The sequence below is a fragment of the Pleurodeles waltl genome, chromosome 11 (genome assembly GCF_031143425.1).
Source record: "Pleurodeles waltl isolate 20211129_DDA chromosome 11, aPleWal1.hap1.20221129, whole genome shotgun sequence".
Taxonomy (NCBI): domain Eukaryota; kingdom Metazoa; phylum Chordata; class Amphibia; order Caudata; family Salamandridae; genus Pleurodeles; species Pleurodeles waltl.
This window is the reverse complement of record NC_090450.1, coordinates 552,886,465-552,958,553: the sequence shown is the minus strand read 5'-3', so window position 1 is coordinate 552,958,553 and position 72,089 is coordinate 552,886,465.

Below are 72,089 nucleotides of genomic sequence, written 5' to 3'. Positions count from 1 at the left end.
GCATTTTTGAAAACTAGAGACCCAGGGGAATCCAAGATGGGGTGACTTGTGGGGCTCTGACCAGGTTCTGTTACCCACAATCCTTTGCAAACCTCAGAATTTGGCTAAAAAAACACATTTTCCTCACATTTCGGAGACAGAAAGTTCTGGAATCTGAGAGGAGCCACAAATTTCCTTCCACCCAGCGTTCCCCTAAGTCTCCCAATACAAATGGTACCTCACTTGTGTGGGTAGGCCTAGCGCCCACGAAAGGAAATGGCCCAAAACACAATGTGGACACATCCCATTTTTGTTACAGAAAACAGAGGTGTTTTTTGCAAAGTGCCTACCTGTAGATTTTGGCCTCTAGCTCAGCTGGCACATAGGGAAACCTACCAAACCTGTACATTTTTGAAAACTAGAGACCCAGCGGAATCTAAGATGGGGTGACTTGTGGGGCTCTGACCAGGTTCTGTTACCCAGAATCCTTTGCAAACCTCAAAATTTGGCTAAAAAAACACATTTTCCTCAAATTTCGGTGACAGAAAGTTCTGGAATCTGAGAGGAGCCACTAATTTCCTTCCACCCAGTGTTCCCACAAGTCTCCCGATGGGAATGGTACCTCACTTCTGTGGGTAGGCCTAGCGCCCACGAAAGGCAATGGCCCAAAACACAATGTGGACACATCCCATTTTTGTTACAGAAAACAGAGGTGTTTTTTGCAAAGTGCCTACCTGTAGAATTTGGCCTCTAGCTCAGCTGGCACCTGCGGAAACCTACCAAACCTGTTCATTTTTTAAAACTAGAGACCTAGGGGAATCCAAGATGGGGTGACTTGTGGGGCTCTGACCAGGTTCTGTTACCCAGAATCCTTTGCAAACCTCAAAATTTGGCTAAAAAAACAAATTTTCCTCACATTTTGGTGACAGAAAGTTCTGGAATCTGAGAGGAGCCACAAATTGCCTCCCACACAGCGTTCCCCCAAGTCTCCCGATAAAAATGGTACCTCACTTGTGTGGATAGGCCTAGCGCCCACGAAAGGAAATGGCCCAAAACACAACGTGGACACATCCCATTTTTTTACAGAAAACAGAGGTGTTTTTTGCAAAGTGCCTACCTGTGTATTTTGGCCCCTAGCTCAGCCAGCACCTAGGGAAACCTACCAAACCTGTGCATTTTTGAAAACTAGAGACCATGGGGAATCCAAGATGGGGGGACCTGTGGGGCTCTGACCAGGTTCTTTTACCCAGAATCCTTTGCAAACCTCAAAATGTGGCTAAAAAAACACATTTTCCTCACATTTCGGTGACAGAAAGTTCTGGAATCTGAGAGGAGCCACACATTTCCTTCCACCCAGCGTTCCCCCAAGTCTCCTGATACAAATGGTACCTCACTTGTGTGGGTAGGCCTAGCGCCCATGAAAGGAAATGGCCCAAAACACAACATGGACACATCCCATTTTTTTTTTACAGAAAACAGAGGTGTTTTTTGCAAAGTGCCTACCTGTAGATTTTGGCCCCTAGCTCATCCGGCACCTAGGGAAACCTACCAAACCTGTGCATTTATGAAAACTAGAGACCCAGGGGAATCCAAGATGGGGTGACTTGTGGGGCTCTGACCAAGTTCTGCTAGCCAGCGTCCTTTGCAAACCTCAAAATTTGGCTAAAAAAACACATTTTCCTCACATTTCGGTGACAGAAAGTTCTGGAAACTGAGAGGAGCCACAAATTCCCTTCCACCCAGCGTTCCCCCAAGTCTCCCGATAAAAATGGTACCTCACTTGTGTGGGTAGGCCTAGCGCCTGCGACAGGAAATGGCCCAAAACACAACGTGGACACATCCCATTTTTTTACAGAAAACAGAGGTGTTTTTTGCAAAGTGCCTACCTGTAGATTTTGGCCCCTAGCTCAGCCGGCACCTAAGGAAACCTACCAAACCTGTGCATTTTTTAAAACTAGAGACCCAGGGGAATCCAAGATGGGGTGACTTGTGGGGCTCTGACCAAGTTCTGTTAGCCAGAGTCCTTTGCAAACCTCAAAATGTGGCTAAAAAAAACACATTTTCCTCACATTTCGGTGACAGAAAGTTCTGGAATCTGAGAGGAACCACAAATTCCCTTCCACCCAGCGTTCCCCCAAGTCTCCCGATAAAAATGATACCTCAGTTGTGTGGGTAGGCCTAGCGGCCGCGACACGATATAGCCCAAAACACAACGTGGACACATCCCATTTTTTTTACAGACAACATAGGTGTTTTTTGCAAAGTGCCTACCTGTAGATTTTGGCCCCTAGCTCAGCCGGCACCTAGGGAAACCTACCAAACCTGTGCATTCTTGAAAACTAGAGACCCAGCGGAATCTAAGATGGGGTGACTTGTGGGGCTCTGACCAGGTTCTGGTACCCAGAATCCTTTGCAAACCTCAAAATTTGGCTAAAAAAACACATTTTCCTTACATTTCAGTGACAGAAAGTTCTGGAATCTGAGAGGAGCCACAAATTTCCTTCCACCCAGCGTTCCCCCAAGTCTCCCGATAAGAATGGTACCTCACTTCTGTGGGTAGGCCTAGCGCCGACTATAGGAAATGGCCCAAAACACAATGTGGACACATCCCATTTTTGTTACAGAAAACAGAGGTGTTTTTTGCAAAGTGCCTACCTGTAGATTTTGGCCCCTAGCTCACCCGGCACCTAGGGAAACCTACCAAACCTGTGCATTTTTTAAAACTAGAGACCCAGGGGAATCCAAGATGGGGTGACTTGTGGGGCTCTGACCAGGTTCTGTTACCCAGAATCCTTTGCAAACCTCAAAATTTGGCTAAAAAAACACATTTTCCTCACATTTTGGTGACAGAAAGTTCTGGAATCTGAGAGGAGCCACTAATTTCCTTCCACCCAGCGTTCCCCCAAGTCTCCCGATAAAAATGGAACCTCACTTGTGTGGGTAGGCCTAGCGCCCACGAAAGGAAATGGCCCAAAACACAACGTGGACACATCCGATTTTTTTACAGAAAATAGAGGTGTTTTTTGCAAAGTGCCTACCTGTAGATTTTGGCCCCTAGCTCAGCCAGCACCTAGGGAAACCTACCAAACCTGTGCATTTTTGAAAACTAGAGACCATGGGGAATCCAAGATGGGGTGACCTGTGGGGCTCTGTCCAGGTTCTGTTACCCAGAATCCTTTGCAAACCTCAAAATGTGGCTGAAAAAAACACATTTTCCTCACATTTCGGTGACAGAAAGTTATGGAATCTGAGAGGAGCCATAAATTTCCTTCCACCCAGCGTTCCCCCAAGTCTCCCGATACAAATGGTACCTCACTTGTGTGGGTAGGCCTAGCGCCCATGAAAGGAAATGGCCCAAAACACAACATGGACACATCCCATTTTTTTTTTACAGAAAACAGAGGTGTTTTTTGCAAAGTGCCTACCTGTAGATTTTGGCCCCTAGCTCAGCCGGCACCCAGGGAAACCTACCAAACCTGTGCATTTATGAAAACTAGAGACCCGGGGGAATCCAAGATGGGGTGACCTGTGGGGCTCTGACCAAGTTCTGTTAGCCAGCGTCCTTTGCAAACCTCAAAATTTGGCTAAAAAAAACACATTTTCCTCACATTTCGGTGACAGAAAGTTCTGGAATCTGAGAGGAACCACAAATTCCCTTCCACCCAGCGTTCCCCCAAGTCTCCCGATAAAAATGATACCTCACTTGTGTGGGTAGGCCTAGCGGCCGCGACACGATATGGCCCAAAACACAACGTGGACACATCCCATTTTTTTTACAGACAACATAGGTGTTTTTTGCAAAGTGCCTACCTGTAGATTTTGGCCCCTAGCTCAGCCGGCACCTAGGGAAACCTACCAAACCTGTGCATTCTTGAAAACTAGAGACCCAGCGGAATCTAAGATGGGGTGACTTGTGGGGCTCTGACCAGGTTCTGGTACCCAGAATCCTTTGCAAACCTCAAAATTTGGCTAAAAAAACACATTTTCCTTACATTTCAGTGACAGAAAGTTCTGGAATCTGAGAGGAGCCACAAATTACCTTCCACCCAGCGTTCCCCCAAGTCTCCCGATAAGAATGGTACCTCACTTCTGTGGGTAGGCCTAGCGCCGACGATAGGAAATGGCCCAAAACACAATGTGGACACATCCCATTTTTGTTACAGAAAACAGAGGTGTTTTTTGCAAAGTGCCTACCTGTAGATTTTGGCCCCTATCTCACCCGGCACCTAGGGAAACCTACCAAACCTGTGCATTTTTTAAAACTAGAGACCCAGGGGAATCCAAGATGGGGTGACTTGTGGGGCTCTGACCAGGTTCTGTTACCCAGAATCCTTTGCAAACCTCAAAATTTGGCTAAAAAAACACATTTTCCTCACATTTTGGTGACAGAAAGTTCTGGAATCTGAGAGGAGCCACTAATTTCCTTCCACCCAGCGTTCCCCCAAGTCTCCCGATAAAAATGGAACATCACTTGTGTGGGTAGGCCTAGCGCCCACGAAAGGAAATGGCCCAAAACACAACGTTGACACATCCCATTTTTTTACAGAAAATAGAGGTGTTTTTTGCAAAGTGCCTACCTGTAGATTTTGGCCCCTAGCTCAGCCAGCACCTAGGGAAACCTACCAAACCTGTGCATTTTTGAAAACTAGAGACCATGGGGAATCCAAGATGGGGTGACCTGTGGGGCTCTGACCAGGTTCTGTTACCCAGAATCCTTTGCAAACCTCAAAATGTGGCTAAAAAAAACACATTTTCCTCACATTTCGGTGACAGAAAGTTCTGGAATCTGAGAGGAGCCATAAATTTCCTTCCACCCAGCGTTCCCCCAAGTCTCCCGATACAAATGGTACCTCACTTGTGTGGGTAGGCCTAGCGCCCATGAAAGGAAATGGCCCAAAACACAACATGGACACATCCCATTTTTTTTTTACAGAAAACAGAGGTGTTTTTTGCAAAGTGCCTACCTGTAGATTTTGGCCCATAGCTCAGCCGGCACCCAGGGAAACCTACCAAACCTGTGCATTTATGAAAACTAGAGACCCGGGGGAATCCAAGATGGGGTGACCTGTGGGGCTCTGACCAAGTTCTGTTAGCCAGCGTCCTTTGCAAACCTCAAAATTTGGCTAAAAAAACACATTTTCCTCACATTTCGGTGACAGAAAGTTCTGGAAACTGAGAGGAGCCACAAATTCCCTTCCACCCAGCGTTCCCCCAGTCTCCCGATAAAAATGGTACCTCACTTGTGTGGGTAGGCCTAGCGCCTGCAACAGGAAATGGCCCAAAACACAACGTGGACACATCCCATTTTTTTACAGAAAACAGAGGTGTTTTTTGCAAAGTGCCTACCTGTAGATTTTGGCCCCTAGCTCAGCCGGCACCTAAGGAAACCTACCAAACCTGTGCATTTTTGAAAACTAGAGACCCAGGGGAATCCAAGATGGGGTGACTTGTGGGGCTCTGACCAAGTTCTGTTAGCCAGAGTCCTTTGCAAACCTCAAAATGTGGCTAAAAAAAACACATTTTCCTCACATTTCGGTGACAGAAAGTTCTGGAATCTGAGAGGAACCACAAATTCCCTTCCACCCAGCGTTCCCCCAAGTCTCCCGATAAAAATGATACCTCACCTGTGTGGGTAGGCCTAGCGCCCGCGACAGGATATGGCCCAAAACACAACGTGGACTCATCCCATTTTTTTTACAGACAACAGAGGTGTTTTTTGCAAAGTGCCTACCTGTAGATTTTGGCCCCTACCTCAGCCGGCACCTAGGGAAACCTACCAAACCTGTGCATTCTTGAAAACTAGAGACCCAGCGGAATCTAAGATGGTGTGACTTGTGGGGCTCTGACCAGGTTCTGGTACCCAGAATCCTTTGCAAACCTCAAAATTTGGCTAAACAAACACATTTTCCTTACATTTCGGTGACAGAAAGTTCTGGAATCTGAGAGGAGCCACAAATTTCCTTCCACCCAGCGTTCCCCCAAGTCTCCCGATAAGAATGGTACCTCACTTGTGTGGGTAGGCCTAACGCCCACGAAAGGAAATGGCCCAAAACACAACGTGGACACATCCCACTTTTTTACAGAAAACAGAGGTGTTTTTTGCAAAGTGCCTACCTGTAGATTTTGGCCCCTAGCTCACCCGGCACCTAGGGAAACCTACCAAACCTGTGCATTTTTTAAAACTAGAGACCCAGGGGAATCCAAGATGGGGTGACTTGTGGGGCTCTGACCAAGTTCTGTTACCCAGAATCCTTTGCAAACCTCAAAATTTGGCTAAAAAAACACATTTTCCTCACATTTCAGTGACAGAAAGTTCTGGAATCTGAGAGGAGCCACAAATTTCCTTCCACCCACCGTTCCCCCAAGTCTCCCGATAAAAATGGTACCTCACTTGTGTGGGTAGGCCTAACGCCCGCGACAGGAAATGGCCCAAAACACAACGTGGACACATCCCATTTTTTACAGAAAACAGAGGTGTTTTTTGCAAAGTGCCTACCTGTAGATTTTGGCCCCTAGCTCAGCCGGCACCTAAGGAAACCTACCAAACCTGTGCATTTTTGAAAACTAGAGACCCAGGGGAATCCAAGATGGGGTGACTTGTGGGGCTCTGACCAGGTTCTGTTACACAGAATCCTTTGCAAACCTCAAAATTTGGCTAAAAAAACACATTTTCCACACATTTCGGTGACAGAAAGTTCTGGAATCTGAGAGGAGCCACAAATTTCCTTCCACCCAGCGTTCCCCCAAGTCTCCCGATAAAAATGGTACCTCACTTGTGTGGGTAGGCCTAACGCCCGCGACAGGAAATGGCCAAAAAAACAACGTGGACACATCCCATTTTTTTACAGAAAACAGAGGTGTTTTTTTGCAAAGTGCCTACCTGTAGATTTTGGCCCCTAGCTCAGCCGGCACCTAAGGAAACCTACCAAACCTGTGCATTTTTGAAAACTAGAGACCCAGGGGAATCCAAGATGGGGTGACTTGTGGGGCTCTGACCAAGTTCTGTTAGCCAGAGTCCTTTGCAAACCTCAAAATTTGGCTTAAAAAACACATTTTCCTCACATTTCGGTGACAGAAAGTTCTGGAATCTGAGAGGAGCCACAAATTCCCTTCCACCCAGCGTTCCCCCAAGTCTCCTGAAAAAAATGATACCTCACTTGTGTGGGTAGGCCTAGCGCCCGCGACAGGATATGGCCCAAAACACAACGTGGACACATCCCATTTTTTTTACAGACAACAGAGGTTTTTTTTGCAAAGTGCCTACCTGTAGATTTTGGCCCCTAGCTCAGCCGGCACCTATGGGAACCTACCAAACCTGTGCATTTTTGAAAACTAGAGACCCAGCGGAATCTAAGATGGGGTGACTTGTGGGGCTCTGACCAGGTTCTGTTACCCAGAATCCTTTGCAAACCTCAAAATTTGGCTAAAAAAACACATTTTCCTCAAATTTCGGTGACAGAAAGTTCTGGAATCTGAGAGGAGCCACAAATTTCCTTCCACCCAGCGTTCCCACAAGTCTCCCGATGAGAATGGTACCTCACTTCTGCGGGTAGGCCTAGCGCCCACGAAAGGAAATGGCCCAAAACACAATGTGGACACATCCCATTTTTGTTACAGAAAACATAGGTGTTTTTTGCAAAGTGCCTACCTGTAGATTTTGGCCCCTAGCTCAGCCAGCACCTAGGGAAACCTACCAAACCTGTGCATTTTTGAAAACTAGAGACCATGGGGAATCCAAGATGGGGGGACCTGTGGGGCTCTGACCAGGTTCTTTTACCCAGAATCCTTTGCAAACCTCAAAATGTGGCTAAAAAAACACATTTTCCTCACATTTCGGTGACAGAAAGTTCTGGAATCTGAGAGGAGCCACAAATTTCCTTCCACCCAGCGTTCCCCCAAGTCTCCTGATACAAATGGTACCTCACTTGTGTGGGTAGGCCTAGCGCCCATGAAAGGAAATGGCCCAAAACACAACATGGACACATCCCATTTTTTTTTTACAGAAAACAGAGGTGTTTTTTGCAAAGTGCCTACCTGTAGATTTTGGCCCCTAGCTCATCCGGCACCTAGGGAAACCTACCAAACCTGTGCATTTATGAAAACTAGAGACCCAGGGGAATCCAAGATGGGGTGACTTGTGGGGCTCTGACCAAGTTCTGCTAGCCAGCGTCCTTTGCAAACCTCAAAATTTGGCTAAAAAAACACATTTTCCTCACATTTCGGTGACAGAAAGTTCTGGAAACTGAGAGGAGCCACAAATTCCCTTCCACCCAGCGTTCCCCCAAGTCTCCCGATAAAAATGGTACCTCACTTGTGTGGGTAGGTCTAGCGCCTGCGACAGGAAATGGCCCAAAACACAACGTGGACACATCCCATTTTTTTACAGAAAACAGAGGTGTTTTTTGCAAAGTGCCTACTTGTAGATTTTGGCCCCTAGCTCACCCGGCACCTAGGGAAACCTACCAAACCTGTGCATTTTTTAAAACTAGAGACCGAGGGGAATCCAAGATGGGGTGACTTGTGGGGCTCTGACCAGGTTCTGTAACCCAGAATCCTTTGCAAACCTCAAAATTTGGCTAAAAAAACACATTTTCCTCACATTTCAGTGACAGAAAGTTCTGGAATCTGAGAGGAGCCACAAATTTCCTTCCACCCACCGTTCCCCCAAGTCTCCCGATAAAAATGGTACCTCACTTGTGTGGGTAGGCCTAACGCCCGCGACAGGAAATGGCCCAAAACACAAAGTGGACACATCCCATTTTTTTACAGAAAACAGAGGTGTTTTTTGCAAAGTGCCTACCTGTAGATTTTGGCCATTAGCTCAGCCAGCACCTAAGGAAACCTACCAAACCTGTGCATTTTTGAAAACTAGAGACCCAGGGGAATCCAAGCTGGGGAGATTTGTGGGGCTCTGACCAGGTACTGTTACCCAGAATCCTTTGCAAACCTCAAAATTTGGCTAAAAAAACACATTTTCCTCACATTTTGGTGACAGAAAGTTCTGGAATCTGAGAGGAGCCACTAATTTCCATCCACCCAGCGTTCCCACAAGTCTCCCGATGAGAATGGTACCTCACTTCTGCGGGTAGGCCTAGCGCCCTCGAAAGGAAATGGCCCAAAACACAATGTGGACACATCCCATTTTTGTTACAGAAAACATAGGTGTTTTTTGCAAAGTGCCTACCTGTAGATTTTGGCCTCTAGCTCAGCTGGCACCTAGGGAAACCTACCAAACCTGTTCATTTTTTAAAACTAGAGACCTAGGGGAATCCAAGATGGGGTGACTTGTGGGGCTCTGACCAGGTTCTGTTATCCAGAATCCTTTGCAAACCTCAAAATTTGGCTCAAAAAACAAATTTTCCTCACATTTTGGTGACAGAAAGTTCTGGAATCTGAGAGGAGCCACAAATTGCCTTCCACACAGCGTTCCCCCAAGTCTCCCGATAAAAATGGTACCTCACTTGTGTGGATAGGCCTAGCGCCCACGAAAGGAAATGGCCCAAAACACAACGTGGACACATCCCATTTTTTTACAGAAAACAGAGGTGTTTTTTGCAAAGTGCCTACCTGTAGATTTTGGCCCATAGCTCAGCCAGCACCTAGGGAAACCTACCAAACCTGTGCATTTTTGAAAACTAGAGACCATGGGGAATCTAAGATGGGGTGACCTGTGGGGCTCTGACCAGGTTCTGGTACCCAGAATCCTTTTCAAACCTCAAGATTTGGCTAAAAAAATACATTTTCCTTACATTTCGGTGACAGAAAGTTCTGGAATCTGAGAGGAGCCACAAATTTCCTTCCACCCAGCGTTCCCCCAAGTCTCCCGATAAGAATGGTACCTCACTTCTGTGGGTAGGCCTAGCGCCGACGATAGGAAATGGCCCAAAACACAATGTGGACACATCCCATTTTTGTTACAGAAAATAGAGGTGTTTTTTGCAAAGTGCCTACCTGTAGATTTTGGCCCCTAGCTCACCCGGCACATAGGGAAACCTACCAAACCTGTGCATTTTTTAAAACTAGAGACCCAGGGGAATCCAAGCTGGGGTGATTTGTGGGGCTCTGACCAGGTACTGTTACCCAGAATCCTTTGCAAACCTCAAAATTTGGCTAAAAAAACACATTTTCCTCACATTTTGGTGACAGAAAGTTCTGGAATCTGAAAGGAGCCACTAATTTCCTTCCACCCAGCGTTCCCCCAAGTCTCCCGATAAGAATGGTACCTCACTTCTGTGGGTAGGCCTAGCGCCGACGATAGGAAATGGCCCAAAACACAATGTGGACACATCCCATTTTTGTTACAGAAAATAGAGGTGTTTTTTGAAAAGTGCCTACCTGTAGATTTTGGCCCCTAGCTCACCCGGCACCTAGGGAAACCTACCAAACCTGTGCATTTTTTAAAACTAGAGACCCAGGGGAATCCAAGCTGGGGTGATTTGTGGGGCTCTGACCAGGTACTGTTACCCAGAATCCTTTGCAAACCTCAAAATTTGGCTAAAAAAACACATTTTCCTCACATTTTGGTGACAGAAAGTTCTGGAATCTGAGAGGAGCCACAAATTTCCTTCCACCCAGCGTTCCCCCAAGTCTCCCGATAAAAATGGAACCACACTTGTGTGGGTAGGCCTAGCGCCCATGAAAGGAAATGGCCCAAAACACAACATGGACACATCCCATTTTTTTTTTACAGAAAACAGAGGTGTTTTTTGCAAAGTGCCTACCTGTAGATTTTGGCCCCTAGCTAAGCCGGCACCTAAGGAAACCTACCAAACCTGTGCATTCTTGAAAACTAGAGACCCAGCGGAATCTAAGATGGGGTGACTTGTGGGGCTCTGACCAGGTTCTGGTACCCAGAATCCTTTGCAAACCTCAAAATTTGGCTAAAAAAACACATTTTCCTTACATTTCGGTGACAGAAAGTTCTGGAATCTGAAAGGAGCCACAAATTTCCTTCCACCCAGCGTTCCCCCAAGTCTCCCGATAAGAATGGTACCTCACTTCTGTGGGTAGGCCTAGCGCCGACGATAGGAAATGGCCCAAAACACAATGTGGACACATCCCATTTTTGTTACAGAAAACAGAGGTGTTTTTTGCAAAGTGCCTACCTGTAGATTTTGGCCCCTAGCTCACCCGGCACCTAGGGAAACCTACCAAACCTGTTCATTTTTTAAAACTAGAGACCCAGGGGAATCCAAGATGGGGTGACTTGTGGTGCTCTGACCAGGTTCTGTTACCCAGAATCCTTTGCAAACCTCAAAATTTGGCTAAAAAAACACATTTTCCTCACATTTTGGTGACAGAAAGTTCTGGAATCTGAGAGGAGCCACTAATTTCCTTCCACCCAGCGTTCCCCCAAGTCTCCCGATAAAAATGGAACCTCACTTGTGTGGGTAGGCCTAGCGCCCACGAAAGGAAATGGCCCAAAACACAACGTGGACACATCCCACTTTTTTACAGAAAACAGAGGTGTTTTTTGCAAAGTGCCTACCTGTAGATTTTGGCCCCTAGCTCACCCGGCACCTAGGGAAACCTACCAAACCTGTGCATTTTTTAAAACTAGAGACCCAGGGGAATCCAAGATGGGGTGACTTGTGGGGCTCTGACCAGGTTCTGTTACCCAGAATCCTTTGCAAACCTCAAAATTTGGCTAAAAAAACACATTTTCCTCACATTTCAGTGACAGAAAGTTCTGGAATCTGAGAGGAGCCACAAATTTCCTTCCACCCACCGTTCCCCCAAGTCTCCCGATAAAAATGGTACCTCACTTGTGTGGGTAGGCCTAACGCCCGCGACAGGAAATGGCCCAAAACACAACGTGGACACATCCCATTTTTTTACAGAAAACAGAGGTGTTTTTTGCAAAGTGCCTACCTGTAGATTTTGGCCCCTAGCTCAGCCGGCACCTAAGGAAACCTACCAAACCTGTGCATTTTTTAAAACTAGAGACCCAGGGGAATCCAAGATGGGGTGACTTGTGGGGCTCTGACCAGGTTCTGTTACACAGAATCCTTTGCAAACCTCAAAATTTGGCTAAAAAAACTCATTTTCCTCACATTTCGGTGACAGAAAGTTCTGGAATCTGAGAGGAGCCACAAATTTCCTTCCACCCAGCGTTCCCCCAAGTCTCCCGATAAAAATGGTACCTCACTTGTGTGGGTAGGCCTAACGCCCGCGACAGGAAATGGCCAAAAACACAACGTGGACACATCCCATTTTTTTACAGAAAACAGAGGTGTTTTTTGCAAAGTGCCTACCTGTAGATTTTGGCCCCTAGCTCAGCCGGCACCTAAGGAAACCTACCAAACCTGTGCATTTTTGAAAACTAGAGACCCAGGGGAATCCAAGATGGGGTGACTTGTGGGGCTCTGACCAGGTTCTGTTACCCAGAATCCTTTGCAAACCTCAACATTTGGCTAAAAAAACAAATTTTCCTCAAATTTTGGTGACAGAAAGTTCTGGAATCTGAGAGGAGCCACAAATTTCCTTCCACCCAGCGTTCCCACAAGTCTCCCGATGAGAATGGTACCTCACTTCTGCGGGTAGGCCTAGCGCCCTCGAAAGGAAATGGCCCAAAACACAATGTGGACACATCCCATTTTTGTTACAGAAAACATAGGTGTTTTTTGCAAAGTGCCTACCTGTAGATTTTGGCCTCTAGCTCAGCTGGCACCTAGGGAAACCTACCAAACCTGTTCATTTTTTAAAACTAGAGACCTAGGGGAATCCAAGATGGGGTGACTTGTGGGGCTCTGACCAGGTTCTGTTATCCAGAATCCTTTGTAAACCTCAAAATTTGGCTAAAAAAACAAATTTTCCTCACATTTTGGTGACAGAAAGTTCTGGAATCTGAGAGGAGCCACAAATTGCCTTCCACACAGCGTTCCCCCAAGTCTCCCGATAAAAATGGTACCTCACTTGTGTGGATAGGCCTAGCGCCCACGAAAGGAAATGGCCCAAAACACAACGTGGACACATCCCATTTTTTTACAGAAAACAGAGGTGTTTTTTGCAAAGTGCCTACCTGTAGATTTTGGCCCATAGCTCAGCCAGCACCTAGGGAAACCTACCAAACCTGTGCATTTTTGAAAACTAGAGACCATGGGGAATCTAAGATGGGGTGACCTGTGGGGCTCTGACCAGGTTCTGGTACCCAGAATCCTTTTCAAACCTCAAGATTTGGCTAAAAAAATACATTTTCCTTACATTTCGGTGACAGAAAGTTCTGGAATCTGAGAGGAGCCACAAATTTCCTTCCACCCAGCGTTCCCCCAAGTCTCCCGATAAGAATGGTACCTCACTTCTGTGGGTAGGCCTAGCGCCGACGATAGGAAATGGCCCAAAACACAATGTGGACACATCCCATTTTTGTTACAGAAAATAGAGGTGTTTTTTGCAAAGTGCCTACCTGTAGATTTTGGCCCCTAGCTCACCCGGCACATAGGGAAACCTACCAAACCTGTGCATTTTTTAAAACTAGAGACCCAGGGGAATCCAAGCTGGGGTGATTTGTGGGGCTCTGACCAGGTACTGTTACCCAGAATCCTTTGTAAACCTCAAAATTTGGCTAAAAAAACACATTTTCCTCACATTTTGGTGACAGAAAGTTCTGGAATCTGAGAGGAGCCACTAATTTCCTTCCACCCAGCGTTCCCCCAAGTCTCCCGATAAAAATGGAACCTCACTTGTGTGGGTAGACCTAGCGCCCACGAAAGGAAATGGCCCAAAACACAACGTGGACACATCCCATTTTTTTACAGAAAACAGAGGTGTTTTTTGCAAAGTGCCTACCTGTAGATTTTGGCCCCTAGCTCAGCCGGCACCAAGGGAAACCTACCAAACCTGTGCATTTTTGTAAACTAGAGACCCAGGGGAATCCAAGATGGGGTGACTTGTGGGGCTCTGACCAGGTTCTGTTACCCAGAATCCTTTGCAAACCTCAAAATTTGGCTAAAAAAACACATTTTCCTCTCATTTGGGTGACAGAAAGTTCTGGAATCTGAGAGGAGCCACAAATTTCCTTCCACCCAGCGTTCCCCCAAGTCTCCCGATACAAATGGTACCTCACTTGTGTGGGTAGGCCTAGCGCCCATGAAAGGAAATGGCCCAAAACACAACATGGACACATCCCATTTTTTTTTTACAGAAAACAGAGGTGTTTTTTGCAAAGTGACTACCTGTAGATTTTGGCCCCTAGCTCAGCCGGCACCCAGGGAAACCTACCAAACCTGTGCATTTATGAAAACTAGAGACCCGGGGGAATCCAAGATGGGGTGACCTGTGGGGCTCTGACCAAGTTCTGTTAGCCAGCGTCCTTTGCAAACCTCAAAATTTGGCTAAAAAAACACATTTTCCTCACATTTCGGTGACAGAAAGTTCTGGAAACTGAGAGGAGCCACAAATTCCCTTCCATCCAGCGTTCCCCCAAGTCTCCCGATAAAAATGATACCTCACTTGTGTGGGTAGGCCTAGCGCCCGCGACAGGATATGGCCCAAAACACAACGTGGACACATCCCATTTTTTTTACAGACAACAGAGGTGTTTTTTGCAAAGTGCCTACCTGTAGATTTTGGCCCCTAGCTCAGCCGGCACCTAGGGAAACCTACCAAACCTGTGCATTCTTGAAAACTAGAGACCCAGCGGAATCTAAGATGGGGTGACTTGTGGGGCTCTGACCAGGTTCTGTTACCCAGAATCCTTTGCAAACCTCAAAATTTGGCTAAAAAAACACATTTTCCTCACATTTCGGTGACAGAAAGTTCTGGAATCTGAGAGGAGCCACAAATTTCCTTCCACCCAGCGTTCCCCCAAATCTCCCGATAAGAATGGTACTTCACTTCTGTGGGTAGGCCTAGCGCCCACGAAAGGAAATGGCCCAAAACACAATGTGGACACATCCCATTTTTGTTACAGAAAATAGAGGTGTTTTTTGCAAAGTGCCTACCTGTAGATTTTGGCCCCTAGCTCACCCGGCACCTAGGGAAACCTACCAAACCTGTGCATTTTTTAAAACTAGAGACCCAGGGGAATCCAAGCTGGGGTGATTTGTGGGGCTCTGACCAGGTACTGTTACCCAGAATCCTTTGCAAACCTCAAAATTTGGCTAAAAAAACACATTTTCCTCACATTTTGGTGACAGAAAGTTCTGGAATCTGAGAGGAGCCACTAATTTCCTTCCACCCAGCGTTCCCCCAAGTCTCCCGATAAAAATGGAACCTCACTTGTGTGGGTAGGCCTAGCGCCCACGAAAGGAAATGGCCCAAAACACAACGTGGACACATCCCATTTTTTTACAGAAAACAAAGGTGTTTTTTGCAAAGTGCCTACCTGTAGATTTTGGCCCCTAGCTCAGCCGGCACCAAGGGAAACCTACCAAACCTGTGCATTTTTGTAAACTAGAGACCCAGGGGAATCCAAGATGGTGTGACTTGTGGGGCTCTGACCAGGTTCTGTTACCCAGAATCCTTTGCAAACCTCAAAATTTGGCTAAAAAAACACATTTTCCTCACATTTGGGTGACAGAAAGTTCTGGAATCTGAGAGGAGCCACAAATTTCCTTCCACCCAGCGTTCCCCCAAGTCTCCCGATACAAATGGTACCTCACTTGTGTGGGTAGGCCTAGCGCCCATGAAAGGAAATGGCCCAAAACGCAACATGGACACATCCCATTTTTTTTTTACAGAAAACAGAGGTGTTTTTTGCAAAGTGCCTACCTGTAGATTTTGGCCCCTAGCTCAGCCGGCACCCAGGGAAACCTACCAAACCTGTGCATTTATGAAAACTAGAGACCCGAGGGAATCCAAGATGGGGTGACCTGTGGGGCTCTGACCAAGTTCTGTTAGCCAGCGTCCTTTGCAAACCTCAAAATTTGGCTAAAAAAACACATTTTCCTCACATTTCGGTGACAGAAAGTTCTGGAAACTGAGAGGAGGCACAAATTCCCTTCCACCCAGCGTTCCCCCAAGTCTCCCGATAAAAATGATACCTCACTTGTGTGGGTAGGCCTAGCGCCCGCGACAGGATATGGCCCAAAACACAACGTGGACACATCCCATTTTTTTTACAGACAACAGAGGTGTTTTTTGCAAAGTGCCTACCTGTAGATTTTGGCCCCTAGCTCAGCCGGCACCTAGGGAAACCTACCAAACCTGTGCATTCTTGAAAACTAGAGACCCAGCGGAATCTAAGATGGGGTGACTTGTGGGGCTCTGACCAGGTTCTGGTACCCAGAATCCTTTGCAAACCTCAAAATTTGGCTAAAAAAACACATTTTCCTTACATTTCGGTGACAGAAAGTTCTGGAATCTGAGAGGAGCCACAAATTTCCTTCCACCCAGCGTTCCCCCAAATCTCCCGATAAGAATGGTACTTCACTTCTGTGGGTAGGCCTAGCGCCCACGAAAGGAAATGGCCCAAAACACAATGTGGACACATCCCATTTTTGTTACAGAAAATAGAGGTGTTTTTTGCAAAGTGCCTACCTGTAGATTTTGGCCCCTAGCTCACCCGGCACCTAGGGAAACCTACCAAACCTGTGCATTTTTTAAAACTAGACACCCAGGGGAATCCAAGCTGGGGTGATTTGTGGGGCTCTGACCAGGTACTGTTACCCAGAATCCTTTGCAAACCTCAAAATTTGGCTAAAAAAACACATTTTCCTCACATTTTGGTGACAGAAAGTTCTGGAATCTGAGAGGAGCCACTAATTTCCTTCCACCCAGCGTTCCCCCAAGTCTCCCGATAAAAATGGAACCTCACTTGTGTGGGTAGGCCTAGCGCCCACGAAAGGAAATGGCCCAAAACACAACGTGGACACATCCCATTTTTTTACAGAAAACAGAGGTGTTTTTTGCAAAGTGCCTACCTGTAGATTTTGGCCCCTAGCTCAGCCGGCACCAAGGGAAACCTACCAAACCTGTGCATTTTTGTAAACTAGAGACCCAGGGGAATCCAAGATGGTGTGACTTGTGGGGCTCTGACCAGGTTCTGTTACCCAGAATCCTTTGCAAACCTCAAAATTTGGCTAAAAAAACACATTTTCCTCACATTTGGGTGACAGAAAGTTCTGGAATCTGAGAGGAGCCACAAATTTCCTTCCACCCAGCGTTCCCCCAAGTCTCCCGATACAAATGGTACCTCACTTGTGTGGGTAGGCCTAGCGCCCATGAAAGGAAATGGCCCAAAACACAACATGGACACATCCCATTTTTTTTTTACAGAAAACAGAGGTGTTTTTTGCAAAGTGCCTACCTGTAGATTTTGGCCCCTAGCTCAGCCGGCACCCAGGGAAACCTACCAAACCTGTGCATTTATGAAAACTAGAGACCCGAGGGAATCCAAGATGGGGTGACCTGTGGGGCTCTGACCAAGTTCTGTTAGCCAGCGTCCTTTGCAAACCTCAAAATTTGGCTAAAAAAACACATTTTCCTCACATTTCGGTGACAGAAAGTTCTGGAAACTGAGAGGAGGCACAAATTCCTTCCACCCAGCGTTCCCCCAAGTCTCCCGATAAAAATGATACCTCACTTGTGTGGGTAGGCCTAGCGCCCGCGACAGGATATGGCCCAAAACACAACGTGGACACATCCCATTTTTTTTACAGACAACAGAGGTGTTTTTTGCAAAGTGCCTACCTGTAGATTTTGGCCCCTAGCTCAGCCGGCACCTAGGGAAACCTACCAAACCTGTGCATTCTTGAAAACTAGAGACCCAGCGGAATCTAAGATGGGGTGACTTGTGGGGCTCTGACCAGGTTCTGGTACCCAGAATCCTTTGCAAACCTCAAAATTTGGCTAAAAAAACACATTTTCCTTACATTTCGGTGACAGAAAGTTCTGGAATCTGAGAGGAGCCACAAATTTCCTTCCACCCAGCGTTCCCCCAAGTCTCCCGATAAGAATGGTACCTCACTTCTGTGGGTAGGCCTAGCGCCGACGATAGGAAATGGCCCAAAACACAATGTGGACACATCCCATTTTTGTTACAGAAAACAGAGGTGTTTTTTGCAAAGTGCCTACCTGTAGATTTTGGCCCCTAGCTCACCCGGCACCTAGGGAAACCTACCAAACCTGTGCATTTTTTAAAACTAGAGACCCAGGGGAATCCAAGATGGGGTGACTTGTGGGGCTCTGACCAGGTTCTGTTACCCAGAATCCTTTGCAAACCTCAAAATTTGGCTAAAAAAACACATTTTCCTCAGATTTTGGTGACAGAAAGTTCTGGAATCTGAGAGGAGCCACTAATTTCCTTCCACCCAGCGTTCCCCCAAGTCTCCCGATGAAACTGGAACCTCACTTGTGTGGGTAGGCCTAGCGCCCACGAAAGGAAATGGCCCAAAACACAACGTGGACACATCCCACTTTTTTACCGAAAACAGAGGTGTTTTTTGCAAAGTGCCTACCTGTAGATTTTGGCCCCTAGCTCACCCGGCACCTAGGGAAACCTACCAAACCTGTGCATTTTTTAAAACTAGAGACCCAGGGGAATCCAAGATGGGGTGACTTCTGGGGCTCTGACCAGGTTCTGTTACCCAGAATCCTTTGCAAACCTCAAAATTTGGCTAAAAAAACACATTTTCCTCACATTTGGGTGACAGAAAGTTCTGGAATCTGAGAGGAGCCACAAATTTCCTTCCACCCAGCGTTCCCCCAAGTCTCCCGATACAAATGGTACCTCACTTGTGTGGGTAGGCCTAGCGCCCATGAAAGGAAATGGCCCAAAACAGAACATGGACACATCCCATTTTTTTTTTATAGAAAACAGAGGTGTTTTTTGCAAAGTGCCTACCTGTAGATTTTGGCCCCTAGCTCAGCCGGCACCCAGGGAAACCTACCAAACCTGTGCATTTATGAAAACTAGAGACCCGGGGGAATCCAAGATGGGGTGACCTGTGGGGCTCTGACCAAGTTCTGTTAGCCAGCGTCCTTTGCAAACCTCAAAATTTGGCTAAAAAAACACATTTTCCTCACATTTCGGTGACAGAAAGTTCTGGAAACTGAGAGGAGCCACAAATTCCCTTCCATCCAGCGTTCCCCCAAGTCTCCCGATAAAAATGATACCTCACTTGTGTGGGTAGGCCTAGCGCCCGCGACAGGATATGGCCCAAAACACAACGTGGACACATCCCATTTTTTTTACAGACAACAGAGGTGTTTTTTGCAAAGTGCCTACCTGTAGATTTTGGCCCCTAGCTCAGCCGGCACCTAGGGAAACCTACCAAACCTGTGCATTCTTGAAAACTAGAGACCCAGCGGAATCTAAGATGGGGTGACTTGTGGGGCTCTGACCAGGTTCTGTTACCCAGAATCCTTTGCAAACCTCAAAATTTGGCTAAAAAAACACATTTTCCTCACATTTCGGTGACAGAAAGTTCTGGAATCTGAGAGGAGCCACAAATTTCCTTCCACCCAGCGTTCCCCCAAATCTCCCGATAAGAATGGTACTTCACTTCTGTGGGTAGGCCTAGCGCCCACGAAAGGAAATGGCCCAAAACACAATGTGGACACATCCCATTTTTGTTACAGAAAATAGAGGTGTTTTTTGCAAAGTGCCTACCTGTAGATTTTGGCCCCTAGCTCACCCGGCACCTAGGGAAACCTACCAAACCTGTGCATTTTTTAAAACTAGAGACCCAGGGGAATCCAAGCTGGGGTGATTTGTGGGGCTCTGACCAGGTACTGTTACCCAGAATCCTTTGCAAACCTCAAAATTTGGCTAAAAAAACACATTTTCCTCACATTTTGGTGACAGAAAGTTCTGGAATCTGAGAGGAGCCACTAATTTCCTTCCACCCAGCGTTCCCCCAAGTCTCCCGATAAAAATGGAACCTCACTTGTGTGGGTAGGCCTAGCGCCCACGAAAGGAAATGGCCCAAAACACAACGTGGACACATCCCATTTTTTTACAGAAAACAGAGGTGTTTTTTGCAAAGTGCCTACCTGTAGATTTTGGCCCCTAGCTCAGCCGGCACCAAGGGAAACCTACCAAACCTGTGCATTTTTGTAAACTAGAGACCCAGGGGAATCCAAGATGGTGTGACTTGTGGGGCTCTGATCAGGTTCTGTTACCCAGAATCCTTTGCAAACCTCAAAATTTGGCTAAAAAAACACATTTTCCTCACATTTGGGTGACAGAAAGTTCTGGAATCTGAGAGGAGCCACAAATTTCCTTCCACCCAGCGTTCCCCCAAGTCTCCCGATACAAATGGTACCTCACTTGTGTGGGTAGGCCTAGCGCCCATAAAGGGAAATGGCCCAAAACACAACATGGACACATCCCATTTTTTTTTTACAGAAAACAGAGGTGTTTTTTGCAAAGTGCCTACCTGTAGATTTTGGCCCCTAGCTCAGCCGGCACCCAGGGAAACCTACCAAACCTGTGCATTTATGAAAACTAGAGACCCGAGGGAATCCAAGATGGGGTGACCTGTGGGGCTCTGACCAAGTTCTGTTAGCCAGCGTCCTTTGCAAACCTCAAAATTTGGCTAAAAAAACACATTTTCCTCACATTTCGGTGACAGAAAGTTCTGGAAACTGAGAGGAGCCACAAATTCCCTTCCACCCAGCGTTCCCCCAAGTCTCCCGATAAAAATGATACCTCACTTGTGTGGGTAGGCCTAGCGCCCGCGACAGGATATGGCCCAAAACACAACGTGGACACATCCCATTTTTTTTACAGACAACAGAGGTGTTTTTTGCAAAGTGCCTACCTGTAGATTTTGGCCCCTAGCTCAGCCGGCACCTAGGGAAACCTACCAAACCTGTGCATTCTTGAAAACTAGAGACCCAGCGGAATCTAAGATGGGGTGACTTGTGGGGCTCTGACCAGGTTCTGGAACCCAGAATCCTTTGCAAACCTCAAAATTTGGCTAAAAAAACACATTTTCCTTACATTTCGGTGACAGAAAGTTCTGGAATCTGAGAGGAGCCACAAATTTCCTTCCACCCAGCGTTCCCCCAAATCTCCCGATAAGAATGGTACTTCACTTCTGTGGGTAGGCCTAGCGCCCACGAAAGGAAATGGCCCAAAACACAATGTGGACACATCCCATTTTTGTTACAGAAAATAGAGGTGTTTTTTGCAAAGTGCCTACCTGTAGATTTTGGCCCCTAGCTCACCCGGCACCTAGGGAAACCTACCAAACCTGTGCATTTTTTAAAACTAGACACCCAGGGGAATCCAAGCTGGGGTGATTTGTGGGGCTCTGACCAGGTACTGTTACCCAGAATCCTTTGCAAACCTCAAAATTTGGCTAAAAAAACACATTTTCCTCACATTTTGGTGACAGAAAGTTCTGGAATCTGAGAGGAGCCACTAATTTCCTTCCACCCAGCGTTCCCCCAAGTCTCCCGATAAAAATGGAACCTCACTTGTGTGGGTAGGCCTAGCGCCCACGAAAGGAAATGGCCCAAAACACAACGTGGACACATCCCATTTTTTTACAGAAAACAGAGGTGTTTTTTGCAAAGTGCCTACCTGTAGATTTTGGCCCCTAGCTCAGCCGGCACCAAGGGAAACCTACCAAACCTGTGCATTTTTGTAAACTAGAGACCCAGGGGAATCCAAGATGGTGTGACTTGTGGGGCTCTGACCAGGTTCTGTTACCCAGAATCCTTTGCAAACCTCAAAATTTGGCTAAAAAAACACATTTTCCTCACATTTGGGTGACAGAAAGTTCTGGAATCTGAGAGGAGCCACAAATTTCCTTCCACCCAGCGTTCCCCCAAGTCTCCCGATACAAATGGTACCTCACTTGTGTGGGTAGGCCTAGCGCCCATGAAGGGAAATGGCCCAAAACACAACATGGACACATCCCATTTTTTTTTTACAGAAAACAGAGGTGTTTTTTGCAAAGTGCCTACCTGTAGATTTTGGCCCCTAGCTCAGCCGGCACCCAGGGAAACCTACCAAACCTGTGCATTTATGAAAACTAGAGACCCGAGGGAATCCAAGATGGGGTGACCTGTGGGGCTCTGACCAAGTTCTGTTAGCCAGCGTCCTTTGCAAACCTCAAAATTTGGCTAAAAAAACACATTTTCCTCACATTTCGGTGACAGAAAGTTCTGGAAACTGAGAGGAGCCACAAATTCCCTTCCACCCAGCGTTCCCCCAAGTCTCCCGATAAAAATGATACCTCACTTGTGTGGGTAGGCCTAGCGCCCGCGACAGGATATGGCCCAAAACACAACGTGGACACATCCCATTTTTTTTACAGACAACAGAGGTGTTTTTTGCAAAGTGCCTACCTGTAGATTTTGGCCCCTAGCTCAGCCGGCACCTAGGGAAACCTACCAAACCTGTGCATTCTTGAAAACTAGAGACCCAGCGGAATCTAAGATGGGGTGACTTGTGGGGCTCTGACCAGGTTCTGGTACCCAGAATCCTTTGCAAACCTCAAAATTTGGCTAAAAAAACACATTTTCCTTACATTTCGGTGACAGAAAGTTCTGGAATCTGAGAGGAGCCACAAATTTCCTTCCACCCAGCGTTCCCCCAAATCTCCCGATAAGAATGGTACTTCACTTCTGTGGGTAGGCCTAGCGCCCACGAAAGGAAATGGCCCAAAACACAATGTGGACACATCCCATTTTTGTTACAGAAAATAGAGGTGTTTTTTGCAAAGTGCCTACCTGTAGATTTTGGCCCCTAGCTCACCCGGCACCTAGGGAAACCTACCAAACCTGTGCATTTTTTAAAACTAGACACCCAGGGGAATCCAAGCTGGGGTGATTTGTGGGGCTCTGACCAGGTACTGTTACCCAGAATCCTTTGCAAACCTCAAAATTTGGCTAAAAAAACACATTTTCCTCACATTTTGGTGACAGAAAGTTCTGGAATCTGAGAGGAGCCACTAATTTCCTTCCACCCAGCGTTCCCCCAAGTCTCCCGATAAAAATGGAACCTCACTTGTGTGGGTAGGCCTAGCGCCCACGAAAGGAAATGGCCCAAAACACAACGTGGACACATCCCATTTTTTTACAGAAAACAGAGGTGTTTTTTGCAAAGTGCCTACCTGTAGATTTTGGCCCCTAGCTCAGCCGGCACCAAGGGAAACCTACCAAACCTGTGCATTTTTGTAAACTAGAGACCCAGGGGAATCCAAGATGGTGTGACTTGTGGGGCTCTGACCAGGTTCTGTTACCCAGAATCCTTTGCAAACCTCAAAATTTGGCTAAAAAAACACATTTTCCTCACATTTGGGTGACAGAAAGTTCTGGAATCTGAGAGGAGCCACAAATTTCCTTCCACCCAGCGTTCCCCCAAGTCTCCCGATACAAATGGTACCTCACTTGTGTGGGTAGGCCTAGCGCCCATGAAAGGAAATGGCCCAAAACACAACATGGACACATCCCATTTTTTTTTTACAGAAAACAGAGGTGTTTTTTGCAAAGTGCCTACCTGTAGATTTTGGCCCCTAGCTCAGCCGGCACCCAGGGAAACCTACCAAACCTGTGCATTTATGAAAACTAGAGACCCGAGGGAATCCAAGATGGGGTGACCTGTGGGGCTCTGACCAAGTTCTGTTAGCCAGCGTCCTTTGCAAACCTCAAAATTTGGCTAAAAAAACACATTTTCCTCACATTTCGGTGACAGAAAGTTCTGGAAACTGAGAGGAGGCACAAATTCCTTCCACCCAGCGTTCCCCCAAGTCTCCCGATAAAAATGATACCTCACTTGTGTGGGTAGGCCTAGCGCCCGCGACAGGATATGGCCCAAAACACAACGTGGACACATCCCATTTTTTTTACAGACAACAGAGGTGTTTTTTGCAAAGTGCCTACCTGTAGATTTTGGCCCCTAGCTCAGCCGGCACCTAGGGAAACCTACCAAACCTGTGCATTCTTGAAAACTAGAGACCCAGCGGAATCTAAGATGGGGTGACTTGTGGGGCTCTGACCAGGTTCTGGTACCCAGAATCCTTTGCAAACCTCAAAATTTGGCTACAAAAAACACATTTTCCTTACATTTCGGTGACAGAAAGTTCTGGAATCTGAGAGGAGCCACAAATTTCCTTCCACCCAGCGTTCCCCCAAGTCTCCCGATAAGAATGGTACCTCACTTCTGTGGGTAGGCCTAGCGCCGACGATAGGAAATGGCCCAAAACACAATGTGGACACATCCCATTTTTGTTACAGAAAACAGAGGTGTTTTTTGCAAAGTGCCTACCTGTAGATTTTGGCCCCTAGCTCACCCGGCACCTAGGGAAACCTACCAAACCTGTGCATTTTTTAAAACTAGAGACCCAGGGGAATCCAAGATGGGGTGACTTGTGGGGCTCTGACCAGGTTCTGTTACCCAGAATCCTTTGCAAACCTCAAAATTTGGCTAAAAAAACACATTTTCCTCACATTTTGGTGACAGAAAGTTCTGGAATCTGAGAGGAGCCACTAATTTCCTTCCACCCAGCGTTCCCCCAAGTCTCCCGATAAAAATGGAACCTCACTTGTGTGGGTAGGCCTAGCGCCCACGAAAGGAAATGGCCCAAAACACAACGTGGACACATCCCACTTTTTTACAGAAAACAGAGGTGTTTTTTGCAAAGTGCCTACCTGTAGATTTTGGCCCCTAGCTCACCCGGCACCTAGGGAAACCTACCAAACCTGTGCATTTTTTAAAACTAGAGACCCAGGGGAATCCAAGATGGGGTGACTTCTGGGGCTCTGACCAGGTTCTGTTACCCAGAATCCTTTGCAAACCTCAAAATTTGGCTAAAAAAACACATTTTCCTCACATTTGGGTGACAGAAAGTTCTGGAATCTGAGAGGAGCCACAAATTTCCTTCCACCCAGCGTTCCCCCAAGTCTCCCGATACAAATGGTACCTCACTTGTGTGGGTAGGCCTAGCGCCCATGAAAGGAAATGGCCCAAAACAGAACATGGACACATCCCATTTTTTTTTTACAGAAAACAGAGGTGTTTTTTGCAAAGTGCCTACCTGTAGATTTTGGCCCCTAGCTCAGCCGGCACCCAGGGAAACCTACCAAACCTGTGCATTTATGAAAACTAGAGACCCGGGGGAATCCAAGATGGGGTGACCTGTGGGGCTCTGACCAAGTTCTGTTAGCCAGCGTCCTTTGCAAACCTCAAAATTTGGCTAAAAAAACACATTTTCCTCACATTTCGGTGACAGAAAGTTCTGGAAACTGAGAGGAGCCACAAATTCCCTTCCATCCAGCGTTCCCCCAAGTCTCCCGATAAAAATGATACCTCACTTGTGTGGGTAGGCCTAGCGCCCGCGACAGGATATGGCCCAAAACACAACGTGGACACATCCCATTTTTTTTACAGACAACAGAGGTGTTTTTTGCAAAGTGCCTACCTGTAGATTTTGGCCCCTAGCTCAGCCGGCACCTAGGGAAACCTACCAAACCTGTGCATTCTTGAAAACTAGAGACCCAGTGGAATCTAAGATGGGGTGACTTGTGGGGCTCTGACCAGGTTCTGTTACCCAGAATCCTTTGCAAACCTCAAAATTTGGCTAAAAAAACACATTTTCCTCACATTTCGGTGACAGAAAGTTCTGGAATCTGAGAGGAGCCACAAATTTCCTTCCACCCAGCGTTCCCCCAAATCTCCCGATAAGAATGGTACTTCACTTCTGTGGGTAGGCCTAGCGCCCACGAAAGGAAATGGCCCAAAACACAATGTGGACACATCCCATTTTTGTTACAGAAAATAGAGGTGTTTTTTGCAAAGTGCCTACCTGTAGATTTTGGCCCCTATCTCACCCGGCACCTAGGGAAACCTACCAAACCTGTGCATTTTTTAAAACTAGAGACCCAGGGGAATCCAAGCTGGGGTGATTTGTGGGGCTCTGACCAGGTACTGTTACCCAGAATCCTTTGCAAACCTCAAAATTTGGCTAAAAAAACACATTTTCCTCACATTTTGGTGACAGAAAGTTCTGGAATCTGAGAGGAGCCACTAATTTCCTTCCACCCAGCGTTCCCCCAAGTCTCCCGATAAAAATGGAACCTCACTTGTGTGGGTAGGCCTAGCGCCCACGAAAGGAAATGGCCCAAAACACAACGTGGACACATCCCATTTTTTTACAGAAAACAGAGGTGTTTTTTGCAAAGTGCCTACCTGTAGATTTTGGCCCCTAGCTCAGCCGGCACCAAGGGAAACCTACCAAACCTGTGTATTTTTGTAAACTAGAGACCCAGGGGAATCCAAGATGGTGTGACTTGTGGGGCTCTGACCAGGTTCTGTTACCCAGAATCCTTTGCAAACCTCAAAATTTGGCTAAAAAAACACATTTTCCTCACATTTGGGTGACAGAAAGTTCTGGAATCTGAGAGGAGCCACAAATTTCCTTCCACCCAGCGTTCCCCCAAGTCTCCCGATACAAATGGTACCTCACTTGTGTGGGTAGGCCTAGCGCCCATGAAAGGAAATGGCCCAAAACACAACATGGACACATCCCATTTTTTTTTTACAGAAAACAGAGGTGTTTTTTGCAAAGTGCCTACCTGTAGATTTTGGCCCCTAGCTCAGCCGGCACCCAGGGAAACCTACCAAACCTGTGCATTTATGAAAACTAGAGACCCGAGGGAATCCAAGATGGGGTGACCTGTGGGGCTCTGACCAAGTTCTGTTAGCCAGCGTCCTTTGCAAACTTCAAAATTTGGCTAAAAAAACACATTTTCCTCACATTTCGGTGACAGAAAGTTCTGGAAACTGAGAGGAGCCACAAATTCCCTTCCACCCAGCGTTCCCCCAAGTCTCCCGATAAAAATGATACCTCACTTGTGTGGGTAGGCCTAGCGCCCGCGACAGGATATGGCCCAAAACACAACGTGGACACATCCCATTTTTTTTACAGACAACAGAGGTGTTTTTTGCAAAGTGCCTACCTGTAGATTTTGGCCCCTAGCTCAGCCGGCACCTAGGGAAACCTACCAAACCTGTGCATTCTTGAAAACTAGAGACCCAGCGGAATCTAAGATGGGGTGACTTGTGGGGCTCTGACCAGGTTCTGGTACCCAGAATCCTTTGCAAACCTCAAAATTTGGCTAAAAAAACACATTTTCCTTACATTTCGGTGACAGAAAGTTCTGGAATCTGAGAGGAGCCACAAATTTCCTTCCACCCAGCGTTCCCCCAAATCTCCCGATAAGAATGGTACTTCACTTCTGTGGGTAGGCCTAGCGCCCACGAAAGGAAATGGCCCAAAACACAATGTGGACTCATCCCATTTTTGTTACAGAAAATAGAGGTGTTTTTTGCAAAGTCCCTACCTGTAGATTTTGGCCCCTAGCTCACCCGGCACCTAGGGAAACCTACCAAACCTGTGCATTTTTTAAAACTAGAGACCCAGGGGAATCCAAGCTGGGGTGATTTGTGGGGCTCTGACCAGGTACTGTTACCCAGAATCCTTTGCAAACCTCAAAATTTGGCTAAAAAAACACATTTTCCTCACATTTTGGTGACAGAAAGTTCTGGAATCTGAGAGGAGCCACTAATTTCCTTCCACCCAGCGTTCCCCCAAGTCTCCCGATAAAAATGGAACCTCACTTGTGTGGGTAGGCCTAGCGCCCACGAAAGGAAATGGCCCAAAACACAACGTGGACACATCCCATTTTTTTACAGAAAACAGAGGTGTTTTTTGCAAAGTGCCTACCTGTAGATTTTGGCCCCTAGCTCAGCCGGCACCAAGGGAAACCTACCAAACCTGTGCATTTTTGTAAACTAGAGACCCAGGGGAATCCAAGATGGTGTGACTTGTGGGGCTCTGACCAGGTTCTGTTACCCAGAATCCTTTGCAAACCTCAAAATTTGGCTAAAAAAACACATTTTCCTCACATTTGGGTGACAGAAAGTTCTGGAATCTGAGAGGAGCCACAAATTTCCTTCCACCCAGCGTTTCCCCAAGTCTCCCGATACAAATGGTACCTCACTTGTGTGGGTAGGCCTAGCGCCCATGAAAGGAAATGGCCCAAAACACAACATGGACACATCCCATTTTTTTTTTACAGAAAACAGAGGTGTTTTTTGCAAAGTGCCTACCTGTAGATTTTGGCCCCTAGCTCAGCCGGCACCCAGGGAAACCTACCAAACCTGTGCATTTATGAAAACTAGAGACCCGAGGGAATCCAAGATGGGGTGACCTGTGGGGCTCTGACCAAGTTCTGTTAGCCAGCGTCCTTTGCAAACCTCAAAATTTGGCTAAAAAAACACATTTTCCTCACATTTCGGTGACAGAAAGTTCTGGAAACTGAGAGGAGGCACAAATTCCCTTCCACCCAGCGTTCCCCCAAGTCTCCCGATAAAAATGATACCTCACTTGTGTGGGTAGGCCTAGCGCCCGCGACAGGATATGGCCCAAAACACAACGTGGACACATCCCATTTTTTTTACAGACAACAGAGGTGTTTTTTGCAAAGTGCCTACCTGTAGATTTTGGCCCCTAGCTCAGCCGGCACCTAGGGAAACCTACCAAACCTGTGCATTCTTGAAAACTAGAGACCCAGCGGAATCTAAGATGGGGTGACTTGTGGGGCTCTGACCAGGTTCTGGTACCCAGAATCCTTTGCAAACCTCAAAATTTGGCTAAAAAAACACATTTTCCTTACATTTCGGTGACAGAAAGTTCTGGAATCTGAGAGGAGCCACAAATTTCCTTCCACCCAGCGTTCCCCCAAGTCTCCCGATAAGAATGGTACCTCACTTCTGTGGGTAGGCCTAGCGCCGACGATAGGAAATGGCCCAAAACACAATGTGGACACATCCCATTTTTGTTACAGAAAACAGAGGTGTTTTTTGCAAAGTGCCTACCTGTAGATTTTGGCCCCTAGCTCACCCGGCACCTAGGGAAACCTACCAAACCTGTGCATTTTTTAAAACTAGAGACCCAGGGGAATCCAAGATGGGGTGACTTGTGGGGCTCTGACCAGGTTCTGTTACCCAGAATCCTTTGCAAACCTCAAAATTTGGCTAAATAAACACATTTTCCTCACATTTTGGTGACAGAAAGTTCTGGAATCTGAGAGGAGCCACTAATTTCCTTCCACCCAGCGTTCCCCCAAGTCTCCCGATAAAAATGGAACCTCACTTGTGTGGGTAGGCCTAGCGCCCACGAAAGGAAATGGCCCAAAACACAACGTGGACACATCCCACTTTTTTACAGAAAACAGAGGTGTTTTTTGCAAAGTGCCTACCTGTAGATTTTGGCCCCTAGCTCACCCGGCACCTAGGGAAACCTACCAAACCTGTGCATTTTTTAAAACTAGAGACCCAGGGGAATCCAAGATGGGGTGACTTCTGGGGCTCTGACCAGGTTCTGTTACCCAGAATCCTTTGCAAACCTCAAAATTTGGCTAAAAAAACACATTTTCCTCACATTTCAGTGACAGAAAGTTCTGGAATCTGAGAGGAGCCACAAATTTCCTTCCACCCAGCGTTCCCCCAAGTCTCCCGATAAAAATGGTACCTCACTTGTGGGGGTAGGCCTAACGCCCGCGACAGGAAATGGCCAAAAACACAACGTGGACACATCCCATTTTTTTACAGAAAACAGAGGTGTTTTTTGCAAAGTGCCTACCTGTAGATTTTGGCCCCTAGCTCAGCCGGCACCTAAGGAAACCTACCAAACCTGTGCATTTTTGAAAACTAGAGACCCAGGGGAATCCAAGATGGGGTGACTTGTGGGGCTCTGACCAGGTTCTGTTACCCAGAATCCTTTGCAAACCTCAAAATTTGGCTAAAAAAACACATTTTCCTCAAATTTCGGTGACAGAAAGTTCTGGAATCTGAGAGGAGCCACCAATTTCCTTCCACCCAGCGTTCCCACAAGTCTCCCGATGAGAATGGTACCTCACTTCTGCGGGTAGGCCTAGCGCCCACGAAAGGAAATGGCCCAAAACACAATGTGGACACATCCCATTTTTGTTACAGAAAACATAGGTGTTTTTTGCAAAGTGCCTACCTGTAGATTTTGGCCTCTAGCTCAACTGGCACCTAGGGAAACCTACCAAACCTGTTCATTTTTTAAAACTAGAGACCTAGGGGAATCCAAGATGGGGTGACTTGTGGGGCTCTGACCAGGTTCTGTTACCCAGAATCCTTTGCAAACCTCAGAATTTGGCTAAAAAAACAAATTTTCCTCACATTTTGGTGACAGAAAGTTCTGGAATCTGAGAGGAGCCACAAATTGCCTTCCACACAGCGTTCCCCCAAGTCTCCCGATAAAAATGGTACCTCACTTGTGTGGATAGGCCTAGCGCCCACGAAAGGAAATGGCCCAAAACACAACGTGGACACATCCCATTTTTGTTACAGAAAACAGAGGTGTTTTTTGCAAAGTGCCTACCTGTAGATTTTGGCCCCTAGCTCACCCGGCACCTAGGGAAACCTACCAAACCTGTTCATTTTTTAAAACTAGAGACCCAGGGGAATCCAAGATGGGGTGACTTGTGGGGCTCTGACCAGGTTCTGTTACCCAGAATCCTTTGCAAACCTCAAAATTTGGCTACAAAAACACATTTTCCTCACATTTGGGTGACAGAAAGTTCTGGAATCTGAGAGGAGCCACAAATTTCCTTCCACCCAGCGTTCCCCCAAGTCTCCCGATAAGAATGGTACCTCACTTCTGTGAGTAGGCCTAGCGCACACGAAAGGAAATGGCCCAAAACACAATGTGGACACATCCCATTTTAGTTACAGAAAACAGAGGTGTTTTTTGCAAAGTGCCTACCTGTAGATTTTGGCCCCTAGCTCACCCGGCACCTAGGGAAACCTACCAAACCTGTTCATTTTTTAAAACTAGAGACCCAGGGGAATCCAAGATGGGGTGACTTGTGGGGCTCTGACCAGGTTCTGTTACCCAGAATCCTTTGCAAACCTCAAAATTTGGCTAAAAAAACACATTTTCCTCACATTTCGGTGACAGAAAGTTCTGGAATCTGAGAGGAGCCAGAAATTGCCTTCCACACAGCGTTCCCCCAAGTCTCCCGATAAGAATGGTACCTCACTTGTGTGGGTAGGCCTATCGCCTATGAAAGGAAATGGCCCAAAACTCAACTTGGACACATCCCATTTTTAAAAAAAAGAAAACAGAGGTGTTTTTTCAAAGTGCCTACCTGTAGATTTTGGCCCCTAGGTCACCCGGCACCTAAGGAAACCTACCAAACCTGTGCATTTGTGAAAACTAGAGACCCAGGGGAATCCAAGATGGGGTGACTTGTGGGGCTCTGACCAAGTTCTGTTAGCCAGAGTCCTTTGCAAACCTCAAAATTTGGCTAAAAAAACAAATTTTCCTCACATTTCGGTGACAGAAAGTTCTGGAATCTGAGAGGAGCCACAAATTCCCTTCCACCCAGCGTTCCCCCAAGTCTCCCGATAAAAATGATACCTCACTTGTGTCGGTAGGCCTAGCGCCCGCTACAGGATATGGCCCAAAACACAACGTTGACACATCCCATTTTTGTTACAGAAAACAGAGGTGTTTTTTGCAAAGTGCCTACCTGTAGATTTTGGCCCCTAGCTCACCCGGCACCTAGGGGAACCTACCAAACCTGTGCATTTTTTAAAACTAGAGACCCAGCGGAATCTAAGATGGGGTGACTTGTGGGGCTCTGACCAGGTTCTGTTACCCAGAATCCTTTGCAAACCTCAAAATTTGGCTAAAAAAACACATTTTCCTCACATTTCGGTGACAGAAAGTTCTAGAATCTGAGAGGAGCCACAAATTTCCTTCCACCCGGCGTTCCCCCAAATCTCCCGATAAGAATGGTACTTCACTTCTGTGGGTAGGCCTAGCGCCCACGAAAGGAAATGGCCCAAAACACAATGTGGACACATCCCATTTTTGTTACAGAAAACAGAGGTGTTTTTTGCAAAGTGCCTACCTGTAGATTTTGGCCCCTAGCTCATCCGGCACCTAGGGAAACCTACCAAACCTGTGCATTTTTTAAAACTAGAGACCCAGGGGAATCCAAGATGGGGTGACTTGTGGGGCACTGACCAGGTTCTGTTACCCAGAATCCTTTGCAAACCTCAAAATTTGGCTAAAAAAACACATTTTCCTCACATTTCTGTGACAGAAAGTTCTGGAATCTGAGAGGAGCCACAAATTCCCTTCCACCCAGCGTTTCCCCAAGTCTCCCGATAAAAATGATACCTCACTTGTGTCGGTAGGCCTAGCGCCCGTGACAAGATATGGCCCAAAACACAACGTTGACACATCCCATTCCTTTTACAGACAACAGAGGTGTTTTTTGCAAAGTGCCTACCTGTAGATTTTGGCCCCTAGCTCAGCCGGCACCTAGGGGAACCTACCAAACCTGTGCATTGTTTAAAACTAGAGACCCAGCGGAATCTAAGATGGGGTGACTTGTGGGGCTCTGACCAGGTTCTGTTACCCAGAATCCTTTGCAAACCTCAAAATTTGGCTAAAAAAACACATTTTCCTCACATTTCGGTGACAGAAAGTTCTGGAATCTGAGAGGGGCCACAAATTTCCTTCCACCCAGCGTTCCCACATGTCTCCCGATGAGAATGTTACCTCACCTCTGAGGGTAGGCCTAGCGCCCACGTAAGGAAATGGACCAGAACACAATGTGGACACATCCCATTTTTGTTACAGAAAACAGAGGTGTTTTTTGCAAAGTGCCTACCTGTAGATTTTGGCCTCTAGCTCAGCTGGCACCTAGGGTAACCTACCAAACCTGTTCATTATTTAAAACTAGAGACCTAGGGGAATCCAAGATGGGGTGACTTGTGGGGCTCTGAGCAGGTTCTGTTACCCAGAATCCTTTGCAAACCTCAAAATTTGGCTAAAAAAACACATTTTCCTCACATTTCGGTGACAGAAAGTTCTGGAATCTGAGAGGAGCCACAAATTCCCTTCCACCCAGCGTTTCCCCAAGTCTCCCGATAAAAATGATACCTCACTTGTGTCGGTAGGCCTAGCGCCCGTGACAAGATATGGCCCAAAACACAACGTTGACACATCCCATTCCTTTTACAGACAACAGAGGTGTTTTTTGCAAAGTGCCTACCTGTAGATTTTGGCCCCTAGCTCAGCCGGCACCTAGGGGAACCTACCAAACCTGTGCATTTTTTAAAACTAGAGACCCAGCGGAATCTAAGATGGGGTGACTTGTGGGGCTCTGACCAGGTTCTGTTACCCAGAATCCTTTGCAAACCTCAAAATTTGGCTAAAAAAACACATTTTCCTCACATTTCGGTGACAGAAAGTTCTGGAATCTGAGAGGGGCCACAAATTTCCTCCCACCCAGCGTTCCCCCAAATCTCCCGATAAGAATGGTACTTCACTTCTGTGGGTAGGCCTAGCGCCCACAAAAGGAAATGGCCCAAAACACAATGTGGACACATCCCATTTTTGTTACAGAAAACAGAGGTGTTTTTTGCAAAGTGCCTACCTGTAGATTTTGGCCCCTAGGTCACCCGGCTCCTAGGGAAACCTACCAAACCTGTGCATTTTTTTAAACTAGAGACCCAGGGGAATCCAAGATGGGGTGACTTGTGGGGCACTGGCCAGGTTCTGTTACCCAGAATCCTTTGCAAACCTCAAGATTTGGCTAAAAAAACACAATTTCCTCAAATTTCGGTGACAGAAAGTTCTGGAATCTGAGAGGAGCCAAAAATTCCCTTCCACCCAGCGTTCCCCCAAGTCTCCCGATAAAAATGGTACCTCACTTGTGTGGGTAGGCCTAGCGCCCACAAAAGGAAATGGCCCACAACACAACATGGACACATCCCTTTTTTTTTTTACAGAAAACAGAGGTGTTTTTTGCAAAGTGCCTACCTGTAGATTTTGGCCCCTAGCTCAGTAGGGAAACCTACCAAACCTGTGCATTTTTGAAAACTAGAGACCATGGGGAATCCAAGATGGGGTGAATTGTGGGGCTCTGATCAGGTTCTGTTACCCAGAATCCTTTGCAAACCTCAAAATTTTGCTAAAAAAACACATTTTCCTCACACTTTGGTGACAGAAAGTTCTGGAATCTGAGAGGAGCCACAAATTTCCTTCCACCCAGCGTTCCGCCAAGTCTCCCGATAAAAATGGTACCTTACTTGTGTGGGTAGGCCTAACGCCCGCGACAGGAAAAGGCCCAAAACACAACGTGGACACATCCCATTTTTTTACAGAAAACAGAGGTGTTTTTTGCAAAGTGCCTACCTGTAGATTTTGGCCCCTAGCTCAGCCGGCACCAAAGGAAATCTACCAAACCTGTGCATTTTTGAAAACTAGAGACCCAGGGGAATCCAAGATGCGGTAACTTGTGGGGCTCTGACCAGGTTCTGTTACCCAGAATCCTTTGCAAACCTCAAAATTTGGCTAAAAAAACACATTTTCCTCACATTTCGGTGACAGAAAGTTCTAGAATCTGAGAGGAGCCACAAATTTCCTTCCACCCAGCGTTCCCCTAAGTCTCCCAATACAAATGGTGCCTCACTTGTGTGGGTAGGCCTAGCGCCCACGAAAGGAAATGGCCCAAAACACAATGTGGACACATCCCATTTTTGTTACAGAAAACAGAAGTGTTTTTTGCAAAGTGCCTACCTGTAGATTTTGGCCTCTAGCTCAGCTGGCTCCTAGGGAAACCTACCAAACCTGTTCATTTTTTAAAACTAGATACCTAGGGGAATCCAAGATGGGGTGACTTGTGGGGCTCTGCTCAGGTTCTGTTACCCAGAATCCTTTGCAAACCTCACAATTTAGCTAAAAAAACACATTTTCCTCACATTTCGGTGACAGAAAGTTCTGGAATCTGAGAGGAGACACAAATTTCCTTCCACCCAGCGTTCCCCCAAGTCTCCCGATACAAATGGTACCTCACTTGTGTGGGTAGGCCTAGCGCCCATGAAAGGAAATGGCCCAAAACACAACATGGACACGTCCCATTTTTTTTTTTACAGAAAACAGAGGTGTTTTTTGCAAAGTGCCTACCTGTAGATTTTGGCCCCTAGCTCAGCCGGCACCTAGGGAAACCTACCAAACCTGTGCATTTTTGAAAACTAGAGACCCAGGGGAATCCAAGATGGGGTGACTTGTGGGGCTCTGACCAAGTTCTGTTAGCCAGAGTCCTTTGCAAACCTCAAAATGTGGCTAAAAAAACACATTTTCCTCACATTTCGGTGACAGAAAGTTCTGGAAACTGAGAGGAGCCACAAATTCCCTTCCACCCAGCGTTCCCCCAAGTCTCCCGATAAAAATGGTACCTCACTTGTGTGGGTAGGCCTAGCGCCCGCGACAGGAAATGGCCCAAAACACAACGTGGACACATCCCATTTTTTTACAGAAAACAGAGGTGTTTTTTGCAAAGTGCCTACCTGTAGATTTTGGCCCCTAGCTCAGCCGGCACCTAAGGAAACCTACCAAACCTGTGCATTTTTTAAAACTAGAGACCCAGCGGAATCTAAGATGGGGTGACTTGTGGGGCTCTGACCAGGTTCTGTTACCCAGAATCCTTTGCAAACCTCAAAATTTGGCTAAAAAAACACATTTTCCTCACATTTCGGTGACAGAAAGTTCTGGAATCTGAGAGGGGCCACAAATTTCCTCCCACCCAGCGTTCCCCCAAATCTCCTGATAAGAATGGTACTTCACTTCTGTGGGTAGGCCTAGCGCCCACGAAAGGAAATGGCCCAAAACACAATGTGGACACATCCCATTTTTGTTACAGAAAACAGAGGTGTTTTTTGCAAAGTGCCTACCTGTAGATTTTGGCCCCTAGGTCACCCGGCTCCTAGGGAAACCTACCAAACCTGTGCATTTTTTAAAACTAGAGACCCAGGGGAATCCAAGATGGGGTGACTTGTGGGGCACTGGCCAGGTTCTGTTACCCAGAATCCTTTGCAAACCTCAAGATTTGGCTAAAAAAACACAATTTCCTCAAATTTCGGTGACAGAAAGTTCTGGAATCTGAGAGGAGCCACAAATTCCCTTCCACCCAGCGTTCCCCCAAGTCTCCCGATAAAAATGGTACCTCACTTGTGTGTGTAGGCCTAGCGCCCACAAAAGGAAATGGCCCACAACACAACATGGACACATCCCTTTTTTTTTTTGCAGAAAACAGAGGTGTTTTTTGCAAAGTGCCTACCTGTAGATTTTGGCCCCTAGCTCAGTAGGGAAACCTACCAAACCTGTGCATTTTTGAAAACTAGAGACCATGGGGAATCCAAGATGGGGTGACTTGTGGGGCTCTGATCAGGTTCTGTTACCCAGAATCCTTTGCAAACCTCCAAATTTTGCTAAAAAAACACATTTTCCTCACATTTTGGTGACAGAAAGTTCTGGAATCTGAGAGGAGCCACAAATTTCCTTCCACCCAGCGTTCCGCCAAGTCTCCCGCTAAAAATGGTACCTTACTTGTGTGGGTAGGCCTAACGCCCGCGACAGGAAAAGGCCCAAAACACAACGTGGACACATCCCATTTTTTTACAGAAAACAGAGGTGTTTTTTGCAAAGTGCCTACCTGTAGATTTTGGTCCCTAGCTCAGCCGGCACCAAAGGAAATCTACCAAACCTCTGCATTTTTGAAAACTAGAGACCCAGGGGAATCCAAGATGCGGTAACTTGTGGGGCTCTGACCAGGTTCTGTTACCCAGAATCCTTTGCAAACCTCAAAATTTGGCTAAAAAAACACATTTTCCACACATTTCGGTGACAGAAAGTTCTGGAATCTGAGAGGAGCCACAAATTTCCTTCCACCCAGCGTTCCCCTAAGTCTCCCAATACAAATGGTGCCTCACTTGTGTGGGTAGGCCTAGCGCCCACGAAAGGAAATGGCCCAAAACACAATGTGGACACATCCCATTTTTGTTACAGAAAACAGAAGTGTTTTTTGCAAAGTGCCTACCTGTAGATTTTGGCCTCTAGCTCAGCTGGCTCCTAGGGAAACCTACCAAACCTGTTCATTTTTTAAAACTAGATACCTAGGGGAATCCAAGATGGGGTGACTTGTGGGGCTCTGCTCAGGTTCTGTTACCCAGAATCCTTTGCAAACCTCAAAATTTGGCTAAAAAAACACATTTTCCTCACATTTCGGTGACAGAAAGTTCTGGAATCTGAGAGGAGACACAAATTTCCTTCCACCCAGCGTTCCCCCAAGTCTCCCGATACAAATGGTGCCTCACTTGTGTGGGTAGGCCTAGCGCCCATGAAAGGAAATGGCCCAAAACACAACATGGACACGTCCCATTTTTTTTTTTACAGAAAACAGAGGTGTTTTTTGCAAAGTGCCTACCTGTAGATTTTGGCCCCTAGCTCAGCCGGCACCTAGGGAAACCTACCAAACCTGTGCATTTTTGAAAACTAGAGACCCAGGGGAATCCAAGATGGGGTGACTTGTGGGGCTCTGACCAAGTTCTGTTAGCCAGAGTCCTTTGCAAACCTCAAAATGTGGCTAAAAAAACACATTTTCCTCACATTTCGGTGACAGAAAGTTCTGGAAACTGAGAGGAGCCACAAATTCCCTTCCACCCAGCGTTCCCCCAAGTCTCCCGATAAAAATGGTACCTCACTTGTGTGGGTAGGCCTAGCGCCCGCGACAGGAAATAGCCCAAAACACAACGTGGACACATCCCATTTTTTTACAGAAAACAGAGGTGTTTTTTGCAAAGTGCCTACCTGTAGATTTTGGCCTCTAGCTCAGCTGGCACCTAGGGAAACCTACCAAACCTGTTCATTTTTTAAAACTAGAGACCTAGGGGAATCCAAGATGGGGTGACTTGTGGGGCTCTGACCAGGTTCTGTTACCCAGAATCCTTTGCAAACCTCAAAATGTGGCTAAAAAAACACATTTTCCTCACATTTCGGTGACAGAAAGTTCTGGAAACTGAGAGGAGCCACAAATTCCCTTCCACCCAGCGTTCCCCCAAGTCTCCCGATAAAAATGGTACCTCACTTGTGTGGGTAGGCCTAGCGCCCGCGACAGGAAATGGCCCAAAACACAACGTGGACACATCCCATTTTTTTACAGAAAACAGAGGTGTTTTTTGCAAAGTGCCTACCTGTAGATTTTGGCCCCTAGCTCAGCCGGCACCTAAGGAAACCTACCAAACCTGTGCATTTTTTAAAACTAGAGACCCAGCGGAATCTAAGATGGGGTGACTTGTGGGGCTCTGACCAGGTTCTGTTACCCAGAATCCTTTGCAAACCTCAAAATTTGGCTAAAAAAACACATTTTCCTCACATTTCGGTGACAGAAAGTTCTGGAATCTGAGAGGGGCCACAAATTTCCTCCCACCCAGCGTTCCCCCAAATCTCCTGATAAGAATGGTACTTCACTTCTGTGGGTAGGCCTAGCGCCCACGAAAGGAAATGGCCCAAAACACAATGTGGACACATCCCATTTTTGTTACAGAAAACAGAGGTGTTTTTTGCAAAGTGCCTACCTGTAGATTTTGGCCCCTAGGTCACCCGGCTCCTAGGGAAACCTACCAAACCTGTGCATTTTTTAAAACTAGAGACCCAGGGGAATCCAAGATGGGGTGACTTGTGGGGCACTGGCCAGGTTCTGTTACCCAGAATCCTTTGCAAACCTCAAGATTTGGCTAAAAAAACACAATTTCCTCAAATTTCGGTGACAGAAAGTTCTGGAATCTGAGAGGAGCCACAAATTCCCTTCCACCCAGCGTTCCCCCAAGTCTCCCGATAAAAATGGTACCTCACTTGTGTGTGTAGGCCTAGCGCCCACAAAAGGAAATGGCCCACAACACAACATGGACACATCCCTTTTTTTTTTTGCAGAAAACAGAGGTGTTTTTTGCAAAGTGCCTACCTGTAGATTTTGGCCCCTAGCTCAGTAGGGAAACCTACCAAACCTGTGCATTTTTGAAAACTAGAGACCATGGGGAATCCAAGATGGGGTGACTTGTGGGGCTCTGATCAGGTTCTGTTACCCAGAATCCTTTGCAAACCTCCAAATTTTGCTAAAAAAACACATTTTCCTCACATTTTGGTGACAGAAAGTTCTGGAATCTGAGAGGAGCCACAAATTTCCTTCCACCCAGCGTTCCGCCAAGTCTCCCGCTAAAAATGGTACCTTACTTGTGTGGGTAGGCCTAACGCCCGCGACAGGAAAAGGCCCAAAACACAACGTGGACACATCCCATTTTTTTACAGAAAACAGAGGTGTTTTTTGCAAAGTGCCTACCTGTAGATTTTGGTCCCTAGCTCAGCCGGCACCAAAGGAAATCTACCAAACCTCTGCATTTTTGAAAACTAGAGACCCAGGGGAATCCAAGATGCGGTAACTTGTGGGGCTCTGACCAGGTTCTGTTACCCAGAATCCTTTGCAAACCTCAAAATTTGGCTAAAAAAACACATTTTCCACACATTTCGGTGACAGAAAGTTCTGGAATCTGAGAGGAGCCACAAATTTCCTTCCACCCAGCGTTCCCCTAAGTCTCCCAATACAAATGGTGCCTCACTTGTGTGGGTAGGCCTAGCGCCCACGAAAGGAAATGGCCCAAAACACAATGTGGACACATCCCATTTTTGTTACAGAAAACAGAAGTGTTTTTTGCAAAGTGCCTACCTGTAGATTTTGGCCTCTAGCTCAGCTGGCTCCTAGGGAAACCTACCAAACCTGTTCATTTTTTAAAACTAGATACCTAGGGGAATCCAAGATGGGGTGACTTGTGGGGCTCTGCTCAGGTTCTGTTACCCAGAATCCTTTGCAAACCTCAAAATTTGGCTAAAAAAACACATTTTCCTCACATTTCGGTGACAGAAAGTTCTGGAATCTGAGAGGAGACACAAATTTCCTTCCACCCAGCGTTCCCCCAAGTCTCCCGATACAAATGGTGCCTCACTTGTGTGGGTAGGCCTAGCGCCCATGAAAGGAAATGGCCCAAAACACAACATGGACACGTCCCATTTTTTTTTTTACAGAAAACAGAGGTGTTTTTTGCAAAGTGCCTACCTGTAGATTTTGGCCCCTAGCTCAGCCGGCACCTAGGGAAACCTACCAAACCTGTGCATTTTTGAAAACTAGAGACCCAGGGGAATCCAAGATGGGGTGACTTGTGGGGCTCTGACCAAGTTCTGTTAGCCAGAGTCCTTTGCAAACCTCAAAATGTGGCTAAAAAAACACATTTTCCTCACATTTCGGTGACAGAAAGTTCTGGAAACTGAGAGGAGCCACAAATTCCCTTCCACCCAGCGTTCCCCCAAGTCTCCCGATAAAAATGGTACCTCACTTGTGTGGGTAGGCCTAGCGCCCGCGACAGGAAATAGCCCAAAACACAACGTGGACACATCCCATTTTTTTACAGAAAACAGAGGTGTTTTTTGCAAAGTGCCTACCTGTAGATTTTGGCCTCTAGCTCAGCTGGCACCTAGGGAAACCTACCAAACCTGTTCATTTTTTAAAACTAGAGACCTAGGGGAATCCAAGATGGGGTGACTTGTGGGGCTCTGACCAGGTTCTGTTACCCAGAATCCTTTGCAAACCTCAAAATTTGGCTAAAAAAACAAATTTTCCTCACATTTTGGTGACAGAAAGTTCTGGAATCTGAGAGGAGCCACAAATTGCCTTCCACTCAGCGTTCCCCCAAGTCTCCCGATAAAAATGGTACCTCACTTGTGTGGATAGGCCTAGCGCCCACGAAAGGAAATGGCCCAAAACACAACGTGGACACATCCCATTTTTTTACAGAAAACAGAGGTGTTTTTTGCAAAGTGCCTACCTGTAGATTTTGGCCCCTAGCTCAGCCTGCACCAAGGGAAACCTACCAAACCTGTGCATTTTTGAAAACTAGAGACCATGGGGAATCTAAGATGGGGTGACCTGTGGGGCTCTGACCAGGTTCAGGTACCCAGAATCCTTTTCAAACCTCAAAATTTGGCAAAAAAAACACATTTTCCTTACATTTCGGTGACAGAAAGTTCTGGAATCTGAGAGGAGCCACAAATTTCCTTCCACCCGGCGTTCCCCCAAATCTCCCGATAAGAATGGTACCTCACTTCTGTGGGTAGGCCTAGCGCCGACGATAGGAAATGGCCCAAAACACAATGTGGACACATCCCATTTTTGTTACAGAAAACAGAGGTGTTTTTTGCAAAGTGCCTACCTGTAGATTTTGGCCCCTAGCTCATCCGGCACCTAGGGAAACCTACCAAACCTGTGCATTTTTTAAAACTAGAGACCCAGGGGAATCCAAGATGGGGTGACTTGTGGGGCACTGACCAGGTTCTGTTACCCAGAATCCTTTGCAAACCTCAAGATTTGGCTAAAAAAACACATTTTCCTCACATTTCTGTGACAGAAAGTTCTGGTATCTGAGAGGAGCCACAAATTCCCTTCCACCCAGCGTTTCCCCAAGTCTCCCGATAAAAATGATACCTCACTTGTGTCGGTAGGCCTAGCGCCCGTGACAAGATATGGCCCAAAACACAACGTTGACACATCCCATTCCTTTTACAGACAACAGAGGTGTTTTTTGCAAAGTGCCTACCTGTAGATTTTGGCCCCTGCTCAGCCGGCACCTAGGGGAACCTACCAAACCTGTGCATTGTTTAAAACTAGAGACCCAGTGGAATCTAAGATGGGGTGACTTGTGGGGCTCCGATCAGGTTCTGTTACCCAGAATCCTTTGCAAACCTCAAAATTTGGCAAAAAAAACACATTTTCCTCACATTTCGGTGACAGAAAGTTCTGGAATCTGAGAGGGGCCACAAATTTCCTTCCTCCCAGCGTTCCCACATGTCTTCCGATGAGAATGTTACCTCACTTCTGAGGGTAGGCCTAGCGCCCACGTAAGGAAATGGCCCAGAACACAATGTGGACACATCCCATTTTTGTTACAGAAAACAGAGGTGTTTTTTGCAAAGTGCCTACCTGTAGATTTTGGCCTCTAGCTCAGCTGGCACCTAGGGTAACCTACCAAACCTGTTCATTATTTAAAACTAGAGACCTAGGGGAATCCAAGATGGGGTGACTTGTGGGGCTCTGACCAGGTTCTGTTACCCAGAATCCTTTGCAAACCTCAAAATTTGGCTAAAAAAACACATTTTCCTCACATTTCGGTGACAGAAAGTTCTGGAATCTGAGAGGAGCCACAAATTCCCTTCCACCCAGCGTTTCCCCAAGTCTCCCGATAAAAATGATACCTCACTTGTGTTGGTAGGCCTAGCGCCCGTGACAAGATATGGCCCAAAACACAACGTTGACTCATCCCATTCCTTTTACAGACAACAGAGGTGTTTTTTGCAAAGTGCCTACCTGTAGATTTTGGCCCCTAGCTCAGCCGGCACCTAGGGGAACCTACCAAACCTGTGCATTTTTTAAAACTAGAGACCCAGCGGAATCTAAGATGGGGTGACTTGTGGGGCTCTGACCAGGTTCTGTTACCCAGAATCCTTTGCAAACCTCAAAATTTGGCTAAAAAAACACATTTTACTCACATTTCGGTGACAGAAAGTTCTGGAATCTGAGAGGGGCCACAAATTTCCTTCCACCCAGCGTTCCCTCATGTCTCCCGATGAGAATGTTACCTCACTTCTGAGGGTAGGCCTAGCGCCCACGTAAGGAAATGGCCCAGAACACAATGTGGACACATCCCATTTTTGTTACAGAAAACAGAGGTGTTTTTTGCAAAGTGCCTACCTGTAGATTTTGGCCTCTAGCTCAGCTGGCACCTAGGGTAACCTACCAAACCTGTTCATTATTTAAAACTAGAGACCTAGGAGAATCCAAGATGGGGTGACTTGTGGGGCTCTGACCAGGTTCTGTTACCCAGAATCCTTTGCAAACCTCAAAATTTGGCTAAAAAAACACATTTTCCTGACATTTCGGTGACAGAAAGTTCTGGAATCTGAGAGGAGCCACAAATTCCCTTCCACCCAGCGTTTCCCCAAGTCTCCCGATAAAAATGATACCTCACTTGTGTCGGTAGGCCTAGCGCCCGTGACAAGATATGGCCCAAAACACAACGTTGACACATCCCATTCCTTTTACAGACAACAGAGGTGTTTTTTGCAAAGTGCCTACCTGTAGATTTTGGCCCCTAGCTCAGCCGGCACCTAGGGGAACCTACCAAACCTGTGCATTTTTTAAAACTAGAGACCCAGCGGAATCTAAGATGGGGTGACTTGTGGGGCTCTGACCAGGTTCTGTTACCCAGAATCCTTTGCAAACCTCAAAATTTGGCTAAAAAAACACATTTTCCTCACATTTCGGTGACAGAAAGTTCTGGAATCTGAGAGGGGCCACAAATTTCCTCCCACCCAGCGTTCCCCCAAATCTCCCGATAAGAATGGTACTTCACTTCTGTGGGTAGGCCTAGCGCCCACGAAAGGAAATGGCCCAAAACACAATGTGGACACATCCCATTTTTGTTACAGAAAACAGAGGTGTTTTTTGCAAAGTGCCTACCTGTAGATTTTGGCCCCTAGCTCACCCGGCTCCTAGGGAAACCTACCAAACCTGTGCATTTTTTAAAACTAGAGACCCAGGGGAATCCAAGATGGAGTGACTTGTGGGGCACTGGCCAGGTTCTGTTACCCAGAATCCTTTGCAAACCTCAAGATTTGGCTAAAAAAACACAATTTCCTCAAATTTCGGTGACAGAAAGTTCTGGAATCTGAGAGGAGCCACAAATTCCCTTCCACCCAGCGTTCCCCCAAGTCTCCCGATAAAAATGGTACCTCACTTGTGTGGGTAGGCCTAGCGGCCACAAAAGGAACTGGCCCACAACACAACATGGACACATCCCTTTTTTTTTTTACAGAAAACAGAGGTGTTTTTTGCAAAGTGCCTACCTGTAGATTTTGGCCCCTAGCTCAGTAGGGAAACCTACCAAACCTGTGCATTTTTTAAAACTAGATACCTAGGGGAATCCAAGATGGGGTGACTTGTGGGGCTCTGCTCAGGTTCTGTTACCCAGAATCCTTTGCAAACCTCAAAATTTGGCTAAAAAAACACATTTTCCTCACATTTCGGTGACAGAAAGTTCTGGAATCTGAGAGGAGACACAAATTTCCTTCCACCCAGCGTTCCCCCAAGTCTCCCGATACAAATGGTACCTCACTTGTGTGGGTAGGCCTAGCGCCCATGAAAGGAAATGGCCCAAAACACAACATGGACACGTCCCATTTTTTTTTTTACAGAAAACAGAGGTGTTTTTTGCAAAGTGCCTACCTGTAGATTTTGGCCCCTAGCTCAGCCGGCACCTAGGGAAACCTACCAAACCTGTGCATTTTTGAAAACTAGAGACCCAGGGGAATCCATGATGGGGTGACTTGTGGGGCTCTGACCAAGTTCTGTTAGCCAGAGTCCTTTGCAAACCTCAAAATGTGGCTAAAAAAACACATTTTCCTCACATTTCGGTGACAGAAAGTTCTGGAAACTGAGAGGAGCCACAAATTCCCTTCCACCCAGTGTTCCCCCAAGTCTCCCGATAAAAATGGTACCTCACTTGTGTGGGTAGGCCTAGCGCCCGCGACAGGAAATGGCCCAAAACACAACGTGGACACATCCCATTTTTTTACAGAAAACAGAGGTGTTTTTTGCAAACTGCCTACCTGTAGATTTTGGCCCCTAGCTCAGCCGGCACCTAAGGAAACCTACCAAACCTGTGCATTTTTTAAAGCTAGAGACCCAGCGGAATCTAAGATGGGGTGACTTGTGGGGCTCTGACCAGGTTCTGTTACCCAGAATCCTTTGCAAACCTCAAAATTTGGCTAAAAAAACACATTTTCCTCAAATTTCGGTGACAGAAAGTTCTGGAATCTGAGAGGAGCCACACATTTCCTTCCACCCTGCGTTCCCACAAGTCTCCTGATGAGAATGGTACCTCACTTCTGTGGGTAGGCCTAGCGCCCACGAAAGGAAATGGCCCAAAACACAATGTGGACCCATCCCATTTTTGTTACAGAAAACATAGGTGTTTTTTGCAAAGTGCCTACCTGTAGATTTTGGCCTCTAGCTCAGCTGGCACCTAGGGAAACCTACCAAACCTGTTCATTTTTTAAAACTAGAGACCTAGGGGAATCCAAGATGGGGTGACTTGTGGGGCTCTGACCAGGTTCTGTTACCCAGAATCCTTTGCAAACCTCAAAATTTGGCTAAAAAAACAAATTTTCCTCACATTTTGGTGACAGAAAGTTCTGGAATCTGAGAGGAGCCACAAATTGCCTTCCACACAGCGTTCCCCCAAGTCTCCCGATAAAAATGGTACCTCACTTGTGTGGATAGGCCTAGCGCCCACGAAAGGAAATGGCCCAAAACACAACGTGGACACATCCCATTTTTTTACAGAAAACAGAGGTGTTTTTTGCAAAGTGCCTACCTGTAGATTTTGGCCCCTAGCTCAGCCAGCACCAAGGGAAACCTACCAAACCTGTGCATTTTTGAAAACTAGAGACCATGGGGAATCTAAGATGGGGTGACCTGTGGGGCTCTGACCAGGTTCTGGTACCCAGAATCCTTTTCAAACCTCAAAATTTGGCTAAAAAAACACATTTTCCTTACATTTCGGTGACAGAAAGTTCTGGAATCTGAGAGGAGCCACAAATTTCCTTCCACCTGGCGTTCCCCCAAATCTCCCGATAAGAATGGTACCTCACTTCTGTGGGTAGGCCTAGCGCCGACGATAGGAAATGGCCCAAAACACAATGTGGACACATCCCATTTTTGTTACAGAAAACAGAGGTGTTTTTTGCAAAGTGCCTCCCTGTAGATTTTGGCCCCTAGCTCATCCGGCACCTAGGGAAACCTACCAAATCTGTGCATTATTTAAAACTAGAGACCTAGGGGAATCCAAGATGGGGTGACTTGTGGGGCTCTGACCAGGTTCTGGTACCCAGAATCCTTTGCAAACCTCAAAATTTGGCTAAAAAAACACATTTTCCTCACATTTCGGTGACAGAAAGTTCTGGAATCTGAGAGGAGCCACAAATTCCCTTCCACCCAGCGTTTCCCCAAGTCTCCAGATAAAAATGATACCTCACTTGTGTCGGTAGGCCTAGCGCCCGTGACAAGATATGGCCCAAAACACAACGTTGACACATCCCATTCCTTTTACAGACAACAGAGGTGTTTATTGCAAAGTGCCTACCTGTAGATTTTGGCCCCTAGCTCAGCCGGCACCTAGGGGAACCTACCAAACCTGTGCATTTTTTAAAACTAGAGACCCAGCGGAATCTAAGATGGGGTGACTTGTGGGGCTCTGACCAGGTTCTGTTACCCAGAATCCTTTGCAAACCTCAAAATTTGGCTAAAAAAACACATTTTACTCACATTTCGGTGACAGAAAGTTCTGGAATCTGAGAGGGGCCACAAATTTCCTTCCACCCAGCGTTCCCACATGTCTCCCGATGAGAATGTTACCTCACTTCTGAGGGTAGGCCTAGCGCCCACGTAAGGAAATGGCCCAGAACACAATGTGGACACATCCCATTTTTGTTACAGAAAACATAGGTGTTTTTTGCAAAGTGCCTACCTGTAGATTTTGGCCTCTAGCTCAGCTGGCACCTAGGGAAACCTACCAAACCTGTTCATTTTTTAAAACTAGAGACCTAGGGGAATCCAAGATGGGGTGACTTGTGGGGCTCTGACCAGGTTCTGTTACCCAGAATCCTTTGCAAACCTCAAAATTTGGCTAAAAAAACAAATTTTCCTCACATTTTGGTGACAGAAAGTTCTGGAATCTGAGAGGAGCCACAAATTGCCTTCCACACAGCGTTCCCCCAAGTCTCCCGATAAAAATGGTACCTCACTTGTGTGGATAGGCCTAGCGCCCACGAAAGGAAATGGCCCAAAACACAACGTGGACACATCCCATTTTTTTACAGAAAACAGAGGTGTTTTTTGCAAAGTGCCTACCTGTAGATTTTGGCCCCTAGCTCAGCCAGCACCAAGGGAAACCTACCAAACCTGTGCATTTTTGAAAACTAGAGACCATGGGGAATCTAAGATGGGGTGACCTGTGGGGCTCTGACCAGGTTCTGGTACCCAGAATCCTTTTCAAACCTCAAAATTTGGCTAAAAAAACACATTTTCCTTACATTTCGGTGACAGAAAGTTCTGGAATCTGAGAGGAGCCACAAATTTCCTTCCACCCGGCGTTCCCCCAAATCTCCCGATAAGAATGGTACCTCACTTCTGTGGGTAGGCCTAGCGCCGACGATAGGAAATGGCCCAAAACACAATGTGGACACATCCCATTTTTGTTACAGAAAACAGAGGTGTTTTTTGCAAAGTGCCTCCCTGTAGATTTTGGCCCCTAGCTCATCCGGCACCTAGGGAAACCTACCAAATCTGTGCATTATTTAAAACTAGAGACCTAGGGGAATCCAAGATGGGGTGACTTGTGGGGCTCTGACCAGGTTCTGGTACCCAGAATCCTTTGCAAACCTCAAAATTTGGCTAAAAAAACACATTTTCCTCACATTTCGGTGACAGAAAGTTCTGGAATCTGAGAGGAGCCACAAATTCCCTTCCACCCAGCGTTTCCCCAAGTCTCCCGATAAAAATGATACCTCACTTGTGTCGGTAGGCCTAGCGCCCGTGACAAGATATGGCCCAAAACACAACGTTGACACATCCCATTCCTTTTACAGACAACAGAGGTGTTTATTGCAAAGTGCCTACCTGTAGATTTTGGCCCCTAGCTCAGCCGGCACCTAGGGGAACCTACCAAACCTGTGCATTTTTTAAAACTAGAGACCCAGCGGAATCTAAGATGGGGTGACTTGTGGGGCTCTGACCAGGTTCTGTTACCAAGAATCCTTTGCAAACCTCAAAATTTGGCTAAAAAAACACATTTTACTCACATTTCGGTGACAGAAAGTTCTGGAATCTGAGAGGGGCCACAAATTTCCTTCCACCCAGCGTTCCCATATGTCTCCCGATGAGAATGTTACCTCACTTCTGAGGGTAGGCCTAGCGCCCACGTAAGGAAATGGCCCAGAACACAATGTGGACACATCCCATTTTTGTTACAGAAAACAGAGGTGTTTTTTGCAAAGTGCCTACCTGTAGATTTTGGCCTCTAGCTCAGCTGGCACCTAGGGTAACCTACCAAACCTGTTCATTATTTAAAACTAGAGACCTAGGGGAATCCAAGATGGGGTGACTTGTGGGGCTCTGACCAGGTTCTGTTACCCAGAATCCTTTGCAAACCTCAAAATTTGGCTAAAAAAACACATTTTCCTGACATTTCGGTGACAGAAAGTTCTGGAATCTGAGAGGAGCCACAAATTCCCTTCCACCCAGCGTTTCCCCAAGTCTCCCGATAAAAATGATACCTCACTTGTGTCGGTAGGCCTAGCGCCCGTGACAAGATATGGCCCAAAACACAACGTTGACACATCCCATTCCTTTTACAGACAACAGAGGTGTTTTTTGCAAAGTGCCTACCTGTAGATTTTGGCCCCTAGCTCAGCCGGCACCTAGGGGAACCTACCAAACCTGTGCATTTTTTAAAACTAGAGACCCAGCGGAATCTAAGATGGGGTGACTTGTGGGGCTCTGACCAGGTTCTGTTACCCAGAATCCTTTGCAAACCTCAAAATTTGGCTAAAAAAACACATTTTCCTCACATTTCGGTGACAGAAAGTTCTGGAATCTGAGAGGGGCCACAAATTTCCTCCCACCCAGCGTTCCCCCAAATCTCCCGATAAGAATGGTACTTCACTTCTGTGGGTAGGCCTAGCGCCCACGAAAGGAAATGGCCCAAAACACAATGTGGACACATCCCATTTTTGTTACAGAAAACAGAGGTGTTTTTTGCAAAGTGCCTACCTGTAGATTTTGGCCCCTAGCTCACCCGGCTCCTAGGGAAACCTACCAAACCTGTGCATTTTTTAAAACTAGCGACCCAGGGGAATCCAAGATGGGGTGACTTGTGGGGCACTGGCCAGGTTCTGTTACCCAGAATCCTTTGCAAACCTCAAGATTTGGCTAAAAAAACACAATTTCCTCAAATTTCGGTGACAGAAAGTTCTGGAATCTGAGAGGAGCCACAAATTCCCTTCCACCCAGCGTTCCCCCAAGTCTCCCGATAAAAATGGTACCTCACTTGTGTGGGTAGGCCTAGCGCCCACAAAAGGAAATGGCCCACAACACAACATGGACACATCCCTTTTTTTTTTTACAGAAAACAGAGGTGTTTTTTGCAAAGTGCCTACCTGTAGATTTTGGCCCCTAGCTCAGTAGGGAAACCTACCAAACCTGTGCATTTTTTAAAACTAGATACCTAGGGGAATCCAAGATGGGGTGACTTGTGGGGCTCTGCTCAGGTTCTGTTACCCAGAATCCTTTGCAAACCTCAAAATTTGGCTAAAAAAACACATTTTCCTCACATTTCGGTGACAGAAAGTTCTGGAATCTGAGAGGAGACACAAATTTCCTTCCACCCAGCGTTCCCCCAAGTCTCCCGATACAAATGGTACCTCACTTGTGTGGGTAGGCCTAGCGCCCATGAAAGGAAATGGCCCAAAACACAACATGGACACGTCCCATTTTTTTTTTTACAGAAAACAGAGGTGTTTTTTGCAAAGTGCCTACCTGTAGATTTTGGCCCCTAGCTCAGCCGGCACCTAGGGAAACCTACCAAACCTGTGCATTTTTGAAAACTAGAGACCCAGGGGAATCCAAGATGGGGTGACTTGTGGGGCTCTGACCAAGTTCTGTTAGCCAGAGTCCTTTGCAAACCTCAAAATGTGGCTAAAAAAACACATTTTCCTCACATTTCGGTGACAGAAAGTTCTGGAAACTGAGAGAAGCCACAAATTCCCTTCCACCCAGCGTTCCCCCAAGTCTCCCGATAAAAATGGTACCTCACTTGTGTGGGTAGGCCTAGCGCCCGCGACAGGAAATGGCCCAAAACACAACGTGGACACATCCCATTTTTTTACAGAAAACAGAGGTGTTTTTTGCAAAGTGCCTACCTGTAGATTTTGGCCCCTAGCTCAGCCGGCACCTAAGGAAACCTACCAAACCTGTGCATTTTTTAAAACTAGAGACCCAGCGGAATTTAAGATGGGGTGACTTGTGGGGCTCTGACCAGGTTCTGTTACCCAGAATCCTTTGCAAACCTCAAAATTTGGCTAAAAAAACACATTTTCCTCAAATTTCGGTGACAGAAAGTTCTGGAATCTGAGAGGAGCCACAAATTTCCTTCCACCCAGCGTTCCCACAAGTCTCCCGATGAGAATGGTACCTCACTTCTGTGGGTAGGCCTAGCGCCCACGAAAGGAAATGGCCCAAAACACAATATGGACACATCCCATTTTTGTTACAGAAAACATAGGTGTTTTTTGCAAAGTGCCTACCTGTAGATTTTGGCCTCTAGCTCAGCTGGCACCTAGGGAAACCTACCAAACCTGTTCATTTTTTAAAACTAGAGACCTAGGGGAATCCAAGATGGGGTGACTTGTGGGGCTCTGACCAGGTTCTGTTACCCAGAATCCTTTGCAAACCTCAAAATTTGGCTAAAAAAACAAATTTTCCTCACATTTTGGTGACAGAAAGTTCTGGAATCTGAGAGGAGCCACAAATTGCCTTCCACACAGCGTTCCCCCAAGTCTCCCGATAAAAATGGTACCTCACTTGTGTGGATAGGCCTAGCGCCCACGAAAGGAAATGGCCCAAAACACAACGTGGACACATCCCATTTTTTTACAGAAAACAGACGTGTTTTTTGCAAAGTGCCTACCTGTAGATTTTGGCCCCTAGCTCAGCCAGCACCAAGGGAAACCTACCAAACCTGTGCATTTTTTAAAACTAGAGACCCAGGGGAATCTAAGATGGGGTGACATGTGGGGCTCTGACCAGGTTCTGGTACCCAGAATCCTTTTCAAACCTCAAAATTTGGCTAACAAAACACATTTTCCTTACATTTCGGTGACAGAAAGTTCTGGAATCTGAGAGGAGCCACAAATTTCCTTCCACCCAGCGTTCCCCCAAGTCTCCCGATAAGAATGGTACCTCACTTCTGTGGGTAGGCCTAGCGCCGACGATAGGAAATGGCCCAAAACACAATGTGGACACATCCCATTTTTGTTACAGAAAACAGAGGTGTTTTTTGCAAAGTGCCTACCTGTAGATTTTGGCCACTAGCTCACCCGGCACCTAGGGAAACCTTCCAAACCTGTGCATTTTTTAAAACTAGAGACCCAGGGGAATCCAAGATGGGGTGACTTGTGGGGCTCTGACCAGGTTCTGTTACCCAGAATCCTTTGCAAACCTCAAAATGTGGCTAAAAAAACACATTTTGCTCACATTTTGGTAACAGAAAGTTCTGGAATCTGAGAGGAGCCACTAATTTCCTTCCACCCAGCGTTCCCCCAAGTCTCATGATAAAAATGGAACCTCACTTGTGTGGGTAGGCCTAGCGCCCACGAAAGGAAATGGCCCAAAACACAACGTGGACACATCCCATTTTTTTACAGAAAACAGAGGTGTTTTTTGCAAAGTGCCTACCTGTAGATTTTGGCCCCTAGCTCAGCCGGCACCAAGGGAAACCTACCAAACCTGTGCATTTTTGTAAACTAGAGACCCAGGGGAATCCAAGATGGGGTGACTTGTGGGGCTCTGACCAGGTTCTGTTACCCAGAATCCTTTGCAAACCTCAAAATTTGGCTAAAAAAACACATTTTCCTCACATTTCGGTGACAGAAAGTTCTGGAATCTGAGAGGGGCCAGAAATTTCCTCCCACCCAGCGTTCCCCCAAATCTCCCGATAAGAATGGTACTTCACTTCTGTGGGTAGGCCTAGCGCCCACGAAAGGAAATGGCCCAAAACACAATGTGGACACATCCCATTTTTGTTACAGAAAACAGAGGTGTTTTTTGCAAAGTGCCTACCTGTAGATTTTGGCCCCTAGCTCACCCGGCTCCTAGGGAAACCTACCAAACCTGTGCATTTTTTAAAACTAGAGACCCAGGGGAATCCAAGATGGGGTGACTTGTGGGGCACTGGCCAGGTTCTGTTACCCAGAATCCTTTGCAAACCTCAAGATTTGGCTAAAAAAACACAATTTCCTCAAATTTCGGTGACAGAAAGTTCTGGAATCTGAGAGGAGCCACAAATTCCCTTCCACCCAGCGTTCCCCCAAGTCTCCCGATAAAAATGGTACCTCACTTGTGTGGGTAGGCCTAGCGCCCACAAAAGGAAATGGCCCAAAACACAACATGGACACATCCCTTTTTTTTTTTACAGAAAACAGAGGTGTTTTTTGCAAAGTGCCTACCTGTAGATTTTGGCCCCTAGCTCAGTAGGGAAACCTACCAAACCTGTGCATTTTTGAAAACTAGAGACCATGGGGAATCCAAGATGGGGTGACTTGTGGGGCTCTGATCAGGTTCTGTTACCCAGAATCCTTTGCAAACCTCAAAATTTTGCTAAAAAAACACATTTTCCTCACATTTTGGTGACAGAAAGTTCTGGAATCTGAGAGGAGCCACAAATTTCCTTCCACCCAGCGTTCCGCCAAGTCTCCAGATAAAAATGGTACCTTACTTGTGTGGGTAGGCCTAAGGCCCGCGACAGGAAAAGGCCCAAAACACAACGTGGACACATCCCATTTTTTTACAGAAAACAGAGGTGTTTTTTGCAAAGTGCCTACCTGTAGATTTTGGCCCCTAGCTCAGCCGGCACCAAAGGAAATCTACCAAACCTGTGCATTTTTTAAAACTAGAGACCCAGGGGAATCCAAGATGCGGTAACTTGTGGGGCTCTGACCAGGTTCTGTTACCCAGAATCCTCTGCAAACCTCAAAATTTGGCTAAAAAAACACATTTTCCTCACATTTCGGTGACAGAAAGTTCTGGAATCTGAGAGGAGCCACAAATTTCCTTCCACCCAGCGTTCCCCTAAGTCTCCCAATACAAATGGTGCCTCACTTGTGTGGGTAGGCCTAGCGCCCACGAAAGGAAATGGCCCAAAACACAATGTGGACACATCCCATTTTTGTTACAGAAAACAGAAGTGTTTTTTGCAAAGTGCCTACCTGTAGATTTTGGCCTCTAGCTCAGCTGGCTCCTAGGGAAACCTACCAAACCTGTTCATTTTTTAAAACTAGATACCTAGGGGAATCCAAGATGGGGTGACTTGTGGGGCTCTGATCAGGTTCTGTTACCCAGAATCCTTTGCAAACCTCAAAATTTGGCTAAAAAAACACATTTTCCTCACATTTCGGTGACAGAAAGTTCTGGAATCTGAGAGGAGACACAAATTTCCTTCCTCCCAGCGTTCCCCCAAGTCTCCCGATACAAATGGTACCTCACTTGTGTGGGTAGGCCTAGCGCCCATGAAAGGAAATGGCCCAAAACACAACATGGACACGTCCCATTTATTTTTTTTACAGAAAACAGAGGTGTTTTTTGCAAAGTGCCTACCTGTAGATTTTGGCCCCTAGCTCAGCCGGCACCTAGGGAAACCTACCAAACCTGTGCATTTTTGAAAACTAGAGACCCAGGGGAATCCAAGATGGGGTGACTTGTGGGGCTCTGACCAAGTTCTGTTAGCCAGAGTCCTTTGCAAACCTCAAAATGTGGCTAAAAAAACACATTTTCCTCACATTTCGGTGACAGAAAGTTCTGGAAACTGAGAGGAGCCACAAATTCCCTTCCACCCAGCGTTCCCCCAAGTCTCCCGATAAAAATGGTACCTCACTTGTGTGGGTAGGCCTAGCGCCCGCGACAGGAAATGGCCCAAAACACAACGTGGACACATCCCATTTTTTTACAGAAAACAGAGGTGTTTTTTGCAAAGTGCCTACCTGTAGATTTTGGCCCCTAGCTCAGCCGGCACCTAAGGAAACCTACCAAACCTGTGCATTTTTTAAAACTAGAGACCCAGCGGAATCTAAGATGGGGTGACTTGTGGGGCTCTGACCAGGTTCTGTTACCCAGAATCCTTTGCAAACCTCAAAATTTGGCTAAAAAAACACATTTTCCTCAAATTTCGGTGACAGAAAGTTCTGGAATCTGAGAGGAGCCACAAATTTCCTTCCACCCAGCGTTCCCACAAGTCTCCCGATGAGAATGGTACCTCACTTCTGTGGGTAGGCCTAGCGCCCACGAAAGGAAATGGCCCAAAACACAATGTGGACACATCCCATTTTTGTTACAGAAAACATAGGTGTTTTTTGCAAAGTGCCTACCTGTAGATTTTGGCCTCTAGCTCAGCTGGCTCCTAGGGAAACCTACCAAACCTGTTCATTTTTTAAAACTAGATACCTAGGGGAATCCAAGATGGGGTGACTTGTGGGGCTCTGATCAGGTTCTGTTACCCAGAATCCTTTGCAAACCTCAAAATTTGGCTAAAAAAACACATTTTCCTCACATTTCGGTGACAGAAAGTTCTGGAATCTGAGAGGAGACACAAATTTCCTTCCACCCAGCGTTCCCCCAAGTCTCCCGATACAAATGGTACCTCACTTGTGTGGGTAGGCCTAGCGCCCATGAAAGGAAATGGCCCAAAACACAACATGGACACGTCCCATTTATTTTTTTTACAGAAAACCGAGGTGTTTTTTGCAAAGTGCCTACCTGTAGATTTTGGCCCCTAGCTCAGCCGGCACCTAGGGAAACCTACCAAACCTGTGCATTTTTGAAAACTAGAGACCCAGGGGAATCCAAGATGGGGTGACTTGTGGGGCTCTGACCAAGTTCTGTTAGCCAGAGTCCTTTGCAAACCTCAAAATTTGGCTAAAAAAACACATTTTCCTCACATTTCGGTGACAGAAAGTTCTGGAAACTGAGAGGAGCCACAAATTCCCTTCCACCCAGCGTTCCCCCAAGTCTCCCGATAAAAATGGTACCTCACTTGTGTGGGTAGGCCTAGCGCCCGCGACAGGAAATGGCCCAAAACACAACGTGGACACATCCCATTTTTTTACAGAAAACAGAGGTGTTTTTTGCAAAGTGCCTACCTGTAGATTTTGGCCCCTAGCTCAGCCGGCACCTAAGGAAACCTACCAAACCTGTGCATTTTCAAAAACTAGAGACCCAGGGGAATCCAAGATGGGGTGACTTGTGGGGCTCTGACCAGGTTCTGTTACACAGAATCCTTTGCAAAACTCAAAATTTGGCTAAAAAAACACATTTTCCTCACTTTTCGGTGACAGAAAGTTCTGGAATCAGAGAGGAGCCACAAATTTCCTTCCACCCAGCGTTCCCCTAAGTCTCCCAATACAAATGGTACCGCACTTGTGTGGGTAGGCCTATCGCCCATGAAAGGAAATGGCCCAAAACTCAACGTGGACACATCCCATTTTTTTTTTACAGAAAACAGGGGTGTTTTTTGCAAAGTGCCTACCTGTAGATTTTGGCCGCTAGCTCAGCCGGCACCTAAGGAAACCTACCAAACCTGTGCATTTTTGAAAACTAGAGACCATGGGGAATCTAAGATGGGGTGACCTGTGGGTCTCTGACCAGGTTCTGGTACCCAGAATCCTTTTCAAACCTCAAAATTTGGCTAAAAAAACACATTTTCCTCACATTTCGGTGATAGAAAGTTCTGGAATCTGAGAGGAGCCACAAATTTCCTTCCACCCAGCGTTCCCCCAAGTCTCCCGATAAGAATGGTACCTCACTTCTGTGGGTAGGCCTAGCGCCGACGATAGGAAATGGCCCAAAACACAATGTGGACACATCACATTTTTGTTACAGAAAACAGAGGTGGTTTTTGCAAAGTGCCTACCTGTAGGTTTTGGCCCCTAGCTCACCCGGCACCTAGGGAAACCTACCAAACCTGTGCATTTTTGTAAACTAGAGACCCAGGGGAATCCAAGATGGGGTGACTTGTGGGGCTCTGACCAGGTTCTGTTACCCAGAATCCTTTGCAAACCTCAAAATTTGGCTAAAAAAACACATTTTCCTCACATTTGGGTGACAGAAAGTTCTGGAATCTGAGAGGAGCCACAAATTTCCTTCCACCCAGCGTTCCCCCAAGTCTCCCGATAAGAATGGTACCTCACTTCTGTGAGTAGGCCTAGCGCACACGAAAGGAAATGGCCCAAAACACAATGTGGACACATCCCATTTTTGTTACAGAAAACAGAGGTGTTTTTTGCAAAGTGCCTACCTGTAGATTTTGGCCCCTAGCTCACCCGGCACCTAGGGAAACCTACCAAACCTGTCCATTTTTTAAAGCTAGAGACCCAGGGGAATCCAAGATGGGGTGACTTGTGGGGCTCTGACCAAGTTCTGTTACTCAGAATCCTTTGCAAACCTCAAAATTTGGCTAAAAAAACACATTTCCCTCACATTTCGGTGACAGAAAGTTCTGGAATATGAGAGGAGCGACAAATTGCCTTCCACACAGCGTTGCCCCAAGTCTCCCGATAAGAATGGTACCTCACTTGTGTGGGTAGGCCTAGCGCCCACGAAAGGAAATGGCCCAAAACACAACGTGGACACATCCCATTTTTTTACAGAAAACAGAGGTGTTTTTTGCAAAGTGCCTACCTGTAGATTTTGGCCCCTAGCTCAGCCACCACCTAGGGAAACCTACCAAACCTGTGTATTTTTGAAAACTAGAGACCATGGGGAATCCAAGATGGGGTGACTTGTGGGGCTCTGACCAGGTTCTGTTACCCAGAATCCTTTGCAAACCTCAAAATTTGGCTAAAAAAACACATTTTCCTCACATTTCGGTGACAGAAAGTTCTGGAAACTGAGAGGAGCCACAAATTCCCTTCCACCCAGCGTTCCCCCAAGTCTCCCGATAAAAATGGTACCTCACTTGTGTGGGTAGGCCTAGCGCCCGCGACAGGAAATGGCCCAAAACACAACATGGACACATCCCATTTTTTTACAGAAAACAGAGGTGTTTTTTGCAAAGTGCCTACCTGTAGATTTTGGCCCCTAGCTCAGCCGGCACCTAAGGAAACCTACCAAACCTGTGCATTTTTGAAAACTAGAGACCCAGGGGAATCCAAGATGGGGTGACTTGTGGGGCTCTGACCAGGTTCTGTTACACAGAATCCTTTGCAAAACTCAAAATTTGGCTAAAAAAACACATTTTCCTCACTTTTCGGTGACAGAAAGTTCTGGAATCAGAGAGGAGCCACAAATTTCCTTCCACCCAGCGTTCCCCTAAGTCTCCCAATACAAATGGTACCGCACTTGTGTGGGTAGGCCTATCGCCCATGAAAGGAAATGGCCCAAAACTCAACGTGGACACATCCCATTTTTTTTTTACAGAAAACAGGGGTGTTTTTTGCAAAGTGCCTACCTGTAGATTTTGGCCGCTAGCTCAGCCGGCACCTAAGGAAACCTACCAAACCTGTGCATTTTCAAAAACTAGAGACCCAGGGGAATCCAAGATGGGGTGACTTGTGGGGCTCTGACCAGGTTCTGTTACCCAGAATCCTTTGCAAACCTCAAAATTTGGCTAAAAAAACAAATTTTCCTCACATTTTGGTGACAGAAAGTTCTGGAATCTGAGAGGAGCCACAAATTTCCTTCCACCCAGCGTTCCCCCAAGTCTCCCGATAAAAATGGTACCTCACTTGTGTGGATAGGCCTAGCGCCCACGAAAGGAAATGGCCCAAAACACAACGTGGACACATCACATTTTTTTACAGAAAACAGAGGTGTTTTTTGCAAAGTGCCTAGCTGTAGATTTTGGCCCCTAGCTCAGCCAGCACCTAGGGAAACCTACCAAACCTGTGCATTTTTGAAAACTAGAGACCATGGGGAATCTAAGATGGGGTGACCTGTGGGTCTCTGACCAGGTTCTGGTACCCAGAATCCTTTTCAAACCTCAAAATTTGGCTAAAAAAACACATTTTCCTCACATTTCGGTGACAGAAAGTTCTGGAATCTGAGAGGAGCCACAAATTTCCTTCCACCCAGCGTTCCCCCAAGTCTCCCGATAAGAATGGTACCTCACTTCTGTGGGTAGGCCTAGCGCCGACGATAGGAAATGGCCCAAAACACAATGTGGACACATCACATTTTTGTTACAGAAAACAGAGGTGTTTTTTGCAAAGTGCCTACCTGTAGGTTTTGGCCCCTAGCTCACCCGGCACCTAGGGAAACCTACCAAACCTGTGCATTTTGTTAAACTAGAGACCCAGGGGAATCCAAGATGGGGTGACTTGTGGGGCTCTGACCAGGTTCTGTTACCCAGAATCCTTTGCAAACCTCAAAATTTGGCTAAAAAAACACATTTTCCTCACATTTTGGTGACAGAAAGTTCTGGAATCTGAGAGGAGCCACTAATTTCCTTCCACCCAGCGTTCCCCCAAGTCTCCCGATAAAAATGGAACCTCACTTGTGTGGGTAGGCCTAGCGCCCACGAAAGGAAATGGCCCAAAACACAACGTGGACACATCCCATTTTTTTACAGAAAACAGAGGTGTTTTTTGCAAAGTGCCTACCTGTAGATTTTGTCCCCTAGCTCAGCCGGCACCAAGGGAAACCTACCAAACCTGTGCATTTTTGTAAACTAGAGACCCAGGGGAATCCAAGATGGGGTGACTTGTGGGGCTCTGACCAGGTTCTGTTACCCAGAATCCTTTGCAAACCTCAAAATTTGGCTAAAAAAACACATTTTCCTCACATTTGGGTGACAGAAAGTTCTGGAATCTGAGAGGAGCCACAAATTTCCTTCCACCCAGCGTTCCCCCAAGTCTCCCGATAAGAATGGTACCTCACTTCTGTGAGTAGGCCTAGCGCACACGAAAGGAAATGGCCCAAAACACAATGTGGACACATCCCATTTTTGTTACAGAAAACAGAGGTGTTTTTTGCAAAGTGCCTACCTGTAGATTTTGGCCCCTAGCTCACCCGGCACCTAGGGAAACCTACCAAACCTGTTCATTTTTTAAAGCTAGAGACCCAGGGGAATCCAAGATGGGGTGACTTGTGGGGCTCTGACCAGGTTCTGTTACCCAGAATCCTTTGCAAACCTCAAAATTTGGCTAAAAAAACACATTTCCCTCACATTTCGGTGACAGAAAGTTCTGGAATATGAGAGGAGCGACAAATTGCCTTCCACACAGCGTTGCCCCAAGTCTCCCGATAAGAATGGTACCTCACTTGTGTGGGTAGGCCTAGCGCCCACGAAAGGAAATGGCCCAAAACACAACGTGGACACATCCCATTTTTTTACAGAAAACAGAGGTGTTTTTTGCAAAGTGCCTACCTGTAGATTTTGGCCCCTAGCTCAGCCAGCACCTAGGGAAACCTACCAAACCTGTGTATTTTTGAAAACTAGAGACCATGGGGAATCCAAGATGGGGTGACTTGTGGGGCTCTGACCAGGTTCTGTTACCCAGAATCCTTTGCAAACCTCAAAATTTGGCTAAAAAAACACATTTTCCTCACATTTCGGTGACAGAAAGTTCTGGAAACTGAGAGGAGCCACAAATTCCCTTCCACCCAGCGTTCCCCCAAGTCTCCCGATAAAAATGGTACCTCACTTGTGTGGGTAGGCCTAGCGCCCGCGACAGGAAATGGCCCAAAACACAACGTGGACACATCCCATTTTTTTACAGAAAACAGAGGTGTTTTTTGCAAAGTGCCTACCTGTAGATTTTGGCCCCTAGCTCAGCCGGCACCTAAGGAAACCTACCAAACCTGTGCATTTTTGAAAACTAGAGACCCAGGGGAATCCAAGATGGGGTGACTTGTGGGGCTCTGACCAGGTTCTGTTACACAGAATCCTTTGCAAAACTCAAAATTTGGCTAAAAAAACACATTTTCCTCACTTTTCGGTGACAGAAAGTTCTGGAATCAGAGAGGAGCCACAAATTTCCTTCCACCCAGCGTTCCCCTAAGTCTCCCAATACAAATGGTACCGCACTTGTGTGGGTAGGCCTATCGCCCATGAAAGGAAATGGCCCAAAACTCAACGTGGACACATCCCATTTTTTTTTTACAGAAAACAGGGGTGTTTTTTGCAAAGTGCCTACCTGTAGATTTTGGCCCCTAGCTCAGCCGGCACCTAAGGAAACCTACCAAACCTGTGCATTTTCAAAAACTAGAGACCCAGGGGAATCCAAGATGGGGTGACTTGTGGGGCTCTGACCAGGTTCTGTTACCCAGAATCCTTTGCAAACCTCAAAATTTGGCTAAAAAAACACATTTTCCTCACATTTTGGTGACAGAAAGTTCTGGAATCTGAGAGGAGCCACAAATTGCCTTCCACCCAGCGTTCCCCCAAGTCTCCCGATAAAAATGGTACCTCACTTGTGTGGATAGGCCTAGCGCCCACGAAAGGAAATGGCCCAAAACACAACGTGGACACATCCCATTTTTTTACAGAAAACAGAGGTGTTTTTTGCAAAGTGCCTACCTGTAGATTTTGGCCCCTAGCTCAGCCAGCACCTAGGGAAACCTACCAAACCTGTGCATTTTTGAAAACTAGAGACCATGGGGAATCTAAGATGGGGTGACCTGTGGGTCTCTGACCAGGTTCTGGTACCCAGAATCCTTTTCAAACCTCAAAATTTGGCTAAAAAAACACATTTTCCTCACATTTCGGTGACAGAAAGTTCTGGAATCTGAGAGGAGCCACAAATTTCCTTCCACCCAGCGTTCCCCCAAGTCTCCCGATAAGAATGGTACCTCACTTCTGTGGGTAGGCCTAGCGCCGACGATAGGAAATGGCCCAAAACACAATGTGGACACATCACATTTTTGTTACAGAAAACAGAGGTGTTTTTTGCAAAGTGCCTACCTGTAGGTTTTGGCCCCTAGCTCACCCGGCACCTAGGGAAACCTATCAAACCTGTGCATTTTTTTAAACTAGAGACCCAGGGGAATCCAAGATGGGGTGACTTGTGGGGCTCTGACCAGGTTCTGTTACCCAGAATCCTTTGCAAACCTCAAAATTTGGCTAAAAAAACACATTTTCCTCACATTTTGGTGACAGAAAGTTCTGGAATCTGAGAGGAGCCACTAATTTCCTTCCACCCAGCGTTCCCCCAAGTCTCCCGATAAAAATTGAACCTCACTTGTGTGGGTAGGCCTAGCGCCCACGAAAGGAAATGGCCCAAAACACAACGTGGACACATCCCATTTTTTTACAGAAAACAGAGGTGTTTTTTGCAAAGTGCCTACCTGTAGATTTTGGCCCCTAGCTCAGCCGGCACCAAGGGAAACCTACCAAACCTGTGCATTTTTGTAAACTAGAGACCCAGGGGAATCCAAGATGGGGTGACTTGTGGGGCTCTGACCAGGTTCTGTTACCCAGAATCCTTTGCAAACCTCAAAATTTGGCTAAAAAAACACATTTTCCTCACATTTGGGTGACAGAAAGTTCTGGAATCTGAGAGGAGCCACAAATTTCCTTCCACCCAGCGTTCCCCCAAGTCTCCCGATAAGAATGGTACCTCACTTCTGTGAGTAGGCCTAGCGCACACGAAAGGAAATGGCCCAAAACACAATGTGGACACATCCAATTTTTGTTACAGAAAACAGAGGTGTTTTTTGCAAAGTGCCTACCTGTAGATTTTGGCCCCTAGCTCACCCGGCACCTAGGGAAACCTACCAAACCTGTTCATTTTTTAAAGCTAGAGACCCAGGGGAATCCAAGATGGGGTGACTTGTGGGGCTCTGACCAGGTTCTGTTACCCAGAATCCTTTGCAAACCTCAAAATTTGGCTAAAAAAACACATTTCCCTCACATTTCGGTGACAGAAAGTTCTGGAATATGAGAGGAGCGACAAATTGCCTTCCACACAGCGTTGCCCCAAGTCTCCCGATAAGAATGGTACCTCACTTGTGTGGGTAGGCCTAGCGCCCACGAAAGGAAATGGCCCAAAATACAACGTGGACACATCCCATTTTTTTACAGAAAACAGAGGTGTTTTTTGCAAAGTGCCTACCTGTAGATTTTGGCCCCTAGCTCAGCCAGCACCTAGGGAAACCTACCAAACCTGTGCATTTTTGAAAACTAGAGACCATGGGGAATCTAAGATGGGGTGACCTGTGGGTCTCTGACCAGGTTCTGGTACCCAGAATCCTTTTCAAACCTCAAAATTTGGCTAAAAAAACACATTTTCCTCACATTTCGGTGACAGAAAGTTCTGGAATCTGAGAGGAGCCACAAATTTCCTTCCACCCAGCGTTCCCCCAAGTCTCCCGATAAGAATGGTACCTCACTTCTGTGGGTAGGCCTAGCGCCGACGATAGGAAATGGCCCAAAACACAATGTGGACACATCACATTTTTGTTACAGAAAACAGAGGTGTTTTTTGCAAAGTGCCTACCTGTAGGTTTTGGCCCCTAGCTCACCCGGCACCTAGGGAAACCTATCAAACCTGTGCATTTTTTTAAACTAGAGACCCAGGGGAATCCAAGATGGGGTGACTTGTGGGGCTCTGACCAGGTTCTGTTACCCAGAATCCTTTGCAAACCTCAAAATTTGGCTAAAAAAACACATTTTCCTCACATTTTGGTGACAGAAAGTTCTGGAATCTGAGAGGAGCCACTAATTTCCTTCCACCCAGCGTTCCCCCAAGTCTCCCGATAAAAATGGAACCTCACTTGTGTGGGTAGGCCTAGCGCCCACGAAAGGAAATGGCCCAAAACACAACGTGGACACATCCCATTTTTTTACAGAAAACAGAGGTGTTTTTTGCAAAGTGCCTACCTGTAGATTTTGGCCCCTAGCTCAGCCGGCACCAAGGGAAACCTACCAAACCTGTGCATTTTTGTAAACTAGAGACCCAGGGGAATCCAAGATGGGGTGACTTGTGGGGCTCTGACCAGGTTCTGTTACCCAGAATCCTTTGCAAACCTCAAAATTTGGCTAAAAAAACACATTTTCCTCACATTTGGGTGACAGAAAGTTCTGGAATCTGAGAGGAGCCACAAATTTCCTTCCACCCAGCGTTCCCCCAAGTCTCCCGATAAGAATGGTACCTCACTTCTGTGAGTAGGCCTAGCGCACACGAAAGGAAATGGCCCAAAACACAATGTGGACACATCCAATTTTTGTTACAGAAAACAGAGGTGTTTTTTGCAAAGTGCCTACCTGTAGATTTTGGCCCCTAGCTCACCCGGCATCTAGGGAAACCTACCAAACCTGTGCATTTTTTAAAACTAGAGACCCAGGGGAATCCAAGATGGGGTGACTTGTGGGGCACTGGCCAGGTTCTGTTACCCAGAATCCTTTGCAAACCTCAAGATTTGGCTAAAAAAACACAATTTCCTCAAATTTCGGTGACAGAAAGTTCTGGAATCTGAGAGGAGCCACAAATTCCCTTCCACCCAGCGTTCCCCCAAGTCTCCCGATAAAAATGGTACCTCACTTGTGTGGGTAGGCCTAGCGCCCACAAAAGGAAATGGCCCAAAACACAACATGGACACATCCCTTTTTTTTTTTACAGAAAACAGAGGTGTTTTTTGCAAAGTGCCTACCTGTAGATTTTGGCCCCTAGCTCAGTAGGGAAACCTACCAAACCTGTGCATTTTTGAAAACTAGAGACCATGGGGAATCCAAGATGGGGTGACTTGTGGGGCTCTGATCAGGTTCTGTTACCCAGAATCCTTTGCAAACCTCAAAATTTTGCTAAAAAAACACATTTTCCTCACATTTTGGTGACAGAAAGTTCTGGAATCTGAGAGGAGCCACAAATTTCCTTCCACCCAGCGTTCCGCCAAGTCTCCAGATAAAAATGGTACCTTACTTGTGTGGGTAGGCCTAACGCCCGCGACAGGAAAAGGCCCAAAACACAACGTGGACACATCCCATTTTTTTACAGAAAACAGAGGTGTTTTTTGCAAAGTGCCTACCTGTAGATTTTGGCCCCTAGCTCAGCCGGCACCAAAGGAAATCTACCAAACCTGTGCATTTTTTAAAACTAGAGACCCAGGGGAATCCAAGATGCGGTAACTTGTGGGGCTCTGACCAGGTTCTGTTACCCAGAATCCTCTGCAAACCTCAAAATTTGGCTAAAAAAACACATTTTCCTCACATTTCGGTGACAGAAAGTTCTGGAATCTGAGAGGAGCCACAAATTTCCTTCCACCCAGCGTTCCCCTAAGTCTCCCAATACAAATGGTGCCTCACTTGTGTGGGTAGGCCTAGCGCCCACGAAAGGAAATGGCCCAAAACACAATGTGGACACATCCCATTTTTGTTACAGAAAACAGAAGTGTTTTTTGCAAAGTGCCTACCTGTAGATTTTGGCCTCTAGCTCAGCTGGCTCCTAGGGAAACCTACCAAACCTGTTCATTTTTTAAAACTAGATACCTAGGGGAATCCAAGATGGGGTGACTTGTGGGGCTCTGATCAGGTTCTGTTACCCAGAATCCTTTGCAAACCTCAAAATTTGGCTAAAAAAACACATTTTCCTCACATTTCGGTGACAGAAAGTTCTGGAATCTGAGAGGAGACACAAATTTCCTTCCTCCCAGCGTTCCCCCAAGTCTCCCGATACAAATGGTACCTCACTTGTGTGGGTAGGCCTAGCGCCCATGAAAGGAAATGGCCCAAAACACAACATGGACACGTCCCATTTATTTTTTTTACAGAAAACAGAGGTGTTTTTTGCAAAGTGCCTACCTGTAGATTTTGGCCCCTAGCTCAGCCGGCACCTAGGGAAACCTACCAAACCTGTGCATTTTTGAAAACTAGAGACCCAGGGGAATCCAAGATGGGGTGACTTGTGGGGCTCTGACCAAGTTCTGTTAGCCAGAGTCCTTTGCAAACCTCAAAATGTGGCTAAAAAAACACATTTTCCTCACATTTCGGTGACAGAAAGTTCTGGAAACTGAGAGGAGCCACAAATTGCCTTCCACCCAGCGTTCCCCCAAGTCTCCCGATAAAAATGGTACCTCACTTGTGTGGGTAGGCCTAGCGCCCGCGACAGGAAATGGCCCAAAACACAACGTGGACACATCCCATTTTTTTACAGAAAACAGAGGTGTTTTTTGCAAAGTGCCTACCTGTAGATTTTGGCCCCTAGCTCAGCCGGCACCTAAGGAAACCTACCAAACCTGTGCATTTTTTTAAACTAGAGACCCAGCGGAATCTAAGATGGGGTGACTTGTGGGGCTCTGACCAGGTTCTGTTACCCAGAATCCTTTGCAAACCTCAAAATTTGGCTAAAAAAACACATTTTCCTCAAATTTCGGTGACAGAAAGTTCTGGAATCTGAGAGGAGCCACAAATTTCCTTCCACCCAGCGTTCCCACAAGTCTCCCGATGAGAATGGTACCTCACTTCTGTGGGTAGGCCTAGCGCCCACGAAAGGAAATGGCCCAAAACACAATGTGGACACATCCCATTTTTGTTACAGAAAACATAGGTGTTTTTTGCAAAGTGCCTACCTGTAGATTTTGGCCTCTAGCTCAGCTGGCTCCTAGGGAAACCTACCAAACCTGTTCATTTTTTAAAACTAGATACCTAGGGGAATCCAAGATGGGGTGACTTGTGGGGCTCTGATCAGGTTCTGTTACCCAGAATCCTTTGCAAACCTCAAAATTTGGCTAAAAAAAAACATTTTCCTCACATTTCGGTGACAGAAAGTTCTGGAATCTGAGAGGAGACACAAATTTCCTTCCACCCAGCGTTCCCCCAAGTCTCCCGATACAAATGGTACCTCACTTGTGTGGGTAGGCCTAGCGCCCATGAAAGGAAATGGCCCAAAACACAACATGGACACGTCCCATTTATTTTTTTTACAGAAAACCGAGGTGTTTTTTGCAAAGTGCCTACCTGTAGATTTTGGCCCCTAGCTCAGCCGGCACCTAGGGAAACCTACCAAACCTGTGCATTTTTGAAAACTAGAGACCCAGGGGAATCCAAGATGGGGTGACTTGTGGGGCTCTGACCAAGTTCTGTTAGCCAGAGTCCTTTGCAAACCTCAAAATTTGGCTAAAAAAACACATTTTCCTCACATTTCGGTGACAGAAAGTTCTGGAAACTGAGAGGAGCCACAAATTCCCTTCCACCCAGCGTTCCCCCAAGTCTCCCGATAAAAATGGTACCTCACTTGTGTGGGTAGGCCTAGCGCCCGCGACAGGAAATGGCCCAAAACACAACGTGGACACATCCCATTTTTTTACAGAAAACAGAGGTGTTTTTTGCAAAGTGCCTACCTGTAGATTTTGGCCCCTAGCTCAGCCGGCACCTAAGGAAACCTACCAAACCTGTGCATTTTCAAAAACTAGAGACCCAGGGGAATCCAAGATGGGGTGACTTGTGGGGCTCTGACCAGGTTCTGTTACACAGAATCCTTTGCAAAACTCAAAATTTGGCTAAAAAAACACATTTTCCTCACTTTTCGGTGACAGAAAGTTCTGGAATCAGAGAGGAGCCACAAATTTCCTTCCACCCAGCGTTCCCCTAAGTCTCCCAATACAAATGGTACCGCACTTGTGTGGGTAGGCCTATCGCCCATGAAAGGAAATGGCCCAAAACTCAACGTGGACACATCCCATTTTTTTTTTACAGAAAACAGGGGTGTTTTTTGCAAAGTGCCTACCTGTAGATTTTGGCCGCTAGCTCAGCCGGCACCTAAGGAAACCTACCAAACCTGTGCATTTTTGAAAACTAGAGACCATGGGGAATCTAAGATGGGGTGACCTGTGGGTCTCTGACCAGGTTCTGGTACCCAGAATCCTTTTCAAACCTCAAAATTTGGCTAAAAAAACACATTTTCCTCACATTTCGGTGATAGAAAGTTCTGGAATCTGAGAGGAGCCACAAATTTCCTTCCACCCAGCGTTCCCCCAAGTCTCCCGATAAGAATGGTACCTCACTTCTGTGGGTAGGCCTAGCGCCGACGATAGGAAATGGCCCAAAACACAATGTGGACACATCACATTTTTGTTACAGAAAACAGAGGTGGTTTTTGCAAAGTGCCTACCTGTAGGTTTTGGCCCCTAGCTCACCCGGCACCTAGGGAAACCTACCAAACCTGTGCATTTTTGTAAACTAGAGACCCAGGGGAATCCAAGATGGGGTGACTTGTGGGGCTCTGACCAGGTTCTGTTACCCAGAATCCTTTGCAAACCTCAAAATTTGGCTAAAAAAACACATTTTCCTCACATTTGGGTGACAGAAAGTTCTGGAATCTGAGAGGAGCCACAAATTTCCTTCCACCCAGCGTTCCCCCAAGTCTCCCGATAAGAATGGTACCTCACTTCTGTGAGTAGGCCTAGCGCACACGAAAGGAAATGGCCCAAAACACAATGTGGACACATCCCATTTTTGTTACAGAAAACAGAGGTGTTTTTTGCAAAGTGCCTACCTGTAGATTTTGGCCCCTAGCTCACCCGGCACCTAGGGAAACCTACCAAACCTGTTCATTTTTTAAAGCTAGAGACCCAGGGGAATCCAAGATGGGGTGACTTGTGGGGCTCTGACCAAGTTCTGTTACTCAGAATCCTTTGCAAACCTCAAAATTTGGCTAAAAAAACACATTTCCCTCACATTTCGGTGACAGAAAGTTCTGGAATATGAGAGGAGCGACAAATTGCCTTCCACACAGCGTTGCCCCAAGTCTCCCGATAAGAATGGTACCTCACTTGTGTGGGTAGGCCTAGCGCCCACGAAAGGAAATGGCCCAAAACACAACGTGGACACATCCCATTTTTTTACAGAAAACAGAGGTGTTTTTTGCAAAGTGCCTACCTGTAGATTTTGGCCCCTAGCTCAGCCACCACCTAGGGAAACCTACCAAACCTGTGTATTTTTGAAAACTAGAGACCATGGGGAATCCAAGATGGGGTGACTTGTGGGGCTCTGACCAGGTTCTGTTACCCAGAATCCTTTGCAAACCTCAAAATTTGGCTAAAAAAACACATTTTCCTCACATTTCGGTGACAGAAAGTTCTGGAAACTGAGAGGAGCCACAAATTCCCTTCCACCCAGCGTTCCCCCAAGTCTCCCGATAAAAATGGTACCTCACTTGTGTGGGTAGGCCTAGCGCCCGCGACAGGAAATGGCCCAAAACACAACGTGGACACATCCCATTTTTTTACAGAAAACAGAGGTGTTTTTTGCAAAGTGCCTACCTGTAGATTTTGGCCCCTAGCTCAGCCGGCACCTAAGGAAACCTACCAAACCTGTGCATTTTTGAAAACTAGAGACCCAGGGGAATCCAAGATGGGGTGACTTGTGGGGCTCTGACCAGGTTCTGTTACACAGAATCCTTTGCAAAACTCAAAATTTGGCTAAAAAAACACATTTTCCTCACTTTTCGGTGACAGAAAGTTCTGGAATCAGAGAGGAGCCACAAATTTCCTTCCACCCAGCGTTCCCCCAAGTCTCCCGATAAAAATGGAACCTCACTTGTGTGGGTAGGCCTAGCGCCCACGAAAGGAAATGGCCCAAAACACAACGTGGACACATCCCATTTTTTTACAGAAAACAGAGGTGTTTTTTGCAAAGTGCCTACCTGTAGATTTTGTCCCCTAGCTCAGCCGGCACCAAGGGAAACCTACCAAACCTGTGCATTTTTGTAAACTAGAGACCCAGGGGAATCCAAGATGGGGTGACTTGTGGGGCTCTGACCAGGTTCTGTTACCCAGAATCCTTTGCAAACCTCAAAATTTGGCTAAAAAAACACATTTTCCTCACATTTGGGTGACAGAAAGTTCTGGAATCTGAGAGGAGCCACAAATTTCCTTCCACCCAGCGTTCCCCCAAGTCTCCCGATAAGAATGGTACCTCACTTCTGTGAGTAGGCCTAGCGCACACGAAAGGAAATGGCCCAAAACACAATGTGGACACATCCCATTTTTGTTACAGAAAACAGAGGTGTTTTTTGCAAAGTGCCTACCTGTAGATTTTGGCCCCTAGCTCACCCGGCACCTAGGGAAACCTACCAAACCTGTTCATTTTTTAAAGCTAGAGACCCAGGGGAATCCAAGATGGGGTGACTTGTGGGGCTCTGACCAGGTTCTGTTACCCAGAATCCTTTGCAAACCTCAAAATTTGGCTAAAAAAACACATTTCCCTCACATTTCGGTGACAGAAAGTTCTGGAATATGAGAGGAGCGACAAATTGCCTTCCACACAGCGTTGCCCCAAGTCTCCCGATAAGAATGGTACCTCACTTGTGTGGGTAGGCCTAGCGCCCACGAAAGGAAATGGCCCAAAACACAACGTGGACACATCCCATTTTTTTACAGAAAACAGAGGTGTTTTTTGCAAAGTGCCTACCTGTAGATTTTGGCCCCTAGCTCAGCCAGCACCTAGGGAAACCTACCAAACCTGTGTATTTTTGAAAACTAGAGACCATGGGGAATCCAAGATGGGGTGACTTGTGGGGCTCTGACCAGGTTCTGTTACCCAGAATCCTTTGCAAACCTCAAAATTTGGCTAAAAAAACACATTTTCCTCACATTTCGGTGACAGAAAGTTCTGGAAACTGAGAGGAGCCACAAATTCCCTTCCACCCAGCGTTCCCCCAAGTCTCCCGATAAAAATGGTACCTCACTTGTGTGGGTAGGCCTAGCGCCCGCGACAGGAAATGGCCCAAAACACAACGTGGACACATCCCATTTTTTTACAGAAAACAGAGGTGTTTTTTGCAAAGTGCCTACCTGTAGATTTTGGCCCCTAGCTCAGCCGGCACCTAAGGAAACCTACCAAACCTGTGCATTTTTGAAAACTAGAGACCCAGGGGAATCCAAGATGGGGTGACTTGTGGGGCTCTGACCAGGTTCTGTTACACAGAATCCTTTGCAAAACTCAAAATTTGGCTAAAAAAACACATTTTCCTCACTTTTCGGTGACAGAAAGTTCTGGAATCAGAGAGGAGCCACAAATTTCCTTCCACCCAGCGTTCCCCTAAGTCTCCCAATACAAATGGTACCGCACTTGTGTGGGTAGGCCTATCGCCCATGGAAGGAAATGGCCCAAAACTCAACGTGGACACATCCCATTTTTTTTTTACAGAAAACAGGGGTGTTTTTTGCAAAGTGCCTACCTGTAGATTTTGGCCCCTAGCTCAGCCGGCACCTAAGGAAACCTACCAAACCTGTGCATTTTCAAAAACTAGAGACCCAGGGGAATCCAAGATGGGGTGACTTGTGGGGCTCTGACCAGGTTCTGTTACCCAGAATCCTTTGCAAACCTCAAAATTTGGCTAAAAAAACACATTTTCCTCACATTTTGGTGACAGAAAGTTCTGGAATCTGAGAGGAGCCACAAATTGCCTTCCACCCAGCGTTCCCCCAAGTCTCCCGATAAAAATGGTACCTCACTTGTGTGGATAGGCCTAGCGCCCACGAAAGGAAATGGCCCAAAACACAACGTGGACACATCCCATTTTTTTACAGAAAACAGAGGTGTTTTTTGCAAAGTGCCTACCTGTAGATTTTGGCCCCTAGCTCAGCCAGCACCTAGGGAAACCTACCAAACCTGTGCATTTTTGAAAACTAGAGACCATGGGGAATCTAAGATGGGGTGACCTGTGGGTCTCTGACCAGGTTCTGGTACCCAGAATCCTTTTCAAACCTCAAAATTTGGCTAAAAAAACACATTTTCCTCACATTTCGGTGACAGAAAGTTCTGGAATCTGAGAGGAGCCACAAATTTCCTTCCACCCAGCGTTCCCCCAAGTCTCCCGATAAGAATGGTACCTCACTTCTGTGGGTAGGCCTAGCGCCGACGATAGGAAATGGCCCAAAACACAATGTGAACACATCACATTTTTGTTACAGAAAACAGAGGTGTTTTTTGCAAAGTGCCTACCTGTAGGTTTTGGCCCCTAGCTCACCCGGCACCTAGGGAAACCTATCAAACCTGTGCATTTTTTTAAACTAGAGACCCAGGGGAATCCAAGATGGGGTGACTTGTGGGGCTCTGACCAGGTTCTGTTACCCAGAATCCTTTGCAAACCTCAAAATTTGGCTAAAAAAACACATTTTCCTCACATTTTGGTGACAGAAAGTTCTGGAATCTGAGAGGAGCCACTAATTTCCTTCCACCCAGCGTTCCCCCAAGTCTCCCGATAAAAATTGAACCTCACTTGTGTGGGTAGGCCTAGCGCCCACGAAAGGAAATGGCCCAAAACACAACGTGGACACATCCCATTTTTTTACAGAAAACAGAGGTGTTTTTTGCAAAGTGCCTACCTGTAGATTTTGGCCCCTAGCTCAGCCGGCACCAAGGGAAACCTACCAAACCTGTGCATTTTTGTAAACTAGAGACCCAGGGGAATCCAAGATGGGGTGACTTGTGGGGCTCTGACCAGGTTCTGTTACCCAGAATCCTTTGCAAACCTCAAAATTTGGCTAAAAAAACACATTTTCCTCACATTTGGGTGACAGAAAGTTCTGGAATCTGAGAGGGGCCACAAATTTCCTTCCACCCAGCGTTCCCCCAAGTCTCCCGATAAGAATGGTACCTCACTTCTGTGAGTAGGCCTAGCGCACACGAAAGGAAATGGCCCAAAACACAATGTGGACACATCCAATTTTTGTTACAGAAAACAGAGGTGTTTTTTGCAAAGTGCCTACCTGTAGATTTTGGCCCCTAGCTCACCCGGCACCTAGGGAAACCTACCAAACCTGTTCATTTTTTAAAGCTAGAGACCCAGGGGAATCCAAGATGGGGTGACTTGTGGGGCTCTGACCAGGTTCTGTTACCCAGAATCCTTTGCAAACCTCAAAATTTGGCTAAAAAAACACTTTTCCCTCACATTTCGGTGACAGAAAGTTCTGGAATATGAGAGGAGCGACAAATTGCCTTCCACACAGCGTTGCCCCAAGTCTCCCGATAAGAATGGTACCTCACTTGTGTGGGTAGGCCTAGCGCCCACGAAAGGAAATGGCCCAAAACACAACGTGGACACATCCCATTTTTTTACAGAAAACAGAGGTGTTTTTTGCAAAGTGCCTACCTGTAGATTTTGGCCCCTAGCTCAGCCAGCACCTAGGGAAACCTACCAAACCTGTGCATTTTTGAAAACTAGAGACCATGGGGAATCTAAGATGGGGTGACCTGTGGGTCTCTGCCCAGGTTCTGGTACCCAGAATCCTTTTCAAACCTCAAAATTTGGCTAAAAAAACACATTTTCCTCACATTTAGGTGACAGAAAGTTCTGGAATCTGAGAGGAGCCACAAATTTCCTTCCACCCAGCGTTCCCCCAAGTCTCCCGATAAGAATGGTACCTCACTTCTGTGGGTAGGCCTAGCGCCGACGATAGGAAATGGCCCAAAACACAATGTGGACACATCACATTTTTGTTACAGAAAACAGAGGTGTTTT